The sequence below is a fragment of the Crocodylus siamensis genome, chromosome 1 (genome assembly GCF_052110815.1).
Source record: "Crocodylus siamensis isolate JL-2025a chromosome 1, ASM5211081v1, whole genome shotgun sequence".
NCBI classification, from domain to species: domain Eukaryota; kingdom Metazoa; phylum Chordata; order Crocodylia; family Crocodylidae; genus Crocodylus; species Crocodylus siamensis.
Genome location: NC_143395.1, coordinates 285,702,127 through 285,774,215, shown reverse-complemented (window position 1 = coordinate 285,774,215; position 72,089 = coordinate 285,702,127). Strand labels below are relative to the sequence as shown.

At 44.0% G+C, this 72,089-nt stretch overlaps 1 long non-coding RNA gene across 1 annotated transcript; it reads left to right on the top strand.

The window, feature by feature from the left end:
• Nucleotides 1–36,388: 36,388 nt before the first annotated feature.
• LOC149874573 (uncharacterized) lies at nt 36,389–66,932 on the top strand. The gene is made up of 3 exons (XR_016439955.1): nt 36,389–36,535; nt 64,251–64,347; nt 66,856–66,932. It is a non-coding gene; the product is annotated as an uncharacterized LOC149874573 (long non-coding RNA).
• The last annotated feature ends 5,157 nt before the right edge of the window (nt 66,933–72,089 follow it).

Here is a 72,089-nt window from a genome sequence, read left to right as displayed (position 1 = left end):
CTTAGAGGCATGCTCAGAACTTGGAAGTTCACCAGTGGGGCTACTCCAGGATCATTCACAGTGGTCAATATTCAGACCTACTGGAGAGTGACAGCTAAAGAAGAGGTGTAGTGTGATAAGCCTTACTTATGTATCTCTGGGTTTCAAGCATTCATGAGTATGACGGGATCTTGCTCAAGCTGCCTGTAGTTAGGATCTGCCACCACAAGGCTGTTAACAAGCCTGAAGTGTCTTGGCCAAGATTGCATAGCACTTTTAGGCAAAATATTAGATTAACTAAACTAGCTATACCAAATACTATTTATATCACAGAGTTAAGGAACTGACTAGAGTAGGTCCCACAGAACACATCCACACAAGACTTTTGAGGTGCCACAAAATGCACCCCATGCATGTGCATGTTCTTCACACTGCATATTTGCAGCACAAATTTAGATATGGGGATATCCCAGTATCAAAGAAAAGTGCATCAAAAAAAGTGGGGCTGTGCATGTGGTGGCAGCATACACTATCGAAACCAGAGCCTGGCCAGCCAGAGCCACACTCCAGCTGCCAGCCAGGTTCCACGCACCTGGATCACCACCACTTCAGTCCAGGGAGGCCCCCAGGATCCTAGCCAGGTGCTAGCTTCAGCCTTCCCTACCCCACCCAGAGCAATTTACCCTGCCTGCACCAGAGTGTGCATGCAGAGGCATTCTCCAGGGACAACTAGTCATAGGATAAATACGTACCTCTGCTATTTGTCCCCAGAGAAAAGCACATATGTGCTCATCTGGACATGTAAGGCAAATTTTGTGATCTGCTATACTGGAGATTGAGGGAGGTGCAAGGAGCTTGATCAATACTCCCACCTCTTTGGACTGACATACAACATCAGAGAACACCTATGACCCTAGCTGACTTCCTGCCCTTTGGGCAGGGGGCTGGACTCGATGATCTCCCGAGGTCCCTTCCAGCCCTAATGTCTATAAAAGAACTGTCTAGCAGCATGTGTGAGTGATGGAGGCTAAGGGCAGGGAGGGGGGGCAAAGGGAGTCTGAAAGACATAGTGGCTAATGCTTAGTTGCCTCAAGGGGTTCTAGTGGGGAGAGATAGTCATGTCTCTTAACTTAGTGTTTATCTGAAGTGTTCACTAGAGGTAACATGTCTTTTTTTTATTTTTTTTACAGATTTATTTTTTTTTACAGAGAAACAGAAACATACGTTCCACAGTATTTTCCTTTCCAGTTACTCCCATTTTCATGACATTCTCCTCTATTATAAAAAATAGGATCCAAGACTTAGTACAACCTCTACTGTCCTTTCTTTTGACAGCTTATGAGTGTTCAGAATTAGGGAGGTATATAAAGGAAGCTGTTTGCAGTGCAGAAAGATATTGATTCAACAAAACACATTAACTATGCCTCATTATTCAATATTATGTAGGGCCTCCCTATCTATGAATTACCTGTGTCCACACATACAAGCTTATCCTGACCTACTTATCCATAATGCACCTTAGTGTATACATAGCCACATAACTGGAGGTTTTCTTTTGAGTTTGTGTGTTTGGGTTTTTTGGCATTTAAGCACAATTTGGGATCCTGTTTCCTTTGTAGAGGGGCAGAGCCTTAGAGCTAAATGATTCAGGTGCCTGACCAGTGAACAAAAAAACAGGTTCTAGGTCCCCTGCCCTCAGAAGTTTGAATCTCTATTTTCTCCATCCTACAAAAATATTCTAACTTCTGAGGGATGGGCTAGGGATTATTCAGAATGCTCCCCAGCCTGCTCTTGAAACTAGCCCATTGGAAAGCCAGGCAGGAAAGATATGTGAGGGCACAGGAAAGGAAACAAATGAAAAAGTATGTGGCTCAGTGAGATGAATGTTTCTGTGGAAGAGAATCAGTTCTGATTTGTTGTCTGGGTCCTTCATCAATGTAGAGCATAAACTATTCCAATGATGCTTATACATTTGTATTTAATATTTATTAGATAAAGCTATAGTAAATAAAAGACGGGTAGAGAGATCTCTGGACAATATCTAGTCAATGGCCTGGTGGTTAGAGAATATTTCTTAGAAGCTTCTAATGCAGATTGAACCTGTTGAAAGGGGATGTTTGAGCCTTAGCCACCACACTACTGGGGTAAAATGTGGGAGAGCACTCCCCTGCCCCCTCAGCCATGGTTCATCTCCAACTAAGACTGAAGACTTACCTTTCCTTATGTGTGCAGTTTCAGCTGGGTAGCTATCTGACCGTAGTGCTTAGTAGCTAGAGTGACCAATACTAAAGGGTTCATGAATGCTGAAAACTTGATAAATAGCCATCAGCTAGGTACTTTAAGAGTAACTAATTAAATTAAAGTAGGACCTTAAGATAGGTACAGTCAGTAAAAAAGCCTGAGCCTGAATTGATTCAGTCTTTGCAAATTAGTCTCAACTGCACAGATTAAATTGGAATAGAAGTGAAGAGACATTTACCTTTGAGTCAGAAATACAGCCACATGCCTGCAGTGGCTCAGGCCAGAATCCAGGGAGCAATATAACACAGCTCTCTGACTCTGTGTTCACTTCCTCTTCCTGCTGCCCCTGAGGTCATTGGGATTTGCAGTCCAGAATTACAGCAGCAGGATTCTGCAGGGTTGTTCATCACTTCCTCTTTCTGTTTCCAGATGCCTCTGGGATTTGTAGTCCCTAGTAGCACTCATCAGTAAGTTTGAGTATGGGAAGGGTGTTTAAAACCTCTCCCTTGTCCCAGACTCCAGCTGGGGTTTGCCTGTGGGCAGGGATGACTCCCCCAGTAGACTGGGTTGTATTCCCAGCTGGTCTTGCCTCCAACCCACTTGTCAGTCAGCCCTCACTGCTCCAGATAAAGACTGAAGGGGTGGGGCCAGCCCTGCACTCTGCAGTACAATACAGAAAGCTTTGGAGCCATCTCAGAGTGACTGTAATGGGGGATCAATGAAATATCTATAACTTTGTTGTTCCAATTTGGGTGAAACTTGCAGAGATGATAGCCAATGCTGAGAGCATTGAGTCTGCTATGTTTTAAGAAGATAGGTGTAGGGGTTTGGGGGGAACTCCACCTCAAGCTGCTGACAGGCAAAACATGACACAAATGACCCTGTGTGTGTTAAGGAGCAGTGGGCTGAAAACTGCAGGGGTAGTGGCCCCTGATCAGGCCACAAAGCATGGCAAGTTTCAAGAACATCAGTGAAGGGGCTAGGGGGAACTGCATCTTAAGCTGCTGACAGTGAAGTCCCCCAGGGCTCGGTCCTTGGGCCGGCACTGTTCAATATCTTCATTAGCAACCTGGATGAGGGTGTGGAGTGCACCCTGTTCAAGTTTGCTGATAACACCAAACTGTGGGGTAAAGTGAATACACCAGCAGGCAGGGACTGCATCCAGGCAGACCTGCATAGATTAGAGAAGTGGGCAGATCTGATCAGGCCTTAGTGCTGGGCCCTACCAGGCCACAAAGCTTGCCAGCTGTGTGTGTCTCACTGGAGGAGTCTGTCATCTGGGGCCCTGCACCTCAAGCTGCTGACAGGTAAAACTCGTGATATGGGTGGGAGACACAGTGTGTGTGTTAAGGTGTGCCCTTCCTGGCACTGGGGCCTCTGCACAACACAGCACTGTGCCCCAGTGAGACTTCCTCCTCCCCTACAATATCATGCCTGGTCCTCCACTTTAAGTGACAACAGGTACAATAACTTAGCTGGCTCAACATCGGTAGCATCAGCAGCAACATCAAAGGTACTCAAACAGAACTGTTACAGAGCCTGTCATTTTATAAAGGAATTAATAGCAAGAAGTAAAGATGCTATATTGTGTTGTGTTGGACATATAATGTTACTCATGGTGTGTGATGGCTTGTCTTGTGTTTTTATGTCTATAGGTGTATTATGAAGAAAAAAGGTGTATTTTAAAATGTATCTTTGGAAGTTTTAGCATTGAAAACTCCTTTGTCAGGCTGAGGAAGTACCTGCAGTTGGTCCTGGATGGAATAGTAAAGAATCCAGAGGCTGGCATGGCCCACAATGCAGGCAAGAAAGCCAGCCAGTGAAACTGGAAATGGAGGCGTCAGGGAGGGGAGGAAAAGGCTGGGGTTGGGGTAGGTGGGAAAGGGGGATGTAACAGCACAGGTAAGAGTGCAGAGGTGCGTGGGGTGTCAGATGTCTGGCAGGTTGCAGTGTGCCAGAATTCCACTGTGTATATTGAGTCTATGAGTTTCTGTACCTACTACCTAGGAGGCTGATGAAGTGCAGTTCATAGGCCCAGCTCTGAAAAGTGGTTTGTACATTCAAACAAGCACCTAACCTCCAGAACTTAAGCCAACTTCCTACATCTCAAAATACAAAACCTGCCATCTATCTCCAGTACCCCCATAAACTACACACAAGAATCTATCAAAGACTACAAAACCCAACTACCTGTGGGGGCACCTTCCTCATGGAAAAAAAACACTCTGCCTCCAGTCTCTCAGGCCTGATCCTAAGAGGGAACAAATTACAATGCAAACCACTTTTCAGCCTGAAAAAGGGGTTTTCAACCCTAAAGCTGGCATCCCAGGCAGCTAAGCTGAGATCACTGGGAGCCTCACAACTGCACTACAGCCAGCAAGCACCAGGCCTATCAAAGATGTGACAGGTCTGGGTGTTCCCCAGCCAGGACTTTGTGCATGTGTGCATTTGCTGAAGGTTATGGTGCCTCCTACCTGCCTTTCACCAGGGGATCGTTGGTTCTGGCATTCAGGGCTGTCACACCTTCAGCAGTCCCACAAGGCCTCCCTATCCTGGCAGGGTGCAGTTTTAGTGATCATACCCAGGACCTGGGGCCTCCTCCTTCCCCATAGCCCCAATCCCATACCTCCAAGTTCGTCCTGGCAGGGGAATGAGCTCAGCAGGGACGTGTTCTTCTGCTGCTGGCTGGTGATGCAGTTAGTGCCCCCTCCGGCTGAAAGCAGGACATTACTCATCTTTTTAAAAACTCAAAAAAGGAAACAGGTGCAGATAGAGTGAGGAGGGTGGCACTCAGCCCATCTGCAGGTGGAGCTTGGGGAACCCCAGCAGTTGGAGGTTCACCTTTAGGAACACCAGCTGCTCCACCAACATAGGATCCAAGCAGGTGCGGTGGGGTGTCACAACATCCCCAGCAATGCTGAACACCCTCTTGCTTGGAACACTAGCCGGTGGACAGGCCAGATGTTACCAGGCAACCTTGACCAGATCCTGCCATATCTGCCCGCGGCTTGCCCAGTAGCCAAGTGGTCACAATTCAGTGGATCAACATCCTCAGTGGAATAGGTAGCTACTGAAGCCTTAGTGCTACCTGCCCAAGCATTGAAGCCATGCCCATGTCCCACATTGGCAATGACTGGTGTGGAGATGACTGGCTGGTGCTTGCTCCTGTGCTGGTGCTGGAACCGGGGCTGGTGCTGGGAGTTCTGGCAGGGGAAAGTGGACCCCCGTCTTCCACATCCCCTCACCTCTGCACTTCAGCTTCCCTGACTTTGTTCACCAGCACCTGCACCATCATGTGGACCATACTGGACTGCAAGGGACCCAGCCATTTCCTGATGCCCTCCTTCAGACATCTCACCAGTGTCTGCACATCTGGTGACAGTGGCCTGCCCCAGCTAGGAACATTGATCCCCTGGAACTTCTCCATTTGGTTCTCCAGTTCCCTCACTAGGGGGATCACCTGGCTGAGGAGGGCATTGCCAGTGCTAAGGGTCTCAGTGGCCTCCAGGAAGGGTTTGAGGACCAGCAACATCTGGGAGATGGTACTCCACTCAGCTCTGTTCAGGGGCCCACTGGTCCCAATCTCCCCAAGCAAGGCCATCTTATGGATAGCCTTTTCTTGCTCCACCAACCTTTTGAGCATCAGGTATGTGGAGTTCCATCGAGTCTCCACATCTGCATGATTCTGTGCTGGTCCAGGGTGGCCTGTCTCTGCTTTGCGGGGGAAGGGGGCTTTGGATCAAGCAGGGAACTTCCCTTTCAACACACTCACACTGGTGCTAGGCTGAGCAAGATGAAGGGCAAGGGGGTGCTGCCTCCTCAGATCCAACAGCATCACCGTAGTGGACAAGCATCTCACATCTCATGTGCCTTTGGCAGTGCTGGCAGATGGCAAACCTGGGATCATCTGCCAGCTCAAAATGCTCACATCCTACACTACTCCCCCAATTTTGGGTTGAGTGTGAGTGTAACCTTCCATGCCTCATGCCTCTCCCCCAAGTGTTGCGCATCTGGGTTTCTTTTGAACCTCGCCATCCCCTCCTGCACTGCATGGCCAGGCTACTGGGAGTGGCCTTGGGTCAGCTCCCCAGGGATCCTGCCTGCCACATCTTTGATAGTAAATGGTTTTCTAGTGGGAGGATGGTGTCTGGTCCTGTCTCCCCTGGTACTCTCCCTTGGTCATCCTCGTGGCTATTGCTTCTCGGGGCTCCACCTCCCCTACTTCCCACCTAATACCAACTGTGATGTTGTCCATCAGGGCCAGTGCGTCCGCTGCCATCCTTCTGTGCTTCCTGGAGTTCCATCTCTGTCATCTCTGCTGGTGTCCCAGTAGCTGCTGTTGCTGGCTTCTGCCCATGCTGGTCTTGTAAGTGACTTCTTGGGCCCTTGCTGGCCTGGTTTACCCTCTGTTCTCCTTTCTCTGGAGTGCTACCACATTCCGTCCTCTTCAGAGTCCTCTGGGCTCTCTGGCCTCTCTGGACCTGTTAGGGGCACTACTTCTGGTCCCCTTGGCTTCCTTCCTGCTGAGCCTTTTATCCTGGCAGTGAGTGGCCGCTCAGCCAATCGCCCCCAGCACACATTTACAAAGCGTGACCAAAAAGACACGGAAGCCATTCCCAGATCCTCTTGGCTTTGCTGCAGGTTTTTCCTTCAATCTTCATCCATAGAAACTCCAGCCACCGTGGTTTCACTTTTGCTGCTATCAGCTGCCACCGCAGCATCCTGCCGCCTCTCTCCCACCTCCAGTAAGTTTCCTCCACATACCCCCCGTTTAAGTTTCCTTGGGGCATCTCATTGTCTGTTCCTTTCCTCTTGACACACCTTGATGGGAAATCAGCAATGTAATTAGCCGACCCTGGTCGGTACCTGACTCTGAACTTAAATGGCTGTAGTGACAATGTCCATCATGTTATCCAGGCATTGTTGTGCTTAAATTTATTCAGCCATTGTAGGAGTGCATGATTGGTAACCAGGTCGAACTCTTGCCCTATTAAATAATATCTAAAATAGTTTACTGGCCACTTTATGGCCAGGCACTCCCTTTTTATGGTGGAATACCTGGTTTCCACATCATTTAACTTTCGACTGGCATAGGCCATGAGGCGATCTGCACCCCCTTGTTCCAGGCAAAGCACTACCCCTATGGCCAACTTGGAGGCGTCGGTCTGTAGAATGAAAGTTTTCGAGAAGTCGGTTATTATGATGACTACCTCACTACAGAAATCTCTTTTGACACCTTCAAACACTTTCTCCATTTCAGGCATCCACTTAATAGGGCTCTGTACCTTCCCTTTTATAGCCTCCATTAGCGCTACAGTTTTCTCAGCGAAGCAGGGAATGAATCACCTATAATAGTTTGCTAGTCCCAGGAAAGCCCACATCTGTCTGGAGCTGCCCTGGTTTCACTTTCTCTCCTATCGGCTGCCAGTGTGGCATCCCGTCACCTCTCTCCCACTTCCAGTAAGTTTCCTCCACATTGAGGATCCTGCCTTTTTCAGGCTGATGCTCAACAGCAGGAGGAGCTGCCTCAGCTGACCCACTTGCCTTCACAACCTCAGCCTCCTCTGAGGTGCTGCTTTCTAGAGGAGACCTGGGTCTAGGGGCAACTTGAGGTGTGTGGGGCATGAACTCTGATTCCCCCTCAGTTCCCAGAAATGCTTGAGCCAGCACACTCAGCATCCCTGATTCCAGCTCCAGCTCCTCCTCTGGCAGTGAGAGGCTTATGCTGAGAGTTGAAATTGGGGTGGAGGAGACAGTGATTCCACTGCTGGTGCCCAATTCTGGACTGAGTAGAGGTGGTACAGGTGCAGGGACATCAGGTTCAGACACACCTCCCACCTCCTGACTTCCACCGGTACCACTGATGTCATGGCTGCTTGGGAAGAGAATGCATCTGTTTGGGGGGAAGGGGTTTGCAGCTCTAGCTCTCCCCCTACTCCCACTCCCTCCCCTGCCAGAAGACATGGCATCAGCACACTTCATATTGATCTTTGCTCTGCTGCAAAAGGTCTGTGTGTGTGTGTGTGTGAATCCTTTTGTATTGTGCATTATATTCCCTCTGTTGCGTGTATGCACTGGCCTCTTCTTTGACTGTTTAGACTTATGTAAAAATTGTGTGCTGCCTGTCTGTCTGTCTCCTTCTCCTATTGATATCTGATTTTTCTTGATAGTGTGTCTGTCTGTGTCTGTGTGTCTGTGTGTGTTTGTGCATATAAGCAGTCTGTATGCCTCACTGCACAGTGATGGATCACACTAGCAGGGAAAACACAGCTGTCTTTTCTCAAAGTTTCCAACAAGAAAAAAAGCAAATATAAATTCAAAGAAATTAATTTTAATAGTAATACTAATAGTAATTGAATAGAATAGCTAAGCTAAGCTTAGCTAAATCCTACCCAATCCTTTGTAAGGAGAAAAAGGAGCAGGAGAGTAACTACTGAGTATAGCTAGCAACCTGCAATGCCTCAATCTGAGCGTTCCTGTCTCACACAGTACCTGATGGGGTACTAGCTGTAAAAGGCACAGCACACCTCCAAACAGAGGCTTTTATGCTGCTTCTAGTCCCACCCCACAGGTGCTGTCATTGGAAAGGCAGCCAGGGAGAAATCATTCTCACTGGCCACTTACACATGTCAGTCTTCCCCCCAGTCTTCCCATCTGCTCCCCCTCACCACCCCACTCTCCCTCCCTCTCCTAACTTTCAGTTAAGTTGTCCATTTCCAGATGCTATGAACTGCTTTGGACAGCTTAAATGAGCCCACGCTTCGATCTGGGCATGCTGTTTCAGACACCTAAGCATCCAAAGCAGCCCCAGAGCCGAAGTGCAATCCGAAGACTCGCACAACCCTACAAGATAGCCACCAGCCATAATGACTTAAACCTCAAAACTTTCAAAGAGTACTGTATTTTGCAAAATGTGTTTAAAATCTGATGTAGTGATTCAGACACACATAGCCACATTTTGCTTCATGAAACCTATTTTTCAGTGAGAAAAATTTGGTCGTGTACACATCAAAAAAATTCAACATGCATCTATAGATAATCTAGAGATGTCATTTTTTTTGTGCCATTGAGAACATAGGATGAGCATTCCCAGCCTTCCATAATTTATGGGTTTGGTACTTCTAGCTCAGTGAATGTTTTGGAACCAATCTTAAGCTAGTTACAGAAAACTTGGTCTGCAGTAGAAACACTGTTAAGCAACAATTCCACGTGAGCCTCTAAAGGTGTCTATAATTTTGTACCTTGGAGATTTCCAGTTCAACTCTGACTAGTGTAGAACAAACCATGGAAATTAAAACTCTCTTGATTCCCTATACTGTTTCTTCTTACATAGTGTCATTAGAATGAGCGTTGCAGAGAGACTATATGGAAACACTAGCCATATATATAATATACCTAACACACACAGCTCCAAAGCTGAAGTGAAGATTCCATATATGAATCTGTAGTGTCAAAAAACATTCTTACATGTTGCGCTCTTTATGAATTCTTTGGAACAAAAGAATTTCACTATTTTAGACTAAAAAAATGAGTGAAAGCTAAGAGAAGACATTTTCTGAGGGGAGTCTTGAGTCTAAAAAGGAGTGCATTGACTTCAGCAAGGTTGAGAACCACTGAATTAGACAAGTGCATGGAGAATAGGCTTAATAATAGCTATTAAATAGGAAGAGCTAGGAATGCATCCTCTGGCATTGTACACAAAAGATGGTTGATGCTTGGGAGGGTAGGACAGATGAGGGATTACACTAGACATGGCCTGTGCACTTTCCCTTAAAGTGTTCACTACTGCCACTGTTAGACACAGTCTACTGGGCTAGATGAACCATTGATTGGGTTGAACCAATTACCAAGGATCCTGGTTTTCTTTGATTTAAAAAAAAATCCCCAATTTTCAGTTTTAAAAAAAAGGATCCAAAAGTATCCCAAATCCACATTTTCCCATGATTAAAATGAAACACCACTAATATATATATATATATATATATATATTAGTGGTGTTTCATTTAAATCACAGAAAAATGTGAATTTGGGATTATTTTTTTTATTCTTTTTAAATAAGAGAAAACCAGGATCCCTGCCAATTACTATATTCTCACTCAGAGTATTATGAATGTCTATAACTATATTTTATATCCCTTATGTTCTTTCCTGTATTGTACTACTGTACTTCAAAAATTATATTAAAAACTTTCTGTAATGTGGTCCTATTGTCATTCATTCAACACTATATATTTTTCTTTGCAAATTATATATTTCTTTCAGCATATTTTCATGTGGGGGGGGCATTCTAAAGGGTGACAATTCACCTTGCCTTTTGGGTACAGTATGTATCATCTTATGAAATATTTATCACTCAAAGTCTTACCAAACACACAAACAGCCAAACCAGACACACAATCCTGAGCCTCCTGGCCAGTGCTCTTTTTCCTGACATCCTTTAACACCTTTTGTAATTCTGAAATTGGTCAGTTTTCCAAATGATTTTCTATAAAATGATACCTATTTAAATATTGAATAGTTATTAAACTTTTCTGTAAAAACTCGGACCATTATCTCTTAACAAGGCAAGGCCAGCCAGTTCCCAGCACCATTCTTCTTGTTTTGGTTCATTTTGGTTTTAGTTCTTTTATTCCTAGAAATATTTGCATAAAAACCTGGTATTTTCATTTTTATTACTGGTTATTCTCCATATGAATTCAAGAGCCTCTGTGACATCACATCTATATCCATTGAAAAATGTAAGTATCAAGATTTTCAAGAAGAGATACATCCTGAACTTAGGGTCTTATGTATACATTTAGACTTCTGAATGGCTGTTTTCCATACAGCAATGGGCACCAACCTGAGTCAAGAGCTAGTTGATATCTACGACTTTTAAAAATCTGGTCACTGAGGTCACTGAATGCCCCATAGATATTTCTGAATATGGATTGGAAAGCTCAGCTTTCTGTTTCTGAAAATCTTTGCCAAAGATGGAACAAAGAAAGCACCTTCAGGCATAGTAAGTGGAAAAAGATAAATATAAAGGAACCATCCACCCTGTTGTCTTGCTTCTCTCTCCAGTGGTAGGGAAGAAAAATAGAGAATATAATATTCAGAAATATTTCTAAATAAAATATTACCACATAGTCTCTAGGCAATGCTTTCTTTGATTTCTTTTAGAAAGGTTTCTATGAATAAAAGAGATGTATTAAGTATCTAGACAAACATTAACAAACACCAACTGTGAAGCTAGTACCATGTGTAACCTACAGCACTGTGTCTAGGAACTGTACTACCTGCTTCTACAATCCTTTGTTTTTAACCTTTACAGACACATTAATGACCATCATACCATTAATTGTCACATAATTAGAAAATAATATTCTTCTCATTTTAACTTTCTGTGTTAAGTGTTTATCACTGGGTGTCTACATTGTCGTTGATCTTAGTGTGAAATATTGAAATACCATGCAACGAGTCATGAAGCCTACCCAATTGCGTGCTATTTAAAATAAAAGAGAAAAGGTTACTAAAAATGCTAAGTTGTACATACATAAAAAGAAAGAGAAAAGATATGAAAGTACCCTACAGTGACCTCAAGTTTATATTATGCAAGCACTTTAGGAGGGGAAAAAAGGGAAATTGATTGTCAATTGATTTTTTTTCAGAGTTGCCTTTGTTTCTAGAGTGGCCTCTTGCTCTCCCGGGGCAGAAAATTCACTGTTCTTCATCCATTTTATGCAATAGTGATTAAATGCAAGGTTCAGTGACTTAGCTTCAAAAGGAGTGCTGTGGAAAGTCTTATTACAATCTAATCTTTGGTGTTTTGGAAACTGTCATAAGAAATCAGGGAGATTCAGGTTCATACTCCCTCTCAGTGAAGAGGACCTATAACCTGGGTCTCCCGCTTCCTAGGCAAGCAGCTGAAATGCTTAGCTACTTGGCTAAAATGTTGTAGGTCTTTTCTCTGTCTGACAACCTGACACCAAGGTTTTTTCTCTCTCAATACTTCATGACTTACACAGATTTATGCATCCACATGAATATGCCTACATAAACGCAAGTGTGCCTTGCCAACACATAGCTTATCATGCATACTTTGTATACACATATTTATGTGCTAAGTGAAGAATAGTAGAATCATAGTCTATGTGTAAGTGCAAGAAACACAACATATGAGTTGGAGAAATTGCCATGTAGACTCACCAAAGGGCATTAGCAACATGCAATGGAATCTTAAACACAGTCAGGCATACAGACTTTCCATAAAATTCACAGGAGGGAACCTCAGAAAATAATTTAGTGTGGATATGGAACCACCTAAGATAACCAGGAGTAAAATAAAGGCTTAGGAAGTGGGGCATGTATGCCTGTATCAGCTAAGTACTTTTCTTAGGCTAGGAAAGCTTCTTTTTCTCACGATCCTGATCCATGCAACCTGTCCTGAAAGTAAATACGTAACTAAGCTTGGTTAGTTGTCAAGGTTATTCTTGTTCATTTTATTTCCCATTTGCGAGCCTCTTTGAGGAACTCATCTTAGGAGTCTTTACATGAGCATCACAACAGATTAAATGTTGACTTTGACTGAAAACACTGAACAGTGAGGATAAATCCATTAAAGGTGATCAGGTGTTGAAATGATGATGATATATAAGTTTCAAAGAGAAGTATAACTTCTGTCTGCATACGTGCTACAGAATGAGGTTCATATGCATCATGTATCATATGTATATAAATACCACCCCCCTTATACAGTAAGGTCATTAAAGGAAATTATTCCACTGAAATGAGTTAGTTAAGAATTACAACCTTTAGTTTTAGTGAAGTGCTTTGGGCATGATGGACTTTTTATATTGCAATTGTAATGTATTTAGTTTCTGTGTATTAATGGGGGTATCCCAAGAGAATAAAAAGCCAGAGAGTTTTTAATGTTTTCAATGAACTTTTAAAAATGAGCTGCTTAAATTTAACATTTAGAAAGAATACATTTAGTAAATGCTTTATAGTGATTTGAAAGCTTCTGTTAAATGTAATATATGGGTCAGTAGTTTTAACAAGCCGCTTAATGTGTTAATTAAAAATCCTGCTCAATTAATCATTAAAATGAAAAATGGTAAAATTTCAGTTTCATGACTGTATAAAAAGCACAAGCAATTTGCGCATATTCTTTTATTGTTTCCAGAATGGCAGCTTTTGAAGGGGGAGAATTAAAAACATATATATTTTTATACAACTCGCTAACAACGCTGAATCACAAAGATTTGCTTCAGTTTAATTGTCAAGTTGTACACATTACACCTATTTAGGCAATTCTTAAATGTTTAACCTATTTATATGGTTACAGTGAATTACTCTGAGGTATAAATGTAGGACTGTTACAATTAATGGCAAAACTGTCATTAGATTTAGTAGAAATCCACCTTGCGGGGAACAACCAGCATCATACTTATAGGCTACGCTTGCTAGCACCATGACCAAAAGAGACTTGGGGTTCTTGATTGACCACAAGATGAACATGAGCCACTAATGTGATGCTGTGGCCAGCAAAGCTAACCAAACTCTGGCATGGATCCATCGATGCGTCTCTAACAAAACGAGGGACCTCATCCTCCCACTTTACTCAGCCTTGGTGAGAAGACAACTGGAGTACTGCATCCAGTTCTGGGCACCCCAGTTCAGAAGGTATGTGGATAAGCTCAAGAGAGTCCAGAGGAGAGCCACCCATATAATCAAAGACCAAGAGAGCAAACTGTATGAGGAGAGGCTGAGGGATATGGGACTCTTCAGCCTGGAGAAGAGAAGGATCGGGGAGACTTGGTGACTGCCTATAAGTACATAAGGCAGGAGTGCATCAGGATCTGAGAAAACAGTTGTTCACCAGAGCTCCCCAAGGAATAACAAGGTCCAATGGCCACAAACTCCTAGAAAGCCAATTTAGATTAAACATAAGGAAAAACTTCTTCACAGTCCAAGTGTCCAGAGTCTGGAACAGTCGCCCCCCCCGCCCCGGAGGTGGTGCTAGCACCTACTCTGAACTCATTGAAAAGACATTCGGCTCTTTATCTTGCTGGGATCATTTGATCTCCACAGACTTCCTGCCTATGGCAGGGGGGCTGCACTCAATGATCTCATGAGGTCCCTTCCAGCCCCTAATGTTTATGAAACCTATTAAATCTGTGAAAGAGATGAGGCAATGCATCCTGGAAAAAGACTGCTATATGCATCCCTTGCTGTAAGAGATATTTTCATGAGAAAGCAATTCCCACCCCTAAAAAAATTCAAAACCCTTTGAACGCCACTTTGAAGATTAGATTTTTTCTAAAATCATTTTTCTTGCAGACAGAAGGTGCTACATATTAGGGCTGTGTGAAGCTTCAGTTCATGATTTGATTCGTGGAAGATTTGGCCTGATTTGGAGACTGAATCTCTGAATCCGAATTGAAATGCTAGAAGCTTAAAACTTTATGAATCAATCTGAAGCCTCCAAATTGATTTGGAAAAGTTTCAGTGATTCGGAGGTCAGTCTTTATGGGTACCAGAAACTTAGAAGATGGAAAAGGAGTGGGGGGGCAGGGCAAGAACTGACATCTCCAGCTGGTCAGTGACTGTGACTTCTCTCTGACTGCCCTTCCAACTACAGTGTTGGGGGGGGGGGGAGAGACATAGAAACAGCATAAAAGCCTCTGTCTGCAGGCTTGCTATGCCTTTTGTGAGCTGGTTCTGAGTGACCAACAGCATCAGAAAGGTACTTGCTTCCTAGTCAGTCAGTCGCCTGCTCTTTTTTGTTCTTAGAAAGGAAAAGGCTCCACTTTACATTTTTCTCTTCAGAACACATTCCTTGAGACTATTGCAAGTCCCCTTATACACATGGGGTCAGGAGAGCTATGACAGCTGCAGCGGCAGCTGTCTCCTGGCCTGTGCACATCTGGAGGGATCCTGATATCCAGGTGGCTGCCACTGCAGAGCTCTCCTGGCTCCCTACACATGGAGACAAGCTCTGTGTCCAGCAGGGATTCCCCACACAGCTGGGGACTGAACCTGGAAATCCCTGCACAGCCCAGAGCTGGATGGGACCTGCCCCAAAAAGTGAACAGTTCCTAGCCAGTCCTGGGCTGGCCAGGGAAGCACAGAGCTCTTGAATCCAGGTGTTGTTCAGCTCCCAGCTCCTGTAGGAACCCAGGAGCTGAGCAGCACTACTTCATCCCAGCACTGCTTGACTGCCAGCTCCTGAAGGGAGGTGGGAACTGTAGTACCAGGATCAAGGAAGTTCTCTATACCCTGTGGCCCCCTACTGTTGGGGCTGACCTGGAGCAAATTTGCTCCCAGTCAGCATCTACAAATAAGCTACTGTGCAGTACCTACTGTGCAATTAGTTTACTACCTTTATTTAGAAGTAGTAGTTAATTGTGCAGTAGACTAATTTACTGCACAGTAAATGGTGTGCATGTGTAGATGGTAATACTTCACTGCAAAGCAGATTATTGTACTGCACAGTAAACATCTCATGTAGACACACCCTCAGTAAACATGGTCCACTTCAAAGATTAATTTATCCTGTGAAGTTGCATGTTTTCACCTACTATTAATTGTGATGTATCAACAGTCACAGATGATGACAAAAACTATTGCTGCCCATCTTCATACTTCCAAGACCATAAGTTCTAAGAGTTGGAGGTGAAAATAGGACCTAAGATTATACTAAGGCTGTCTGGTTCTAAGTAGTTCAGCAGATTATCTTTATCTGACTTGCTCTCTGTGAAATGAGTTGCAAGTTGCTAACTGTGAAGGTGCTGGAGTAGTGTGGCACATGAACACCCAAGTACCATGTGCCATTGGTGACAAGTTTGCAGCACGGGGAGAAAATTAGACCCCTGAATATCCAGGGGTCTAAAAAAAAAGATGTTAAAAAAAGCAGGACAGGCAAATGGAGGCTGAGTCCTCCATGGAGACACTGCCAGAGTGTCTCTATGATTGGCCCCTCACCCTGGTGCTGAAGCAGCTGCAGTGCCATAAGTAAGGGGTCAGGGGGCTGGAGAAGGAGGGAGGGGACTATGGGGAGGACTGCCACTGGCCCTGCCTACTCCCCCAGCTCCCCTAGCCCTGAGCCCCTGATCACTTTTCTGCCTGGTCCCCCCTCCTACCTGCCCTCCCCGACTGCCACAATCACTTTTCTGCCCAAGCCCATCCCCTGTTTGCCCCCCAGACTCCCTAAATCCCTGCTCTGCCTCCCCCCCAGACCTCCAGACCCCTGATCCTTGCCCTGCCCACCCCAGCATCCCAACAGCTTAAAAGAAAACACAACCAAACCCCCTCCTCCAGCACTTAACAGCAGTTGTAGCTGCTGTCTGGGTCACTGGGGCCCTGCCTGCACAGCACAGGACAAAGAATCAGCCTCAGGCCCTCCTGCCCCCTGCTGCCCTGTGCTGCCAAGGGGAGCTCTGCCAGGAGGCCCCAGAGCCCCCTTAGCCCCTACTTCTAAGGTAAGTAGAGGCTTTTTTCAGGTTTTTTAAAACTTTTTAAAGAAATGGTGGCAGGGTGGAGGGGGCAGCTATGGGAGTACAAGTGGGGAATAGGGCCAGACTGGACAGACATCGAGGGGTCTCAAGGAATGTGGGGTGGATCTAGGTAGGGCAGCCATCGGGGGCCTGCAGCAGCTGGTGGGGGATAGGGCAACATGAGGCAGCAATTGGAGGCTGGGGTGGGGCATGTGGGCCTTGCAGGAGCAGTAGCCCCTGTGGGAGCCCTTTGAACTCTGTTGGGGGGACATAAACCCTGTGTGGGGCCGTAGCCCCTGTGGGAAGGGGCAGCAAAATATATATTTGTTTCATGAATTTATGAATACATGTATTTAGAGTTCACTTTATTATTATGATAGAGACACTGGTAGGCTTCCATATTGCTTTAACACTGTAGATATATCAATCAAACATTGCCCAACTGATCACTGTCTCTCTGTCTCATTCTCTCTCTCTCTCTCTCTTTATAGTGGTCTTTTGTATTACTTGCAGAGGAACATGGATTTTGGGATATTTTACAGAGTTACTTTGGGATTTTTTTTTTATCAGGAATTTTTCAGTTTTCCAGTAGGGAATTCCTGCTATGGAGGGAATTCCTGCTAGGGAGGACAGTGGCAGGACCCTGCCTGCTCAGAGCTGCCACCTTAGACTCAGCTGGCTATGGCTGACCTCCTGGCAAAATGGGGCCAGGAAGACATGCTTGACAGTTCAAAGCAGGCCACCACACCTGAAACACCTTCTAGGCAATAGCTGCCCAAATGGCTGGGCAGAGGGCATACCTGGCAGTAGTGCTGCACAGAGGCCAACTCTGCAGCCACAGCCCACTGGCAGCTAGCCCTGAGGGGCAGATGCCTCTACTGGCTGTGCAGTCCCCATCTGGGTATGGCAGATGGGCAGCAGGTCACAGGCAGGCAGCAGCCCCCACTGCCAGACTGCTGCAGTGGGTAAAGGGTGCAAGGGACTCTCAGGGATGCTTCAGCAGTCCAGCTGGCACAAGAGGTAGTGTCCCCAGGTACCAATTAGCTGGGACCTAGAAGCTACTGAGAGTGAGTAGCCCTGAGTTACTTGCCAGGGCAGCTTTTTATACTGCGGGGGACAGCACAGGTGCTGGCCCTGGGCTCTAGCTCCCCCTTGCTGCAGATCCAGGAGGAGTCAGGCAGGGTTATTTTGCCCTAAGTGGTACAATTTGCTCCACAACAAAGTGCAAGTCCAAGCATGTGTTCTGAGGCAGAGAGTCCCGGTGCAAATTTGCACCATTTCTACTTGAGCTGCTGCAAGCGCATGTGCTTCCATGTGTAGACACACCCTAGATGTGCATAGCACTTAGAGTAGCAACCCTTGACTCTCTGTATTGTAAGTATTGCCCATCCTCTTCTCTCTTTTCTTGTTTCACTTGTTTCTCTCCCCTGCCTATATGTGGAAGGTAAGCCACCATCAAGCGGGTGTCTGTGGCATGGCTCATGCTCATGTTATGGGTTGTTAGTGCTTGGTGAAGTTATTATTTGAACCATGTGATACTTTTTCTACATCTACCTGTTATCAATTAATAAACCTTTTAATTCATTATACTTATATACACTTTTGTAAGTTTCCTTATTGAGTTATAGTGCAATTAATTGGCGGATTAGTTGGGTGGTGATGGATACTTTCTGATCAATTTGTTAGCCAGCCTGAGGCCAAAAATCACCTTAACTGGAAACTGGACTAGTGAGTCAGCCATTGATTGGGTGGTTTATTGGGGGCTAGTTAAGTCCAGGCCCAGCATAAGAGCATTACAAGGAATGTGCAGAAGAAATAATTCAGAAACTTCCAGCTTTGTCTCACTATTTTTCATATATATAACAGAGCAGATAATTTAAGCTTCGAAGGATACTAGAAATGAAAGGGACACTGATTTCTATCCTGAGCTCCTTGAGAATTAGGAGAGAAATGGAGTCAATGGCCTGCAGAGCTTTCTAGATACCAGACAAGAAAGATCTAAAACAATTAGTGAGGCAGGCTGTGGGCTATGCGGGGTTGAATGAATCTCCCATCCCTTCTATCAGCTGGGCCACTGGGAGGAAAGGAACACAAAAGTCAAAGGACCTTAAGCCAAATGTATCAGCTAGAGCCTTACCCTGTATGCTAGTAAAGAGGCCATTCCCTTTCCCCAGTGCTGTTCGTGTTGTTTATGCATTTTGTATGAAACAGTTATTGATAATAAATATTAAATAGCATTTAATATTTTGCTCTTTGCTGCTGTCTGTCATGTAGATGCCTTTGAGTGTGATAGATACCAACATCAAAGCACATAAGATGTCCATTATGTAAATGTCTAGAATAGGATGATATATCTGAACTGAGGTGGATGCTTCTGAGGTTAGTGATAGCCAGGGATCCTAGTTTTCTCTGATTAAAAAAAATTCTCAATTTTCAGGGTAAAAAAAAGGAACCCAAAATCCACATTTTTCCATGATTAAAATGAAACACTAGGGTACCTGCTGGCACTATGGGTACACTCCTGGTCCGTGGTCTGGCCCCTGACTCTCCTGCTGTGACTTGATGGAAATGCAAAAGGATGGGTTCAGTGTTGTTCCTTTCCCCCCAACCCAAAGACAGAACACTCATTGGCTCGCCATGGTTCTTCCTGGGGCTCCACCTCCCCTATACCCCACCCACTTGCCAACCATGTGGTTCTTTGTGTCACCACACCAACTCTGGGCTATGGCTTATCTGTTGCCCTGAGGGGTATCCGCATTCTCGGCTGTGGATGGGAGCACAGGCTTGGGCATTCAGCCTGCCCACCCGTATTCCTCCTGGGTCTGTCCTGATCCCTCTGCTGGCCCTGGGGCCCAAGATGGGTGCTTCAGGGCCAGGGTAGATAAGGCTGGCTGTGACTCCTGTGGAGAATCACCAACTACAAGCATCTCTTGCTCCGGGACTGAGGTTTGGGATGTCTTGGCCGACTTCCAACTTCTGCTGTTCACCCATTAGCTGTGGGGGAACAGTCACAGGGGTCATTCATGCTGGTGCACCAGGTCTCAGCAGGCCCAGCATCTTGCCAGCTGGCTTCCCCCCATACCTGGCTTCCAGTGGGGTTTTTAAATCTCCCACAGGGGTGGCTCCAGCTCATGTCATCAACTGGCTGCCACCCATCTTAATAGGCAGCCGCTCGAAGAGCCGGCGCAATGCCAGCTCACACGACTCTTTCTCCACCCCAGCCTACCTCCTAGGTAAGTTTTCTGTGGCATTGGGGTTCCCTTCTCTGGGAGTGTCTGCCTCCAGCACTTGCATCCCCCAAGGGTGCACCCTGCTACCACAACTAGTAATACATACATATATATATATATATACACACATATATATGTATATATGCATGTATTACCTTGTTTCATTTTATATGTGTGTGTGTGTGTGTGTGTGTGTGTAGATGTAGATATATAGAGATATACCTATTTCTCTATATACTCACACTAGCAAAAAGCCCATCATGAATGACATGCCGGTGGGTGATGCCCGCATGGGGGTGTGTGGATCATGGTTGTGTGTAGGAGGGTATAATGCAGGTGGGAGGCATGGTGCGTGGCCACAGGGTGCCACACCGGGAGTAGACATGGTGGTTGCGCCCTACCCCACAGCCATATGCTGCAATCAGTGGGCTCTGCCCATGCATCCTGTACCTACTCCCTGTGTGGCCCCGAGCCACATGCCATGCCCTGACATGGCCATGCACCACATCCCACAACAGAGCTGCAAGCCATGCCCCCTCCCTCTTCCTCTCCTCTCCCCTGTGCAGCAGAGCACACCTTGGTCCCCACTGCCTCTGCCTGTCTGTCTATCTGTCCATAAGGCTCTGGGCCAAGAATGTGCAGTTGGCATGGGGTGTTATAGACACAGAGACACACAGCCAGAAGTGGTGACTTTTATTCTTTGAATTTATGTGTGTGTGTGTGTGTGTGTGTGTGTGTGTGTGTGTGTGTGTGTAGTGGTTTAAAGTAGGATTTTCTTTAAGGAAACCGATGATGTAATTATGATAGTTTATAAAGGTAATATAGTGATTAGAAAGACAACCCATGTTTTGTATGGAAATAAGGGTCCATTTTAAGACTATATTTTATATTATGAACAGGCTATAGGAAATAGCAACATAAAAAGGAAAAATGATAGACCATAATGGTTGAAGTAAGGGGATAAAAGAAATGAGGCAATAAAGAGTTTGTATTATTTTTTGGATGTATGAAATAAGCTTGTGGCTGAAATTTCCTTGTGTAGTAAAGTTCCTTACAAATTAGTTTTCAACTGAAATTTAAAAAATAATTGATTCTATGAAAAAATATGTGTTTATACTGTTAACCATAGAACCACTTTTTTGGGCAGTGATAACAGCTTTTTATGGCACACTTTCTACAAGTAGAAACTGAAAATGACATTAAAGAAACAATGCCTTAGCTGTTCCACTTAGGTGACATTTAGCAACTTATTCTTTATAATATATGAATATGATTAGGATAAACAAACAACTGGGGAAGATAATTTATTAAAGGAAGTTTCTAAAAAGTGTTAATTCCAACATGCTGGCATATATCTGGCACTCTAAAAAGAGATAGAAGGTCCTGCTATATAATCTGTGCTGCTGTGAATGTGCAGCACTTTAATAATAGGACAAATAGCAAATGATATGTAATGCTAAAAGCTTAAAGGGAGTATTTCAGAAATCCACATTTCATTTTCATAGATTCCAAGACAAGTTTGAGTAGGAGAGCTTTCCTTACCCTCCCACAGCTATAGCACTCTAACATGTTAACAAGTAGGTATACTTAAATTTAAACCACAAGACAAGACAAAATTTGAGGGTAGGCTACTGGTACACTGTACTAAAAAAATGCTTTAGAGGACAGCCCTCTCTGTCTCCTCTAGCTGTTTAATATGACCAAAGAATTAGTTTTGCATATTGCCATGTTATTCTTTTTTTCAGATTTTTTTGACAATCTGGAGTTCTAATAAAACAGGAGTCAGTGATAGCTAAAGGCCAAAATGTTATTCTTTACTCAGTTTAAAAGTTTCAGGTATCAAGAATTCAGGAAAACAAATCCTAGTATATTAGACAGAAGATTTATTCAAATAACTTGGTATCTCTGAAGCATAGTGACTATTTTTGTGCAGGATGCTATTATTGTAATTGCAGAAAGGCAAATCTCTACTTTTCATTTGGGAAGCTAGCTAGGAAGCACAACAGATTATCTTTTTTTTTTAATTGAATGCGCGCTGAGATATGCAACTAAATGCATCCAAACGGTATTTTAATTTTCCTTTCTAGAAGCGTGCAAAACCTCTATACACACTTAGAATATTGATAACCTCCTGAATTAATACAAGAGCCACTTTATATAATCTCTCTCACCAGGCAGATTGCAATGCTGATGACTGGCAATCAAAAGAGTGAATTCTTCTTAGTCACTTCTCTGCTGCTTCTCTCTCCAATGGCAGAGATCAAGTGATAAGTGTCTCCATTTTTTTAATTTCTTTTCCTCAATTATACTCATGAGAAAATGAGTAATAATTTCCCTCTTGATTTCTCCTTCAGTGGAGGATGGTCAGGAGGGGTAAAATTAATCCCCATTTTTGCTTGAGAGAATCAGAGTTCTAGTAGTACCATGACTTCCCTGCATCAGTAAGCTACATGCATCTAGGCATGAAAAAGGAAGCACTATTAGATGACCAGAAATCTAGTTATAATAGTGAACATAAAATTCATTGGATAATCCTGAATGAATGCAATAAGTCAAAATCTACTCTGAAAAATAAACTAACAAAAACCTAATATCTAGTGAATAAATTATTCATTATAAATAAAATAGTAAAGTTGGAAAGGTCATGTTATCATGCCACCTACACAGCTGCAGCTATTTCTAAACCACTCAGCGCCTTTTTGAAGAATTCCAGTAAACAATTCTAGTCTCTTCTTGGAGAACTCCATAGTTGCCTTTGGACCATGAAATTTGAACTAACTATTCTTCACTGAAGTCCAAAACCACTGCCATACGTCCTGCCCTGTGTGATAGGAAGTATATTTTTCCCACCATTCAAATATTTTAACATTGCTCTTTCCAGACTCAATATATGTATTTCCTTTAATGTTTGCTCAAATTATTTGCTTTCCATTCCATTTATCATCATTGGGTGTGCATTTGCAAATAAGCATGACTAAATTAAATGTGCATTAAGCTAATGCACTTTAAGCGATTTTTTGCAGGTGTGTACAAATGAAAAGACTTGGAGCTAAAGTTAGTCCAAAGTCCCCCCCCCCCCATTCTGCCAAGTGCCCCTGTGGCCACTGGAGAGAGCTCCAGCCTCCAAACACGTGGCTGCCAGCACTTGGCGGGTATGTTGGAGCCAGACCCAGCTGCCATCTTGGAAACTCTGATCTTTTGATAGCCCCTTCCCTGCCCAGGAGCTAGGCACCCAGCACAGGAGCTGCATGAAGCAGCTATTGCCTTGTCCACCCTGGCTCTCCACATCAGGGTTGCTCCAGAGCCTGCCCCTGCTAGTCACGACCAGAATCCTGTGCTCTGCTGGCCATTGTGCTGACTCTTCTGGCCCCAACAGGCACCCCTCACCCAGGCCCCAAGAGAGCCTTGCACACACCACTGGGAGCCAGGGCACCATCAACAGCTGCAGGAGGTCCTGGCCAACTCCCTTGTCCTTCACTCCCTGCTCCAGCCCCCCTGCCCCATCTCCTACATAACCCCTACCCCCTGCCGACCCCCAGCACCAGTCTCAAGAAATGCACATGGGTGAGGCTAAAAAAAATACATTAAAAAATTACACTCACAACACCCATCCCTGTGCCTCCTTTCTTCACAGCTCAACTAACGGTGCCCACTATTGCACACTATCCTCCCCACCCAACAACAAAAAACCCACTTACAAATGGAAAACTATATACAGGTGGGAAACTATATACACATGGAAAACTATTTACAATAATTTGGGTCTTCAAGCCCAGAGTGGGGGGCTGTAGGGGGAGCCTAGGGGGAAGAGCCCTAGGGCAGGTGCCCAGCACCCCAATCCTTAGATGTTCCTCTACAGATCTGGGAGCTGGGGAGATCCCAATGGGTGGCAGCCTCATGAGCAGATAGTTCTTCAACCTTGTGGTGCAGGTGAGAGTGGCAGGTCTTGGCCCAGTTGAGTGGTGGCAGTTCTAGGGCAGGAGATGGGCAAGGGGGTCTGGTGGGCAGGACATGACTGAGGACATCCTCCAAGGACCAGGCGGGGACCTGATGCAGGGTGGTGGTGTTGGTGGGGGGACCCAGATGTCCTGTGGGGCCTTGGGCATGGTCTGGGTAATGGGTGACATGTACACAGCCACCAGGGCCTGATGGTCTATGTTCCCCTGCTTGCTGGAGCTACTCCAGATGCTCTCACTCCAGGGCCCACATGTGGTGCCAGTGGTTCTGCTGTGCCCAATCCCATGCCTCTGTCTGGCCATCATCTGCCCACCAAGCCTGCTCCTCCACCTCCCATGCCTGTTCCTGAACCTCTTGTTTCTCCACCACCATCACCTCCACCAGCTTCTAGGGCAGGAGGGTCTAGTCCCTGGTATGCCACTGTTGCAGCTGGCACATCTAGGTGGTTCCAGCGGTGGGTGGCAGTGATGCAGAACCCACCTCCCATACTTAGAGGTACAAAAAGCAGGCCATATGATGACAGGCTGAGAGACTTGGGTCTGTTGAGCTTGGATTAGACAAGACTCAGAGTGGACTTGGTGGTAGCCTAAATGTATACAAGAGGCACAAATCAGGGACTGATATCACCTCTGTTCATCAGGGCTCCCCAGAAGAAGACTAGGACTAAAGGTCATAAATTGCCAGAAGACCATTTTAGATTAAACATAAGGAAAAGCTTCTTTACAACTCAAGTGTCCAGGGTCTGGACTAGACTCCTCCCCGAGATGATACAATCACCAACTCTGGATATCTGCAAAAAACATCTGGATGTTCACCTTACTGGGGTGATCTCATGTAACCCCAGAAATCTTTCCTGCCCAATGCAGGGGAGCTGGACCTGATGTTCTCAAGAGGTCCCATTCCAGCCCCTGTCATCTATGAATCTATGAATCTATGAATCCCTGTTAGGGCTGGTTGCCCTGCAGAGCCAAAAAACAAAAGTCTTTTGTGAACATTTACAACATTTCAGAGATAAGATGCTCTGCACGAGGGGCCATGTGCTGCCTGGCCTCAGGTCAGGGGTTAACCATGCACAGGTGCCCAGGGATCATGGAAAACTGGCCAGCCAGGCCTGGGCCCAGGCAGCTAGTGCCTGAGTTCCCTCTTGCTTCCCTGAGGTCAGCAGCCTAAGGGTGCTGGCTGCAAGCACCCTGCCTCCCCTGTCCTTTTCTCAGGGCAGAAGAGGCCAGGCTACAGGTAGCATGTGCTCCAAACCCCATTTCCCCTTCTCTCCACTCCGCACACTGCCACCCATCCCATTATGCCAAGGCTTGGGGTGCATGGGGCTCCAGGACAGCTGCATCTCTACCCTCCCTGCAGCTCTGGGGAGACACTCTGTGGCCAACCCCCCCATGCCACCATTCCACCCCAAATGTTCCCCTGCTATGTTTGCCCCAGAAAATGTGTGATGATCTGTTTGTGCAGGTGGAGAGTTGCCTGTCCCACTACACCCTGCTGATGATGATTATCCCCAGGCACATTTGCACTCCTGGTTTGAGACCGTGAGCCACAATGGTGTGGGGGCAAGCCTGGGCTGCCCCACAATTTCTGCTGCTACCTGGAGGTCTACCTGTGGCAGTGCTATGTGTCCTTGCCCCCCTCTGCCAAGAAGGTCATCACCACTGGCATTGAAGCCTTCCTCAGCATATGCAAGGCCCATGCCCTCCCAGCTGCATAGACACAGGCTTCTCAATAAAGTTTTGAACTGTATTCCACCTGTCTGCATGCTGTGAGAGGGTGTGTAGGGGAACCCAGGCCAGTGGAGTGTTGGCAAGCCAGGCAAGGAGCAGGGGCAGAGGCCAGGGCCACGGGTGAGGACTGGGAACATCTTCCTCCAGTGCAGGACTTAGCAAGTCTCTGAGGCTGGTGAAGCTGGCAGCTCAGTATGGGCCTTCTCATCAGAGAGGGTGACCAGCTGTTCCTAGTGTCCATGGCCTGTGGTACACAGTGGGCCAGTGCCCAACCAGGGACCCCCTCCAGGTAGGAGCTGGCACTGTTGGCATGGCCAGCCACTCCTCACACCAGGGTCTGGGGCTACACCAAGGATGAGGCAGCTGCTAGACAGGGCTCCTCAAACTGCCAATGGATGCAGCAGCTGGGGAGGAGGGCTGGGCAGGACACTGAAGGTTCAAATTCCCCACCTCTGGTGACATATAACTGGAGGCATGAGGGCAGAGCAAAGGCAGTGGTTGGTGCCACTCACAGGGGTGTAGCCTGGGTCCTGGGGTGCCAAAACACAGGTTAGCTCCAACATAAAAGCCATGGAATTTTGGGCATGTCTGGACCAATGATTGAAGTCAGTTACAGCCATTCACTGTGCCTACAAGGCCTTGACATTTATGCGGCACTGCCATGCCAACTGAGAGTGCCCTTGCTCCTGAATTTCATCTGACAGGACTTCATAAATGTGGCTGTTCGAGTGCCCTCCCCACATGAACTGCCTCTGCACATTGATATGGCCCCAGAGCACCATGAGGTCACACACCTACTCCCAGGTCCATTTGGGGGCCCTGGCAGTTGGCATGGGTGTACACAAGCAGCCAGGGTTAGAGCTCAATGGGGAGGAGGACAACATTCTCATCTTGCGCTGGCTTTCTGTGCCCCCATGTAGCTATCCCTGTGTGGCTGGCCCTGGATGGTTGTCAGCAGCACCCAGCACAGAGGCATGGCTAGGGACCGGGAGCCAGGAGACAGAGGCACTTCACCACAAGACCTACAAGCAAAGGATACAACTGGGGGTGAGCAGCAGCAGGGAGCAGGTGTTGGCCCTACTGCCAGAATCAGCCAGTCAGCAGCCCTGGGAGAATTGCAGAGTTGGGCAAGGGGTGCATCAAGCTGGATGAAACATTCAGGTGCAACATTCACCTCTGGCCAAAAAGCAGAGGGCGACAGGCCAGTAGAGACCACCTGTAGCCTGTCCAAAGGGGCACATGGGACCTTGGGGATCCAGCACAGGACAATAGTCTGCTCCAGGCTCCTGGTGTGTGTGCTTCAGGGCACAAAATGACCACAGGCTTTTGTAGCCTGCAGATAGGGGCTGCCAGACAGCAGCCCAGCAGTGGGGGAGGAGAGGCAGCCAACCAGGAGCCCTGGGGCTGGAATCAGGTTGGCCCCTTAGTGGCTGGGTAGACCCAGCACTAAAGTTAGTGCCAATAAAGTAATGTGTCTACACATGCATTACTGCACATTACCTAATTGTGACTAACTTTGATATCTGTATTTGTAGGTATCAAATGTAGGTGTGATTAGTTTAAGTTAATGTGCACTAATGCATCTCATGTAGACACGCCCTTTGTTGATCAACTCTGGACCCTCTACACTTTCTCAACATTCTTGTGGTGTGTATGATGTCCATTTTGTCGAGTACTACTCAGGGTTATGGCATGTTTATAACTAAGGACTTACTCATTTGCAGTTTTGCAGATTTAGTATGAATCTGGCAAGCCCAGGCTTGCCCCCACACCATTGTGGCTCAGGGTCTCAAACCAGGAGTGCAGATGTGCCTGGGGAGAATCAACAGCAGCAGGGTGTAGTGGGTCAGGCATTTTGCATGAAATTGGGCACTGTCTGTGAAATGTGGGGAAAAAGAGCTTACTAAAAATAAAATGCTGGCTGCCCAGTGGGAGCCAACAGTCTTCATGGCCACTGTGGCCCAGAAACACAGCCCGCTAAAGGATTATATAAGGCAGCAGGACAGCAGCAACACAATCTTTTGGGCTTTTGTGTGTGTGTGTATGACTGCAGCCTGGTTCTAAAATCTAGTCTTTATTTATTATTCAGTATTCTTAAGTGCCCTTTCCTTTATTTTCTACTTTTTAAGCACCATCCAGGTATATATGTCAAAAAAGCCCCAAGGTTTATTCAATGTATGACATTTGAATTACAGTTTTAGATAAATCCTATTACTAAAGGAACAATAAGCCATTCTGCTGTTATTCTGTTCTGCTTCACCACCTCTGAACCATGGTGCACCCCCTGCTGGCTCTTCCTTGTGACACATCATTTTCATGCTTAAAGACTCCCTAATAAGCTACCCACTGGGTGCTTTAATTGGCTAGGCTTGAGGGTGTGAGACAGAAGTAAGAAGTGTTACTAAGCTGTCATTCATCCCTTCTCTGCAGAAGAATATTGTGATGGTTAAACAAAAGAAGGCCTCATTTGGGTTAGCACAGAGATTGCACATCCCAAAATGATCAGTCAGTAAAATATAAATGGCACTTTTTACATATTAGGTTTCAGAGGGAACATGGGAATCCCATATGCCCTTCTGTCCCCGCACATTCTTGATGTTAAGCACAAGTAAACTATGTGGATTTCAATGAGTCTGAGTCAGTCAGTTTGATTGCATGTGCGTCTAATCCAGCATTCAACTTATTTATCCATCTATTTTCTTTGCCTGAATTAATCTTTTGCTAGTCAGTAGATTTACTATATACTTTCTTTTTTTCCCACCTTGCTCCATGGCACTTCAGACTTTTCTTCCAATGAAACTGAACAAATAATGTGTAGTTTTTCCTTACCTCTTACCACATTCTTATATTTTACCACATCACTAAAAAGCACCAAAGGCAAAAGGTGTTCTACACTGTTTAAGAGCCAGATGACATTTGTAATTGAAGTGGTCTAAAAGTTTCTGTCCATTCCTTAAAATGAAAACAGGAAAAGGCAAAACAAAAGAAAACAATTGCAATGATTATACACCTTGCTTACTGTAAACATTGCTCCCATCCCTTTTTTATTAATAACTACAAGTGTTTTTGTTTGGTTGCTATATTATTATATTATTGTGTTTAGGGTGCCCTAATCATTAAACTATTGAATAAAATATAATAAGAGTAATACCTCATCATCACTAGTTTTGTGAATAGTGCTTAAATCTAGCTATTTATTCCGTTGTCTATTAGACTAAACAACCCTCTATTATCAAATTCCAATTTCCCACATGGCTTCTTATTGACTATGATCAAGCAAACTCTTAGCATTTCCTTGGGATTGGGTGCAAGTCAAAGGAAGATGATAAAAGATCCTTATAACTAGTTTTCATTGAAAGTACACTCATACCTCCTTCTGGCACATAAGCAGAAAGCTATATAGTCTAGTGATTAATACACTCCTTCGGAGTTTAGATGGCTGAATTTCAGTCCCTTCTCCTGTAGATGTTTACAAAAGTGGAACAGTGTTAATAGATGAGATGGAAAATCCCATGTTCCATAATATCATATAGTGTCATGTTCTTTTAGGCAATTAATACTATAGTTTCAAACCACCCAGAAAAAATAATATGTGAACCTGAATACCATGCAGCCTCCCTAAGTGTTCTCCTTCTTGAGCTATGAGATAAAAAGATGACACTTCTTATGATTTTGCCTTTTTGTTTATGACTTTAGCCCATAATTTCCTTTGTTTTTTTTTCTTCCAATTTGTAACTTCATGTGTAATGTAGATATGCAAGTATCCGTACAGCTACTGAGCACGTGCAGTTGATTATGCTTTGGACAGGCATGTATGCAGCTCCATATACATGTACCTGAGCAAGAATTAATCATGAAATTGTACCCTGAAAAATATCCATGACTGCCAGGGGCTAGACACCAGAGGTGAAAGAGACGGGTCCTTTCATAGTTTATCTGCAGAGGCACTCAGACAGGAAGTGGCTCTTCCTCAGGCAAAGAGGATTTGAGTCTGTCTCCTGTTTCCCACTTCTCTAGCCACCAGACCACTGTTAAGCACTACTCAGTCCCTTTTCTAATCTTCCTTATGAAGCTGACCCCCTGGCTCTGCCACAAAATGGAGATATGGGACCAGGAGCAAGAGAACAAGCTGGAGGGTGCTTCTCTGGAAAGGGCCAGGATTGGGCTGCTAGATTACCCTTGCCCTCTCAATAGGTAAAGAGTTTCCTACTATTCTTCAGTCATTTTACTCAATGAATATTAAATGCAAGACAAAGTTTCCTGGCTAAAGGGGGATATTAGAAACTGGACGGGATAAGCACTAACTTGTGCCCTGGCAGGTAGGACACAGGTCATAAATCAGAAAGATGTCGTAATAGAAGGAGCTTAGCTGATATTTTCTGATTTGAGGCTTTAACTCTGGGTTTCTTTAACCATTGTATAATTGTCCTTGCCTTCAGAATGTAGTCAGACTGAAATAAATGTGCAGATTAGGTGGGATGGAGGGAAAAGAGGTAAACAAAGGAAAGTACTTAAGAAAATAAAATTTCCCCCTCATCTCAACCTCATTTAACAGTTTGAATAAGCAGGCAATCAAAGTAAAGGGCAATTTAATTGTTGCTTGAAGTACACAATTGATGGAAACACTCAAGTGTTAAAATGACCATTCTACTCATGCTTAATTTTATTCATACCTCTAGCAAAAGGCTCTTTAAAAACGTATTGGTCTTTCAATCTGTATGTACTTCATGATATTTATATCTGAATTTCAGCATTCAGTAATAATATTCTATTGATTAACCAGCAGAATGTGCCTCTTCACCAGGCAAGTGATTGGAAAGGTGGAAAATGAGGTTAAAACTAAAATGTGAAAGGGAGAATTCCTAGTAAATAACATACAGCTTGAGGTCTAGTCAGTGATTTATAGCATGATATTGTCATAGGTTTTTGCTGGTCAATATTTTTGGCTGCTTTGGTTTTTGTTTTTCAATTTGTGATATAAAAAGTGTAAATGTTTTTCAGCAGGTTTAAAAATAGCATGGGCTCACATAAAAGAACAAAGCAGCCTCGTTTTCACAGATACAGTTTAGGATGTAATCAAACAGTGAGCTCTAAAGGAACACCTGCACTGAAACCTTGCCCACCTCCTCCTACTTATTCTTCTCTGGCAACAGGCCCGTTTGGGCCTGCCAGCTCCCCTCCCCAAGCAAGGACAGCTGCAAAAGGGAAAGAAAGCTCATCTTCATCAAAACAGTCTTTGAAGCTCTTCTGCGGATAAACATTCTTCGTTTATTAACAGCTTAATGCTTTGATAAAAGATCACTTTGTTAAGTAGCTTGGCATCTGAGAACAGCCCACGTAGATATTTGCATGAAATCTAAAGACCATCATACAACATGGGATTGCTGAAAATATTGCTACAGTCATCGAAATAAACCCAGAAAACATATTTCTATTAGGGAAAAAAAAGGGCGCGGGGGTCTGATGTATAACAGGCATTACTGTTTCTTGAGTAAGAGCTCCAGTCATTTAAGCAAGAGAAACACCTCACTGAAGACATATGATTATACATCAAGGTCATAAGGAGGATGTAGGTTTCTAAACCTGAAGCTTATTTAGAGCATGTTGTTTATAATCAGGTATCCTGGTTTTCTCTGACCCCCTCGCCCCCCAATTTTCAGGTTAAAAAAGTAACCCAAAATTCACATTTTTCCATGATTAAAATAAAGCACCACTACTACATTGATGTATATATATAGTGGTGTTTCATTTTAATCATGGAAAAAATGAATTTAGGGTTACTTTTTTAATGCAAAAATTGGAGATTTTTTTTTTATCAGAGAAAACCAGGATCTCTTCTTATACTATTCAGAAAACATTATTATTTGACACATCAGATGTAGTTAGCTAATTTAGTACATTATGGGCATGTCTACATGTGGATTTATGCCAGCTTAAATTTCCTGCCTAGTAAATTACTGCACCGTAATTGGAGATAGCCCAGTGTCTACTCATGCAGGTGTTAAGGCATATTAATGCTGTGTGTCAACTGCTTTGGGACTAAAGTTAATCCCAAATCAATCCACACACACAGTGTTACTGTGCAGTAAGGCGTCTACCTGTGCATTACTGCACAGTAACTAATCAGGCATAAATTAGACACCTGCATAATGCAGGTGTCAAATTTATGCTCAAATCAGTGTTAATCACTATATTTACTGTGCACTAAAGGTGTGCAGGTGTAGATGTGTACCCGTACTGCGCATTAATTTTGGTTACTGTACAGTAAATGCACACCTGTAGATGTGCCCTAGGTTTTATAACCACTAGAACTAGAGACCAAGAAATAGATTCTTCTTGGACTCTTAGACATCTAAGTAGACATAGATATGTAAGGGTCACACAATTTTTATTCTTCTTTCTAGATGTATAAGTGGAACTTATGTAACACAGTGTCCTAATCACCAGGCCTCGTCTCGGCAAAGTAAAGAACATATCGACCTGGGAGGGTGTAGGCAGCAGAGTCCCCCAGGGCTCGGTCCTTGGGCTGGTGCTGTTCAACATTTTCATTAGCGACCTGGACGAGGGTATGGAGAGCACCCTGTTCAAGTTTGCTGATGACACCAAGCTGTGGGGTAAAGTGAATACACTGGCAGGCAGGGACCGCATCCAGGCAGACCTGTATAGGTTAGAGAAGTGGGCGGATCTGAACAGGATGTGGTTCAACAAGGACAAGTGCAGGGTGCTTCACCTGGGGAGAAGGAACTAGCATTATGGATACAGGTTAGGGGCTGCCCCTCTCAGCAGCACAGAGGGGTCTTGGAGTCAGGATTGACTTCAGGATGAATATGAGTTGCCAATGCAACGAAGCAATAGGCAGAGCCAACCGCACCCTGTCATACATCAACAGGGGCATCACTAACAGGTCCAGACAGGTATTGCTCCCCCTCTATGAGGTGCTGATCAGGCCACAGCTGAAGTACTGTGTCCAGTTCTGGGTGCCGCACTACACTTCAAGAAGGACATGGAGAACCTGGAGAGGGTCCAGAGGAGGGCCATTCGTATGGTTCAGGGCCTCCGTGGCCAGCCCTATGAGGAGAGGCTGAAGGACCTGAACCTCTTCAGTCTCCGCAAGAGAAGAATGAGAGGGGATCTTGTGGCTGCCTACAACCTTATCAGGGGCCACCAGCAGGGACTCGGGGAAAGTCTGTTCACCAGGGCCCCCCTTGGAGTCACCAGGAACAGTGGCCACAAGCTGAGGGAGGACAGGTTTAGGTTAGATATTAGGAAGAACTACTTCACAGTAAGGGTGGTCAGAACCTGGAATAGGCTTCCCGGAGAGGTGGTGCTCTCACCTTCCCTGGAAATCTTCAAGAGGAGACTGGATAGGCACCTGGCTGGGGTCTTACGACCCCTGACACCCCCAGTGCTCCTTCCTGCCCATGGCAGGGGGTCGGACTCAATGATCTGTCTAGGCCCCTTCTGACTCATTGATTCTATGATTCTAGGAACATCCTCTACTCCTCCATTTGTAGCTGGCAACCAAGATGGAAATAATCATGAAGCCAGATGGGGAGTTTACAAAAGACAGCTAGGTCCGGTGCCCGATGAAGAGGGCGCTACCTTGGAAAGAAGGAACCACTGGGTAGTGACTACTGCTCCCAAAGGTATTTGGGCATTTCATTCAATGATTTTGATGTAACTAGGGTGGAGTGACTAGGAAACCTTTCCTAGTCATAAACTTGGGAGTGGAGGGAAGGGCAGAAAGAATATCAACCCCTAATGCATCTGCACAGTCACACAGAAGGCACATCACCACCTGGAATTCACCACTGCCCCCATTTTTCCCACTGCCCTAGATTCCCTCCTGCTTTGTTATGCATGTTAAATAATGTTAAATGAGTTTTCAGTACAAAACATTTTGTCTTTATTTAAAGTTTTGGGGACTTTGGGGATTTCCTCATTTCCAGAGCCACTCACAATACAACCCTTGTCTCTTGTATGTTTCCTGATTTAACTCGTTTTTGTTTCCTACCTTTCCTTGTATGTTTTAATCTACAGGCCTCCCAACTCTTTCTTAAAAGGGTTCTGTTTCTGGATGTGTGAAATTGCCTATAAATATGGAGCTATTAATTAATTACCATTCCTTTATTTGTGTTATAGTGAAATATCACTATATGGCAATGGTTTCAGCAAGAAGCTGAAACCTAAGGGCTTAGCTTCCTTCCCAACTATGGGTATATCACGGACAAAATAAACCATATCCATTCATTTTTTCTGAAGCACAATAGGGATTGACAGTTATGCCAAGCAGAAGACATGGGGATGTCTGTGGATGGATGTGCCTACACATATCCACAAATATTGAGGAAGTCTCATGGAAGCTTATCCTGACAAAAGAAACATGGGGCCAAAACTCCAGTCTTTTTACATTTGGTTTGTATTTAAGGGTCATAAATCAGCCACAGGGATCAGGATGACACATATGTATAAGAATAAAGAATGTGAACCAAATATATTTTATCCCTTAAGCCAATGAGGGTTTTTTTTTTCAGGCATGCCAACAATTAGCCCCACACCTTACCTCAGTACTCTCTGATTCCTTTTCTTTACCCAATCTGGTACTCTGCTTTCTGCTTCCTGCCCTATCTGTGCTTCCTGCCCTATCTCTGCTGTCTGCTGTGTGTCATATACTGAGGCTTCCTGTGCCACTGGTAGCATCTGTGCCACAAGTTGGCCATCCCTTCTTTAAGAATTTAGGAACCATATCTTCTGAAACTATCAGTATGCTAGAATAATTGACACAAGAGGTGTGTTCACATATGCAGGCACATATGCTTGCAGCAGCTGAAATAGCAGCAGCACAAATTTGTGCTGGAGATTTGTACCACAGCACATATACCTGACCGTACACTTTGGTGTGGGACAAGTTGCACCACTTGGGGAAAATGGACTCTGTCCAGTTCCTCCTGGACCTGCAGCCAGAGGGAGATGAAAGATGGTGTTGGCCCCAGCTCCCTTGGTGAGCAGCTCAGGGCTACTTGGTCTCAGGAGCTTCTGAGACTCAGGAAATTGACATATGGTGACACTATTCCCCTGTGTCAGTTGGACTGCTGCAGCAGCCCTGACCTAGAGTAAAACCTGCACCCCCTACTACAACAACAACAGTCTGGCAGTGGAGATTGCTGCCTGTCTGTGACCTGCTGCCACCTGTGACAGCATCTGCCCCCTGGGACATGCAGCCCCATGTCTGCATGCCTGCCATACCTGGATGGGGCCCTCACAGCTGCCTGAGCTGTGGCACGGGTATTGCAGCAGAACCATCTGCACTTTTAGGACAGCTACCAGTGGTCTGTGGCTGCACAGTTGACCTTCATGAGGCACTGCTGCCATGTGTGCCCCCACCCTGCCATTTGGGCAGCTATTGCCTGGAAGATGTGTTCATTGTGGTGGCCCACTTTGAACTGTCAAACCAAATGGCCAGGAGGTCAGCCACCTCATCTGCCCTCCAGCTGGAATCTTAATGCCATCCCTGGGCAGGCTTCTCTGCTTGGGTCCTAGCACTTGTTCTGCCTAGGACATGCCACTTGCCTCACCAGCAGGGATCCTGGTGTTCCCTGTTTAAAAATTGCAAATTCTCTGAGAAAAAAATCCCAAATTTCCTCTTTAAAGTACCCCAAAATGTGTGTTCTTCTACAGTTAAAATGAAACACCACTATCTGTCTATCTATCTATCTATCTAGACAGAGAGACAGACAGATGGATAGACAGACGGGGAGAAAGAGACAGAGAGAGAAAGAGAGAGAGAGACAGACAGACAGACAGGAAAACCAGCTGGACAATTTTTTATTGATATTTTAAAATTTTTAAAGCAATTTGAAAGCCTACTAGTGCCTCAATCATCATAATAAAATAAATTCTAAATATCTATAAGTATTTGCTTCTCTTTATCACAGAAAAATCAGAGCTCCCCTTGACCAGGATGTGGGGACAGCTTCCCCTTCAACCATAGCAGGTTTCATCTTCTCTGGCAGCTGGGCACACAGGGTGTGAGAGATGGGGTTTGCAGGAGGGGGGTGGGAAGCAGTGTGGCAGGGTGGGTGAGGTTTCTTGGGTGTATGTGGGCAGGTGTGGAGGGATCATGAGTGGGTGTGTGGGGATATAGAAGAAAAGGTGTGTGTGGGCGGGTGAGGAGGGGCAGGGTTTGTAGATGGGTGTATTTATGGGGGAGAGGGGTTCTGGGTATGTGGGGTTCTGGGAATGTGGTTTCTGATCGGCTAGGCCCATTCACCATGTACAGATCCTGGGTCAGGCAGTGGTGCACCCTGCAAAGCTGTGCCTACAGCTGGGCACAGCCTGGCTGGATGCTTCTGCCAGCACCCAGGCCTGGGCACTGCAGGGGTGTAGATATAGATTTATCAAGGCCTCTAACTTGACTTCAGAGTGAAGAAAAAAAAAATGCTCTTGCTTTGTATTTTAAAATGTTTTAAGATAAGAAAAACCCTTCTGCTTATTCTGTCTCTCTGCACAGGTCCTTGGGAACTAATGTTTCCTTCCTTCCTAAAATTGACAAAGTGATAACAGTTCTCAAAACAAAATGTATTGCTGAACAAGCAGCTGTTATGTGTGACAACCGAATGATCTATCTCTTTCTTCCTGTCTCTCAAGGTTGCTTTGTTTAAATCATGTGTTTATTTTCACAGTTTTAGGTATAAAAAGGTATGTTAACTTGTAGAGAGGAGGAGTTCTGTTTAGATCTCCTCCTTATGATCATTTGTATGAGCACCAATAAACTCAGACTGGGTCTGTGAATTCTAATACCAAACACAATGCAAAGTTTGATTTTTTCCACAATTATGGTGCTGTGACTTGGATAGAGACGCCTAGAGTGATCAGTTGGGACACAGACATCTCTTCACTGAAGCCCTGGTGCCAAACCAAGGTAAGAGACCTTTTGAAATCTCTTTTGGGTCTTTTCAGTGAGAGGCTGTCTCTGTGTCTTCCTGTTCAGTGGTTGAGGCTTACTCTATCTGACCTTTTGCTGCCAGAATTTTCAGATCGACTTTGTAAGTAGTAACTGTAAGTAAGAACTGTGAGTAGAAAAAGGTTAAAGACTGTGTTGCTATTGTCAGTAAATGTGTTTCCCCATGTGAACTGAGTTAATTTACTTTTTGGAACTCGGAGTGAAAAACTTGTGCAGCCTCCCCGAGGACACCGGACTCGTTCTGCGTGTTCTTCGAAAGCAAGGGTGCAAGGTGGAAACTGTTAGAGTGTGAGTGTTTTCCACAATAAGCATTGACCAAGGCTGGGACTAGAGAAATGTTCTTGAACCTCGTGCCTCAATGCAGAAATTCCCTTGTGTGAATTGAAAATATGAATTGAGAAATATGATTCACTGACCAGGTCTGAGACTAAGGTTGGGTTCAGCCACCCCAAGGCTGTCCAGAAGGTCAGTTTTGAATCCAAGGGGGCCCAACTGGAACCACGTGACCCAGTGGATAGGTTTGCCCTTTCTCTACCCTCATAAATGAGCCATATCTAACCATGAGTAACTGCATTTTGTGATGTTATTGCAGTGGAGCCTTGTCTTTGGACATTAGCTACAGCATTTCTGTGCCACTAGCAAATCTCACAACCTGACCGAACACCCTCAATAAGCCATTCCTGTGTGAAAGACCTGTGTGAATTGAGTTAAAGAAATGGGGAGCAGAGGATCTAAAGATGTACCGGCTCCGCCAAAAGGGACTCCAGCATTGTACATGTACACACACTATGGCCATAAGAGTTGTAAGTTTTTAGACAAATGGAATAGGTATACCAAAGATGACTCTAGTTTTCAGTTTTCCCTGGAGGGAAAATTTGATTTAAGTAAAATCATTCATCTCCATGGAGCCCTTTAGTCAAAAGGCAGTAAAGCACCACAGACTCAGTGGTGTTGGTGTCACTGGGCATAACCCTGGGTAACTCAGAGGGATGGAAGACCATGAGTGTTGAGGAAGTCCTTCTGCTCCAGGCTCAGAGGAGCCAAAGGCCCCCCTTGCCCAACCTTTGTAACCCTTTCTTTGGCGCCTGCAATCTCCTGTCCTTCTGGAAAGCAGGCGAGCTAAAACTGTTATCTGTGGAATGCAAGGGCACCGCTCAGAGAGAGAAAGGAGAAGGGAAAGTGGAGAAAGAGGGGGGCCAGCTGGTGGGAAATCACTGACAGTGAAACTGACCGGGTTATAAAGATCCCGCTGTTGCAGGGTTAGGTGCGCAGGATTTGAGACCATACAGTCTCCCTGAGTTTACTTGAGCTCAAATAAACTCTGTCTGCTTCTCCCCCAGTGTGTTTATTTGGCGCGACGCACACCAGGCAACGAACCCAATTGTTGCCTCCCTCGGGCACCTTGTGCCGGCAACAGTGGGATTCAATTTTTGATTGGTACAAGGAAGCTTCCAAATGACATTGAGAATCTCAAGTTTGGAGCCTTAAGGACTCCCAAGACAAATTGAAATCTCAGATAAAGGAATTGAAAACCAAGGTACCAACGGGGGATCCCCCATCAGTAACAACAGCACCAGCAGCACCAGCAGCACTTTATCCACAATTGACTGAGAATGAATCTGTGGAAGACATAATTGATTTCATTAGTATACCAACTCCATACCAGCCCAGGCACAATCTAAATCCAAAGAAATCCAGAGTGACCAAATAGATTCTTTTGGTGGGAAAAGCTCACCCCAGGAACCTATCACCCAACAATCATCTCCTCCCCCTGGGCATGCCCACTGGAACCCTGGTGTCTGCCTCCTGAAGCCTTGACCTCCTCTTAGTTAAGGTCTGGTACCCAATATGGTCCACTCCCACCTTCTAAACTCAAAAAGGCTCTCCAAATGCCCTTACATCAACTCCTAGGACATGGTCCAAATGGGGAATCTACAGTCACATTTCATGCCCCCTGGACTCTGGGAGATCTCCTAAACCTTGTTAAGCCATTCCCCAACATCTGGGAAGAACCCCAGAAGTTTAAAGATGAATTAGAAACTGTACTAAATTGTTATGAGCCAACCTGGGCAGATTTAAACCAATTAATGAAAAATATTCTGCCCTCTGAGGTTTGTGATCACCTCATCAAGCAGGCTAAATGGCCTGCTCAAAATCCCAGAAGACATAGTCGCTTAGTGAGTGCCCAAGAACGTCTTCTTGAGGCAATACCTAAGATTTGCCCTAGAAAAAATGACTGGGCAAAAATAAATAATTGCAAGCAAAATAAAGGAGAATCTCCAGTGGATTACATGGACCACTTAAAACTAGTATTAGAAAGACATTCAGGTATTGAGAAGGCAGCTGAAATGGCCCCAGAAGCAGTTGCTGCTGCTTTTGTTCAAGGACTCCTTCCTAAAGTCCAAGAACAACTGTGCACAATTGCTGTAGGCTGGCACACTAAGACACTGGCAGAACTAATCACCATTGCTAATCATTGTACAACCTTTTGAGAAAAGAAAAAGGAAATCACAGAAACTAAGTTAATGTCATTACAATTGCAGACTTTTAGAGTCAGAGGGTTCCTTAGGGGACAATTTAGAAGCAGGGGATGTGGTCATGTGATGGGACAAGGAGGGTTTCAGTCTCAAATTAGTGACAGTTGTCACTAATGTGGTCAACCAGGACACTGGAAGGCCCACTGTCCTCATCGGCCTGACCAGTTGGAGATGACAATTGACCTGCCACCACCTCCCCCCACTCAATTCTCTGCCCCGAATCAAAGAGCCTGCTGTTAGGACAGCCTGAGGAATAGTAATGTCATCACAGCCCCACTTCTCTTGCTTAATCAAGAAGATCCCTTCATTTTCTGCGTAATAAATGGCATCTCTACAAAATGTTTAGTAGACAGAGGTGCAAGCCATTCTACTCTCTGAGCTGAAGAATTTTCTACGACTCCCCTATCCTCTGATGTTATAAATGCTGTAGGAATTTCAGATCAAATAGTTCTTCACCCTGTGTCCCAACCCCTACAGGTTTCTCTAGGTCCTGTTCTCCTGTTAATTTATTAGGAAGAGATTTACTTTGTAAAATTGGCTGTATTATTTATTGTTCTCCTAATGGGGTTTATCTAAATGTTCCCAGTGATAATGAACTGGTTGTGCTCACTGTTTTAGATAACTCTCCCCCTGCGCCTGAGTTTTCTGATCTTTCTGTGTTACGAGAAGAAATCATACAGACTGTCCCTCTGTCTCTCTGGTCTCAACACACTAATGAAATAGGGCAAATCCATAATGCCCAGGCCATAAAAATTAAATTAAACCTTTAAAACCTTTAGCTAAATCTTTACCTAAAGATGCTCAATACCCGTTATGCCCAGAAGTCAAAGATGGGATACTCCCTGGTATAACTGCACTTTTAAAGCAAGGTATCATTGTTCCAACTAAAAGCCCTTGTAATATGCCTATTCATCCTGTAAGAAAACCTGGAAAGAATAGTTATCACTTTGTACAAGATCTCCATGCAGTAAATTCTGTAGTTTTACCTACTTTTCCTGTTGTACCAAACCCAGGTATTACCTTGTCCTGTATCCCTCCTGACGCATGTTATTTCAGTCATTGATTTGTGCGCTGCATTTTTCTCCATCCTTATACACCCTGATAGCCAGTTTCTCTTTGCATTTATCTATCAAGGACTCCAGTATACCTGGACTCAATTGCCCCAAGGTTATACTAAATCCCTTTCTCTATTTTCTCAGATACTAAAGAAAGACTTAGATGACATAGTATTTAACTGGGGTTCTGTGCTTGTGCAGTATGTAGATGATTTTCTTTTAGTGTCTACCTCTCTTGAAGCCGATAAAGCTGATTCCTTAACTCTCCTCACATCTCTTGCCCTAAAAGGCCATAAGGCATCTAAAGAAAAGCTACAACTTTGTCTTCCCATGTCCAGTATTTGGGTCATGATATTTCTACTGGAGAGCAACTGCTTTCTTCCTCCAGAATAGAAGCCATTCTTAAAATCCCTAAGCCAACCACTGTGTCCCAAATGCGTACCTTTTTAGGTATGGCTGGCTACTACCACCAGTGGATACTGGGCTACACTTCTATAGTCAAGTCACTACAAAACCTGACTCTTGTTAATACCCCTGAACCTTTGCCTTGGATTTCAGAGGCTGAAGCTGCTTTTGCTTCTATTAAACAAGCTCTATCACAAGCTCCTGCCTTAGGCCTTCCTGATTACATTAAGCCCTTCTTCCTTTTTTGTCATGAAACAGATGGATTTGCACTTGCTGTGCTCACTCAAAAGCATATAGACAACCATCATCCCATCGCTTATTATAGTTCCACTCTTGACCCAGTTGCCACTAGTTTTCTTCCCTAACTTCATGCTGTAGCTACAGTGGCTGTCACTGTTGAACTTTCCTGTACCCTTGTATTAGGCTTTCCGCTCACTGTTGCTGTCCCACATGCTGTGGCAGCCCTTTTGCTAAAAACTAAAACCCAACACCTTTCAAATGCTAGATTGACTAAATACGAGATCTTGCTCCTCTCTGCTGAAAATGTCACACTAACTATATGCCCTGTTTTAAACCCTGCTTCTTTGTTACCTACCCCATGATTGCATTACTGCCACTGCTCACTTAACAATCCCCCGCGCTGATCTAAAAGATATTCCCTTGCAAAACCCAGAGCTAGTATTCTATGTTGATAGATCATGTCACAGAAGCTCAAAAGGTTCCCTTGCAGCAGGATATGTAGTATGTTCCGAATATGATGTCATAGAAAGCCATCCCCTGCCTGATGTGCATTCAGCTCAAGTTGCCAAGCTTGTGGTCTTCATGAGGGCTTGTACCTTAGCTTCTGGTGCCTCTGTTAATATTTTTACTGATTCTCACTATGCTTTTGGTATTGTACATGATTATGGTCAATTTTAGAAGCAAAGAGTCTTCCTCACGTCAGGAGGTACCAAAATCAGTAATAGGTCATATGTAAAAGCCTTGCTAAATGCATCACAATTGCCTTCTGCTATTTCTATTATTAAATGCCAAGCCCACCAGAAACATTATAATAATGTTACATGTGGAAACGCTCTGGCAGACTCCGCTGCCAAAGCTACGGCTATTTCCACTCCTCAGGCCATGCCTGTGTTTCTGTCCATTCCAACTTCCCAGTCTCCATTGGCAAGTCTTCACAACATTGCCCTCCTCCAAGATCAGGCTCCAGAACCAGAAAAATGTTCATGAAGACTGGCTGGGTGTTTGTTACACCCTGACCATTTGTGGCACTCCCTGGATGGCTGCCTGCTTGCCCCAATGGTCCTCCTTCCCTACCTCACTCGCCTGCACCATGGCATGACACATATAAGCAAAGGGGGGATGATAGAAGCTGTTAAGCTTGATTGGTTTGATTCAACCTTTCCATCTGTAGCTCAGCAGTACTGTTATGCCTGCTGTATTTGTCAAGCCCATAATGTGGGAAAATCTGTAAAGACAAAACAGGCAGCGCATCACCCACCTTGGGGACCATTTGTGAATTTACAAATAGATTCTATTCAAATGCAGAAATGTTGCTCTTATGAATATGTTCTTGTTATTGTATGTATGTTCTCTGCATGGGTAGAAGCCTACCCATGTGCCAAGGCTGACACCACCACTGTAAGCAAAAGGTTGCTCATAGATTTTATTCCAAGGTTTAGTATTCCTTTATCCATAAACTCTGATAGAAGAACTCATTTTACTGGGCGAACAATGAAAGAAGTCTGCAAAGTCCTGCAGATTCAACAAAACTTTCATTGCCCATACCATCCAAAGGCCTCAGGCCAAGTGGAATGCCAAAATGGCATTCTGAAAAATAAACTGGACAAAATTTGTGCTGAGACTCACCTGAAATGGCCAGACGCACTTCCCATAGCCCTAATAAGTATGAGATCTACTGCCAACCGAAAGATTGGGCTCAGCCCACATAAAATCCTGATGGGAAGGCCCATGAGGCTCCCCGCCTCACCACCTGTTACCTCCTACCTTTGTGATATACATTTACTTGATACTATTCTGGACTATTGTAAGTCACTAATGAAGTGTGTTAAGAATTTTCATTCACAGGTACACACAGCTCTCCCCAAAGAACCTGATGAGCCATACCATTCTATCCTGCCTGGAGATTAGGTCCATAGAAAAGTCCATCAATGAAAATCATCACTGGAACCTCACTGAAAAGGCCCATTCTAGGTGCTCTTGACCACCAACACTGCAATAAAGTGTCAAGGACTCCCCATGTAGATTCACACTTCATGCAGTAAGAAAACATCAGCCCCATTAGAACCAGAGTCTCCTCCATTTCAATTTTTTAATCAGCTTCTACAGACTGGTAGTGAGCCTAGCACCTGCCAGCAAGACAGCACAAGATCAGTAGTGAGCCAAGCGCCTACTCGCAAAGAGTATTTGCCACTACAGAACGAAGAGGATGTGCCCCAGTGACATCACAATGCCCTTTGGGACAGGAAAAAGGGCTCTACCTAGTTCCTACTTCCCGAAGTGGGGTTAGATAGTCATGACTTGGGTGATTCTCAGTTTTTCCAGTTGGATAATCTTATATGAACTTAAATAACAACCAGCTAAAAAGAACTTTATAAATCAGAGTATGCTTCAAAACAAGTTAAAAAGATCACTCCTTCCCTGGCAAGTTCATCAAAATGTTTTTCTTCAACTATCATACCAATATACAATAGATTTAAATGTTTCTCATTGCTGAATATGTAGTCATGTCCCTCTCCATTCCACTGGAGGGATACCTATGATACCAGTACCTTTCAATGCAACCCAAATGTTAACCCCTTACTTTGCATATTTATATGGAAACAAAACTTGGCAAGAGATAAATTGTAATCTATCTGACTATATACAATTACCATACGCCACCCCGGGAAAATTTTTTTGGACCTGTAATGGATCCTGTGTTACAGTAGGAATCAGTAAATGCAAAATAGAATTTAAGGTAAATGGTGCATGGCTCTCTAATAATTCCTGGATACCTCCTAAGGCTAAAAAGAAAAGCCTACAAAGGATGGAGGACGGGATTCACCTCCAAGGAGGATTATTCTGCACTGGTCCGGTCCTGCAGGGAGCAAACCAGGAAAGCCAAGGCTGCAACTGAACTCCAACTAGCTTTGAGCATCAAGAACAACAAAAAATCCTTTTTCAGGTATGAGGGGAGCCGGAGGAAAAGCAAGGGCCACGTTGGACCCCTGCTAAACCAGATGGGGCAACTGACAGCTGATGCCCGGGAAAAAGCCAACCTATTAAATGGGTACTTTGCGTTGGTCTTTCATCAGTCACACGGGACACCCATACCAATTACGGGACAGGAAGGTCTGGGTGAGGGAGATCCCCTACCCTCCATAAATACTCACCTCGTGAAAGAACATCTTGAGAAGCTGGATACCTTCAAGTCAGCCAGCCCTGACAATCTACACTCCAGGGTACTCAAGGAGCTGGTGAGCACCATAGCCCAGACTCTGGCACGCATCTTTGAAAACTCCTGGTGCTCTGGTGAACTGCCTGAAGGCTGGAAGAAGGCCAACGTGGTGCCTATCTTCAAAAAAGGGAGGAAAATGGATCTGGCTAACTACAGGCCCATTAGCCTGACTTCTATCCCGTGGAAGATCCTAGAAAAGTTTATTAAAGAGGTTATCCTTAAGGACTGTCCGACACCAACATCCTATGGGATAGCCAGCACAGGTTTGTTGTGGGTAGGTCTTGCTATAACCAATCTCATTTCCTTCTACGACCAGGTGACCTATCACCTGGACGAGGGAGAAGAGATTCATGTCATATATCTTGACTTCAAAAAAGCCTTTGATCTGGTATCCCATGGATTTTCATAGATTTCATAGACATTAGGGCTGGAAGGGACCTCAGGAGATCATCGAGTCCAGCCCCCTGCCCAAAGGGCAGGAAGTCAGCTGGGGTCATAGGATCCCAGCAAGATAAGCATCCAATTTGCTCTTGAAGGTGTTCAACGTAGGTGCTTCAACCACCGCCGCTGGCAGACTGTTCCAGACCTTGGGGGCTCGGACAATAAAGAAATTCTTCCTTATGTCCAGCCTGAAACGGTCTTGCAGGAGTTTGTGACCGTTCGACCTCGTCATCCCTTGGGGCGCTTTGGTGAACAGACGTTCCCCCAGATCCTGGTGGTCACCCCTGATAAATTTATAGGTGGCCATCAGATCACCCCTCAGCCTGCGCTTTTCCAGGCTAAAGAGTCCCATTGCTCTCAGCCTATCATCATAAGATCTGTTTTCCTTACCTCTGATCATGCACGTGGCTCTCCTCTGGACTCTCTCAAGCTTCTCCACATCCTTTTTGAATTGTGGAGCCCAAAACTGCGGCCTCACCAAGGCCGAGTACAAGGGGAGAATGACGTCCCAGGATTTGCTCGAGAAGCATCTATGGATGCATGCCAGCATTTTGGTCACTTTACTAGCTGCAGCATCGCATTGCAGGCTCATGTTCATCTTGTGGTCAATGATGACCCCCAAGTCTTTTTCTTCTGTAGTGCTAACCAACGTAGCACTGCCGAGCCTATAAGGATGCTGCAGGTTTTTCCTCCCAAGGTGGAGAACCTTGCATTTTTCAGTGTTAAACACCATGAGGTTCTCGTCTGCCCATTTGCTGAGCTTGTCCAGGTCAGCCTGGATCACCCGCCTATCTTCTGGCATGGATGCTTTGCCCCAAAGTTTGGTGTCATCGGCGAACTTGGCCAGTCCACTCCTGACTCCAATGTCCACATCGTTAATGAAGATGTTGAACAGGATGGGTCCCAGGACAGAGCCTTGAGGGACCCCACTGGTCACAGGGCACCATGATGAGTGACTGCCATCAATCACAACCCTCTGGGTCCGACCACGAAGCCAATTTCCCAGCCAGCGGATCGTGGTGGAGCCAAGGCCACAACTGGACAGTTTGGCCAAGAGGCGATCATGGGATACCAGATGAAAAGCTTTTTTGAAGTCAAGATATATGACATCAATCTCTTCTCCCTTGTCCAGGTGATAGGTCACCTGGTCATAGAAGGAAATGAGATTGGTCAAACAAGACGTACCCGCAACAAACCCGTGCTGGCTATCCCTTAGGATGTTAGCCTGGGCCAGTCCATCAAGGATGGCCTCCTTAATAAACTTTTCTAAGATCTTCCCCAGTGTAGAAGTCAGGCTAATGGGCCTGTAGTTAGCCGGATCCACTCTCCTCCCTTTCTTGAAGATCGGCACCACATTGGCCTTCTTCCAGTCTTTGGGCACTACACCAGAGCGCCAGGAGTTTTCAAAGATCCTTGCCAGGGGCTGGGCTATGATGCTCGCCAGCTCCTTGAGTACCCTGGGGTGCAGATTATCAGGGCCGGCTGACTTGAAGGTATCCAGCTTCTCAAGATGTTCCTTCACGAGGTCAGCATTGATGGAGGGTAGGGGATCCCCCTCACCCAGATTTCACTGTCCCATAGCAGGCATGGGCATCCCGTGTGACTGGTGAAAGACTGACGCAAAGTACCTATTTAATAGGTTGGCTTTTTCCTGAGCATCAGTTGTCAGTTGCCCCGTCTGGTTTAGCAGGGGTCCAACATTGCCCTTGCTTTTCCTCCGGCTCCCCACATATCTGAAAAAGGACTTTGTGTTGTCCTTGATGCCTGATGCTAGTTGGAGTTCAGCTGCAGCCTTGGCTTTCCTGGTTTGCTCCCTGCAGGACCGGACCAGCGCGGAGTAATCCTCCTTGGAGGTGAATCCCGTCCTCCATCCTTTGTAGGCTTTTCTTTTTAGCCACAGTAGGTCCGCTAGGTCTCTGGAGAGCCAGGGGGGCTGCTGTGCCCTCTTGCTGCCTTTCCTCCATGTTGGAATAGATTTAGTTGTGCACTGAGGATCGCTTCGTTGTGAGCAACCACTCTTCTTGAACTCCCATCTCCCTGGGGTCATGGTCCCTGAGGGCCTGACTGACTAGCCTCTTGAGCTTATCAAAGTCGGCTTTTCTGAAGTCAAGGACTTCTGTGTTGCTGATTGACTTGCCAGCTTTACGGTGGATGGTGAAGATGATCAGCTTGTGATCGCTGTCACCCAACTTCCCATCAATCACTAGGTCGCCGATTAGGTCATCCCCCGTAGCCAGTACCAGGTCAAGTAGCGCTTTGCCTCTTGTTGGCCCATAGACTTCTTGAGTCAGGTAGAGGTCATCCACGCACGAGAGAAAGCTTTGCGCCCGCTCAGATTTAGCTGAGTGATCTTCCCACGAGATGTCCGGGTAATTGAAGTCACCCATGACAACCAAGTTCCTGGAGCAAGCGGCCTCAGTCAGTTCCCGGGCGAACTCCTGGTCAAGCTCGGGACTTTGAGTGGGAGGTCTGTAGTAGACTCCCACCGTTGTGTCCCCTGTGCTGAATTCCCCACGAATTTTTACCCAGAGGGTCTGTAGCTGTCCATGCCAGTCGCCAACATCAGCTTGCAGGGACATATAGCTTTCCTTCACATAGAGAGCTACACCCCCGCCCCTTTTTTCAACACGATCCCTCCCGTATAGGGTATAGCCCACTATACCTGTGGTCCAGTCATGGGTGGAGTCCCACCAGGTCTCTGTTATCCCAATGACATCATATTTCTTTGCACTGAGCAGGAGGATGAGCTCATCCTGCTTGTTGCCCAGGCTCCTGGCATTAGTGTACAGGCAGGCAAGTGTGCCCTTGGGGGCTCTTGCCTTGCCCACAGATTGTGAAAGGGCTGGGGCAGGGGTGGGCTCCCTTAAGTGCCCCCTTAACTGCCTTGGTCCATTGGCTTTGCAAGGGCTGTTCAGCGGGCCAGCAGGGGCAGTAGTCCCCCCATCCCCCAGCAGGGTTAGTTTAAATCCCGGTGGAGCAGGTCAGCCAGCCTGGCTGAGAAGAGCCTCCTCCCCAGGGGAGAGAGGTGGAGGCCATCTCTTCGCAGCAGCTCGCTGCCTCTCTCTCCAAAGAGTAGGCTGTGGTCATGGAAGCCAAAGCCTTCCCGATAACACGAGCGCCGCAGTCTTTGGTTCACCGCGTGGATCCTCCTCTCCCTCCTCAGCCCATAGCCCGAGACTGGGAGGATCGACGAAAACACCACCTGAGCTCCCAGACCCCTAAGCCCCACTCCCAACTCCCTGTAGTGCCTCATGACCTGGCTGGGGGTGCTCTGAGCCATGTCAATGGTGCCCACATGAATAAGGAGCATGGGGTAGTGGTCTGTGGGCCGGAGGAGCTGCGGGATCCTCTCTGCAATGTCTTGGATGTTGGCCCCCGGAAGCAGCAGACTTCCCGGGCTAAGGGGTCGGGGCGGCAGATTGCCCCCTCAGTGCCCTGCAGGATGGAGTCTCCCACAACAAACATCTTACGCTTTGTCTTGGGGAGAGTGGGGCCAGTAGCTGCGGTCGAGCCTGGGTTGCCTGCAGGAGCTGGCAACTGTGTGCGCTCTGCTGGGGCTGCAAGAGGTGCGAACCTGTTGCTAAGCTCCGGCGGGGCAGGGGCCTTGGTGCGGTGGGCCTTGGGGCCCTTGACCACCTTGGTCCATGGCCCTGACTGGGCAGAGCGGGAGGTCCCAGAGTCCTCCTTAGTCACGGAGGGAGACGGAGCTCTCCCCTGCAGCTCCCGGGGGAGAAGGGCCTGGCAGTAGGAGTCTATCTCCTGCTCACAGTCCCTCATGGCACGCAGTCTCAGGACTGTGGCCTGCAGCTCCTCCAGCTGGTGTGCCAGAGACCCCAGTAGGGAGCAGACCCCACAAGGGGAGGTGGCCATGCTCCCGGGCCCCAGAGCCTGAAAAAGGGACAGGCAGCCCCCGCAGCCAAGAGCCAGGGGCTCCGTCTGCGTGGAGCCCGGAACCATGGGCGCCGTCTGGGTGGCCATCTCTGCGGTGCCCAGTGGAGGGGCCGTAGAGCCCGAGGGGACCCTCAGGGTGCGGCGCGTGCCCATCCGTGTCATGCCTCTGATAGGCTGGCTATGGCTGGGGCTGGCTATGGCTGGGGGGGGGGTCGCAGGGCCATGATCACCTCTTGGGAAAACTGGCTAATTGTGGCCTTGGGTCCACCATGATCTGCTGGCTGGGAAATTGGCTCCGTGGTCGGACCCAGAGTGTAGTAATTGATTGCAGTCACTGATCATGGTGCCCTGTGACCAGTGGGGTCCCCCAAGGCTCTGTCCTTGGACCCATACTGTTCAACATCTTCATTAATGATGTGAATATTGGAGTCAGGAGCGGACTGGCCAAGTTCGCTGATGACACCAAACTTTGGGGCAAAGCATCCATGCCAGACGACAGGCACGTGATCCAGGCTGACCTGGGCAGGCTCAGCAAATGGGCAGATTAGAACCTGATGGTGTTTAACACACAAAAAAGCAAGGTTCTCCAGTTTGGGAAGAAAAACCTGCAGCATCCTTATAGGCTTGGCAGTGCTACGCTGGCTAGCACTATGGAAGAAAGAGACTTGGGGTCATCACTGACCACAGGATGAACATAACCCTTGAATGCGATGCTGCGGCTACTAAAGCGACCAAAATGCTGGCTTGCATCCATAGATGCTTCTCAAGCAAATACTGGGACATCATTCTCCCCTTGCACTTGACCTTGGTGAGGCCACAACTGGATTACTGCATCCAGTTTTGTGCTCCACAATGCAAAAAGGATGTGGAGAAGCTTGAGAGAGTGCAGAGAAGAGCCACGTGCATGATTAGAGGTCAGGAAAACAGATCTTATGATGACAGGCTGACAGCCATGGGACTCTTTAGCCTGGAAAAGCGCAGGCTCAGGAGTGATCTGATGGCAACCTATAAGTTTATCAGGGGTGACCACCAGTATCTGGGGGACCGTTTGTTTACTAGAGCGCCCCAAGGGATGACGAGGTTGAACGGTCATAAACTACTGCGAGACTGTTTCAGGCTGGACATAAGGAAGAATTTCTTTACTGTCCGAGCCCCCAAGGTCTGGAACAGTCTGCCAGCGGAGGTGGTTGAAGCACCTACGTTGAACACCTTCAAGAGCAAATTGGATGCTTATCTTGCTGGGATCCTATGACCCCAGCTGACTCCCTGCCCTTTGGGCGGAGGGCTGGACTCAATGATCTTCCGAGGTCCCTTCCATGACAAATGTCTATGAAATTACTCTTCCCAAAGTAAATTGTCAGGTTATTATTCACAATAGATGATGGCCCGATACTGTAATACAGAGAGATTTGCTGTACTAGCTAGTCAGTGTTTTTTATGTGGAGATAAGGCCTATAAAAATCTTCCTTCCAGTTACTAAGGAACATGCTATGTCTCTGCAGCACATTCTGCCTTTACTATAAAATCTCACTTGCCTAAAGGAAAGATTTGCAATGTGCGAAACAGTATAGAAACTCAAAGATTCTGGGGTATAATGTTTCCCAACTATGGCGCAGGCTTAGCTATGTCCGAAATCAAGAAAGCTGCAGCATCCCTAGAGAAAATAGGTAATGCCACTGCCATTGGTTTTCGTGACATAAATAATGAAATTAGGAAATAAAAAGTGTGACACTACAAAACAGGCATGCCTTAGATTGTATACTAGCTAGCAAGGGAGGAGTCTGTGCTTTAGTAGATACAGAATATTGCACTTATATTCCTGATAACTCAGAAGAAATCCAGGATTTAGCCCAACATATTCAAAAAGAAGCAGCCAAACTACATGAGTCAGACAGTTGGAATTTCAGTACATGGTTCAACTCCATTTTTAAGTCCGTAAACTCTACTATCATTCATAGATTGTTAATATTGTTTGTTATTTTTATTGAAATATGCCTAGTGCTTATACTCATATATTGCTGCTTAAATTGTGCTGCTAAGCAAATTGTCAACCTCTATGCAAAGAAACAAAGTGTATAACATGTATGTTGAAATAGCTAACGGTAAAGAAGAAGAGTTAGAAGTCAAAAGATTAATGGCTATAAATATTTAGTATGTTGGGCCTACAAGGATCAAAAGGGGGGATGTAGATATAGATTTATCAAGGCCTCTAACTTGACTTCAGAGTGAAGAAGGAAAAAAAAGCTCTTGCTTTGTATTTTAAAATGTTTTAAGATAAGGAAAACTCTTCTGCTTATTATGTCTCCATGCACAGGTCATTGGGAATGGATGTTTCTTTCGTTCCTAAAATCAACAAAGTGATAACAGTTCTCAAAACAAAATTTATTGCTGAGCAAGTGGCTGTTACATGTGACAACCGTATGATCTATCTCTCTCTTCCTGTCTCTCAAGGTTGCTTTGTTTAAACCATGTGTTTATTTTCACAGTTTTAGGTATAAAGTTAACTTCTAGAGAAGAGGAGTTCTGTTTAGATCTCCTCCCTACGATAGTTTGTATAAGCGCCAGTAAACTCAAACGGGGTCATGAATTCTAATACCAAACACAATGCAAAGTTTGATTTCTTCCACAAGCACATTGAGCCAGCTTGCGGGGCTTCAGGGGAACAATCTCTCTGGAGGACTGCAGGAGCGTGCCCTGTGGGGGTTTTTTTAATACCTGGATATCCAGGTATCAAATATAGAGTCTACAATGCAAATATGTAGTGCAGGGAACATTTTTTCATTGCCAGTGTGCCTCTTGCACACTTGTCTGGACACACCCATGGTGTTTGTACTTATTATCATCAAGTACATATGTTTTACCATGCATGTATTGGCAGTCTGATGAACACGTTATTTCTTAAATTTTGATTATTGTTATTTTACTTTATACAAATTATCTGGAATTTTAGATAGGTGTTCCACAATCCCAGTAACAGCCTTGATAGACATGAATATACAAGTCAGACTAAAAGCTATACATTGTGAGAGGTAAGGTTTGCACGGTCAGGTCCTAAAAAGGTAATAATTACCTATTTGTAACAAGGTGCCTCCATTAAGGGGCAGCCATCCCTATTAATGACATTTATCTGTGGTGCCTTCTGAAAATATGGGGCTATCCCACCAGAAGCTTACAAACCCAGGGAAGAGAGCTGAGGGAAGGCAAACTGCGAGGGAACCATTGTGAGAAGAAAGGATGCAAGCTGTGAGCTGCACAGCTTGATGTATGGATGGGCCAAACTGTTGTGCTGAATCCACAGCGAAAGGGCTCCCCTCTTAGTGCCTGGGACAGGGCAGAAGGGTTTCATTTTTTTGTTTATTTGTTTACTTGTTTGGTTCTTAAAGACTGTGTTTTATTTGGGGGAACTGGCTGAGAAGCTTCTCAAGAAGCAAAACCTTCCTGCAGAAGACATCAGGCTAGGCAACCCACTTACAATATGAAAAACCATATTTTTTTCCAACTCCATACAGATACTCATTACAAGTTTTGTTTAAACAACTTATTTAACTTATTTGTCACGCTGATATTATACAATTCCTGATTTGCATTTATACTACAACCCTACAATTTCACACCAGTTGAAAACAAATTCTACTTAAACACTTCATTCTGTCTTTTACAGCCAACTGGTGCAAACGTACTTCAGTGCAAAGGAAACATTGACTTAGAAATAGTACATTAAATATCGTAATAAATAAATAAATAAATAAATAAACACAAAACAGAAAATGTCTGTATTCAAGGAAATGCATAAGCCTCATAATGTAATATAGATTTGAACAGAAAAGGAAGGAAGATCTCCCTGAAACACACGGGTAATGGTAAACATTTTGGGAGATTAGTAGATAAGATACATTTCTATAACATAGTTTATTTATTGGTATGGTTAATGCTTAGCCAGATGGAACAAGAAAACCTCAGTAAATTTGTGGTAACTTTTCAATAGCAGTGCTCCAAATATGTATGGGGAAAAGATGAAGCATGGGGAAAAGACACAGTAGATATATTATTTCCACAAAATTTCTTGCAAAGATATGTACATAGATGGATCTTTATTGAGCCTCATGTGAGATCCTGTATGAGTTTTAGGTTTCCTCCTTTTGAAATTTGTGAAAGTATTGTTATCATAAAAAAGTAAAATGAAATAGGAATCAGTAGGAAGCTGCTAAGCAGGAGGGAAAAAAAATATATTTTTGACCAGTTGAAGGCAAAATCTTCTCCTTGGTAATATTAGAAATTTCTGTAAATGCATTTTCTGAGCATACAAGATCAGGACACCTTGCTGGAAATAACTGCAATGCTGTATATGAATAATCCATTATCAGTATTGTAGTGTTTCTTTTCTAGTCTTCTGACAAACTGCAAAACTATGTTTGTTCAATATAATGATAAAAGCCTCATTTTATTCATTCAGATGTATATAACCATGAGCATTTTTCTCAGTTCTCACACAGCAGAAGTCCTGGTAATTTTATCATTGTGAAAAATATTACAAAGAACATGGCAAAATTATGCCAATTATTTTTCACTACTTACGCAGTGAGAGACTTTGCTCATAGAATCCCTGGCTGTTTCTCTAACCACTAGATTATCTCTCTTGCATTGGTATTTTGCTATTTTAATTTAGTTAATTAAGTAAAGCATGAAAGAGGGGGAAGAAAAACAGATAAAACTGCTTATTAACCTGGGTAGGGAAAAGAGATTCCCTAAGTCAGAAGTTGGCAATTTCCTGTTTACTTAGTGATGGAAACATCCAAGCATTGTGTATCATCCCAAAGACAGAAAATTTCTATCCACACCAGGTATTTCATAGACATCAGGGCTGGAAGGGACCTCGAGAGATCACCGAGTCCAGCCCCCTGCCCAAAGGGCAGGAAGTCAGCTGGGGTCATAGGATCCCAGCAAGATAAGCATCCAATCTACTCTTGAAGGTGTTCAATGTAGGTGCTTGAACCACCTCCGATGGTAGGCTGTTCCAGACCTTGGGGGCTCAGACAGTAAAGAAATTCTTCCTTATGTCCAGCCTGAAACGGTCTTGCAGGAGTTTGTGACCGTTCGACCTCGTCATCCCTTGGGGTGCTCTGGTGAACAAACGTTCCCCCAGATCCTGGTGGTCACCCCTGATAAACTTCTAGGTGGCCATCAGATCACCCCTGAGCCTGCGCTTCTCCAGGCTAAAGAGTCCCATGGCTGTCAGCCTATCATCATAAGATCTGTTTTCCTTACCTCTGATCATGCACGTGGCTCTCCTCTGGACTCTCTCAAGCTTCTCCACATCCTTTTTGAATTGTGGAGCCCAAAACTGGATGCGGTACTCCAGCTGCGGCCTCACCAAGGCCGAGTACAAGGGGAGAATGACGTCCCGGGATTTGCTCGAGAAGCATCTATGGATGCAAGCCAGCATTTCGGTCACTTTATTAGCCGCAGCATCGCATTGCAGGCTCATGTTCATGATGACCCCCAAGTCTTTTTCTTCTGTAGTGCTCCAACGTAGCACTGCTGAGCCTATAAGGATGCTGCAGGTTTTTCCTCCCAAGGTGGAGAACCTTGCATTTTTCAGTGTTAAACACCATGAGGTTCTCGTCTGCCCATTTGCTGAGCTTGTCCAGGTCAGCCTGGATCACCCGCCTATCTTCTAGTGTGGATGCTTTGCCCCAAAGTTTGGTGTCATCCGCGAACTTGGCCAGTCCACTCCTGACTCCAATGTCCACATCATTAATGAAGATGTTGAACAGTATGGGTCCAAGAACAGAGCCTTGAGGGACCCCACTGGTCACAGGGCACCACGACGAGTGACTGCCATCAATCACAACCCTCTGGGTCTGACCACGGAGCCAATTTTCCAGCCAGTGGATCATGGTGGAGCCAAGGCCACAACTGGGCAGTTTGGCCAAGAGGTGATCATGGGATACCAGATCAAAAGCTTTTTTGAAGTCAAGATATATGACATCAATCTCTTCTCCCTTGTCCAGGTGATAGGTCACCTGGTCGCAGAAGGAAATGAGATTGGTCAAACAAGACCTACCCGCAACAAACCCGTGCTGGCTATCCCTTAGGATGTTAGTCTGGGCCAGTCCCTCAAGGATGGCCTCCTTAATAAACTTTTCTAAGATCTTCCCCAGGATAGAAGTCAGGCTAATGGGCCTGTAGTTAGCTGGATCCACTCTCCTCCCTTTCTTGAAGATCAGCACCACATTGGCCTTCTTCCAGTCTTCGGGCACTACACCAGAGCGCCAGGAGTTTTCAAAGATCCATGCCAGGGGCTGGGCTATGATGCTCGCCAGCTCCTTGAGTACCCTGGGGTGCAGATTGTCAGGGCCGGCTGGCTTGAAGGTATCTAGCTTCTCAAGATGTTCCTTCATGAGGTCAGCATTTATGGAGGGTAGGGGATCCCCATCACCCGGATCTCCCTGTCCCACAGCAGGCATGGGCGTCCCATGGGACTGATGAAAGACTAAACCAAAGTACCTATTAAATCATCATGAACAGTGCTTGCTTTTTTATACTTCATCAGATGGTGCCACAACTATGATTTATCATAGAATCATAGAATCATAAAAGTGGGGTCGGAAGGGACCTTGTACATGTTCAAGTTGGTCCCCCTGCCTGAGCAGGAGAAAAAACTGGTTCCATATGATTCCAGCCAGGTAAGCATCAAGCTCCTCTTAAAGACCCCCAGGGTAGGAGCCAGCACTACTTCCCTTGGAAGCTGGTTCCAGATCATCACCGCCCTGACTGTGAAGTAGTTCTTATGGATGTCTAATCTAAACCTACTCTCCAACAACTTGTGGCTGTTATTCCTTGTTTTGCCGGGGGGCGCTAGGAGAAACAAGATCTCTCCCATGCCCTTCTGGCCCCACCTAGTGAGTTTACAGATGGTCACCAGGTCCCCCCTCAGCCTTCTTTTGTGAAGGATGAACAGGTTCAGGTCCTGCAGTCTCTCATTATAGGGTCTGCCCTGCTGTTCCTAGATCATGCGGGTGGCCCTCCTCTGGATCCTTTCAATGTTGTCCACATCCCTCCTGAAGTGGGGCGCACAGAACTGGATGCAGTACTCCAGCTGTGGCCTGACCAGTGTTGCATAGAAGGGGAGGATCACCTCCTTGGCCCTGCTTGAGATGTACCTGTGGATGCACGACAAGGTTCAGTTAGCCCTGACAGCCGTGACCTCGCAATGTCGGCCCATGTTCATCTTGGAGTCAATAATGACTCCAAGATCCCTTTATGCCTCTGTGCTCTCAAGAAGGGAGTTTCCATCTTACAAGTGTGCTGCTGGTTACTACTGCCCAAGTGCAGCACCCTGCACTTGTCAGTATTGAAGCGCATTCTGTTTTTGTTAGCCCACCCCTATAACCTATCCAGGTCTTGCTGCAGTCTTTCCCTCCATACTAGCATGCTCACCTCACCCCAAATTTTGGTATCATCAGCGAATTTAAACAGGTTGCTTTTCACCCCATCGTCCAAATCGCTGATAAAGAAATTGAATAGCGCAGGCCAAAGGACCGAGCCCTGGGGCACTCCGCTGCCCACTTCTCCCCAGGTCGAATATGACCCGTCCACCACCACCCTCTGAGTACGACCCTTCAGCCAATTTGCAGTCCATCTGACTGTGTAGGCATCAATGCCACAGTCGCCCAATTTTTCAATGAGGATGGGGTGCGAGACGGTGTCAAAGGCCTTGCTGAAGTCCAGAAAGACTACATCCATGGCGACACCTGCATCCAATGCTTTTGTGACCTGATCATAAATGGCAATCAGGTTGGTCTGACATGACCTGCCCCTAATGAAACTGTGCTAGTTGCCCTTGAGCATCATCCCTGAAGCTGGACCATCATAGTTGTGCTTCGTGATGATCTTCTCAAAGAATTTCCCTAGGATTGAGGTAAGACTGACAGGCCTATAGTTGCCCGGGTCCTCTCTCTTCCCTTTTTTAAAGATGGGGAACATGTTGGCTATCTTCCAATCATCTGGCACCTGACCTGAGCACCACGAGCGCTCATAAAGCCATGCCAAGGGCCGTGCAATAACCCCTGCTACCTCCCTCCACACCCCGGTGTGGAGAGCATCTGAACCTGCTGATTTGAACATGTCCAGCCCCTCCAGAAGCTCTCTAACCCGGTCCTCCCCAACCTGAGGTCTGGAGGCGTTCCCCTTTAGGCTGCCTTGCATCACGGTGGGGAAGTCCCAGTGTCTGCACAAGAAAATGGAGGTGAAGAATTGGTTAAAGAGGTCTGCTTTCTCCTCTGGCGCTACCACCAGATTGCCCAGAGGACCTTGCTGGGACCTCACATTTTCCAGTGGTTTCTCCATCCTCCCTATATATTTGAAAAATGTCTTTTTATTATCTTTGATTTTGGACACAAGTCCTAGCTCTATGTCCACCTTAGCTTTCCTGACAACCCCCCTGCAGGCCCGAGCAGAGGAGGCATACTCCTCTTTGGAGATAGCACCTCCCTTCCACCAGTTGTATGCTGCCTTTTTGGCAATCAGGCATTCCCGGATGCTGCTTGTGAGCCGGGGTGCTTTTGGGCACTCCTGCCCCACTTGCTTTTTGTTGGGATGGTCACCCCTTTGGGCCTTGAGTATTGTCTCCTTAGGGAACGACCACTCAACTTGGGCACTGAGCTCCCCTGCTCTTGAGAACCCCTGCACCTTCCCACTACTCTCCTCAACTCGTTTAAGTTGTCCCTCTTGAAGTCTAGAGCTACCATCTTGCTGCAGGCCCTTGACACCCTGTGCTGGATGGTGAATTCCAGCAAGCGATGATCACTATCACCCAGGTGGTCAAGAACCTGGAGGCCCCTAACCAGGTCGTTGCCTGTGGCCAGGGCCAGGTCCAACAGGGCATTTCCTCTGGTGGCACTGTGCACCTCCTGAATTAAGTGGAGGTCCTGTATCTCGGCCAGGAACCTCCTGGAACGGTCTGACCTGGCTGACTGTTCCTCCCAGCAGATGTCTGGGTAATTTAAATCACCCATGACAACTACATCCTTTGCCTTACATGCCTCTGCAAGCTGGCCCAAAAATTCCCGATCCAGCTCCTCCCCTTGGTTGGGGGATCTGTAGTAGACCCCCACCGTTAGATCCCTCTCCCCACTGCCCCCTTGTATCTTGACCCAGAGCACATCAGTTTGCCGCTCTGACCCCATTTTGCTGGCAGAGGATGTGTATTGCTACTTGACATAGAGCACCACACCCCCACCTTTCCTTTCTTCTCTATCCCACCTGTAAAGCCTATAGCCCCTAATGCTAACTGCCCAATCGTGGGATGAATCCCACCAAGTTTCTGTAAGCCCTATTATGTCTGGGTCTGAACTGGCTATTCTGAGTGTGAGTTCCTCCTGTATATTCCCCATACTACAAGCATTGGTATATAGGCATTTAAGGCCTTGCCTAGCTGCATGTGCCACCCCCCAATTTATTCAGTCATCCTTTTATAATAAGAAGACACTTCAGTTTTCAGTCCTTTTCAATGTTTTTCATGTATTTTTTTCAAAGTGGTAATGACAGTGCCAACTGCAGAGACCTTTTTTGTAGTCTGGTTTCCAACTTTCCTGGCTTGAGCTGGATTCAGCCTTGCCTCACAATGAGCCTTGGGTTCTTATAAAAGAAAATCTGCCCTGATGATTTTTTAGTGGGGGGTTTTTCAGAGGATTAAGAACCATGGAATGACCCCAGACTATTCTTCACTATCAACAGTCACTCAAAACCAGAAACAAAGGTGGTTTTACCCAGAGAACTTGCATATCTAGGCACCTAATGTTAGACAGCCAGGCTATGACTAATTGCCCAGGTGGCTAAACTTGCCAAAGGCCCTAAATGGCAATCCCACCCAAGCTGATGAACCAGCTGACCACTGTTATGGCCTCCTGATTGCCTATTAGGGATAGCAATCTCCCCATGTAAGACCACCCATGGCAGCAGACTACAGGTCAATGAACAGTTCTTCTGCAGGTTTGCTCAGGTAAGCTCCCTGGATCTCTTGTCTCTTGATTTTCTGACTTCTGACCCTGCTTGGCTCTGTTTTTGGACTCTGGTAGTTTGGAAATTTCCCTTAGCTTTGGTAACTTGATCTCTGATTCCCAAGTCCTGATTCAGCCTGTAATTAGACTCTGTCCCTGGATTTTATAATTGTATTCCATGATTTGGTCTCTGACATGACTTGGACTCTCTCTAATACTCTGACTTGGCCTGTGACTGGACTCTGCTCCTGTCATTCCCCCTTGGTTTGGATAACTTTGACCTCTGCTTCTGGCTCCTGCCCTCTCCTAGTGGTCTAACCACTAAGCAAGGCTACCTATGACCCAATCCTTACATCTATGGGAAGTGCTAATTCATGATATGTACTGATCAGAGCTCCTATTCCTAGCCACAAGTTAAATGTAGCTCTCCTCCAATAATAACCTCATAGAAGGGCAAAAGTAGCAACTTCCTTTTCTTCTATTAAACCTCCTTTCTCCTGGGGTCAACAACCATATTTACAGAAAGTAAATATTTTCTCATAATCATGCCCTGTTAAACAGAAGCATAGAAGGGCACCTGGGGCAGCCATGATGCATGGGTCAGTTCAGGCTGTTTCTGTGACAATTGCAGTAGCATGTCAGCCACTGCTATGGCAGGGACTATTTTTGCAAACCCCAACATCTGTGGCACCTGAACATGCTGCCCTGGCCACCCCCTACTCCATTCTCCCTCTTTCCCCTCAACCACCTTAATTATGCTAATAATGTTAGACCCAATATCTAGTTTGCAGTTTCTGGACCTAAGTCCCCAAAAGCTTTTGCCATGTATCTCATTTAGGTGCCCAAAACATATGTTTTAAGACAGCACAGATTGATTTTTTGGGGAATGTGAGATACTTTGTTAGAAGGCAGCTTCTTCTGAGAGAATCAGATTCTGGTGAGCATTCTTCTAAAATAAATATTATCTTATAGAAATAAGTATTTACAAAGGTAAAGAATGGAGTCCTATGAGCCATCAATAGAAAATTTCCTCCCACACAAGCTTAAATAGAGAGCCGAATGTCAAGGATGAGTTATTAAATTTACAGAAGCAGTATCAACCCTCAGAATAAAGAAAACTTGCTGTGATTCAGGGGTTGGGGCATATAAGAATTATACTTCTTTGACACTTGAGTCTGCTCTAAGATCATTTCAAACTACATGTTTATCACAGTGTAGATTTCCAAACAGACAAGAGAACTAATAATGTTCACCAATAAGAACCCTGCATGCAAGTAAATCATGATATCCAATAAAAATCTTAAAAGCTTCATTAGTCAAATAATATCTAAACAGCATACTCCCCATAGACAAGACTCATTATGAGACTCCCTTACAGCTTGGAATAATTAAAATTTTCAGTTCAAAAGTTCAGTTTTCTGAACATGTCAATTCAGCTCCTGTGTGCAGAAGCATGAGCTGTACCACAAGCATTGTAAATAAGAAAACGCTACAAATTGTAATAGTTTTTGCTATGTTCTTGAACATGAGCAATAAAATGATTGCATTTTTCATGGCGCACGTGGCACTTTTTGTAATGAATTCAGATAGATGGCTAAATTAACAGAATTGAGTTGTAGACACAGTTCTCATGAAGCAGGAAAGTTAGCAAGGATTCTGAGAATGTTAATGTCCATGAGGCAGAAATTCACAATTAGTAGGCCTACAAGATATATATAAAAATATGCCTACAAGATGCATATGAAATGTCAACTGTCATTATGATTGTCAGGTTTTAAGATTGATATGTCTAAGACCTATACAGAATGAGATAGCAGTGGAAACATTCATGAATAAGTCTTCAGCAGTAAAAATGAATGTTAATTTACCTATATCCAGATCATCTTTTTGTGTGTTTTTGTGAACAGTTGAACATTGATGATATTTTAAAAACTATTTCAAAAAGTAAATTTTAGCTGAAAGGTACCTCTAAGTGTTTTTTTTCAAATGATATTTACAAATACATAACCAATTAAAAACAATGCAAATTTGAAAACCTTGAATTCTTGTCCCAGAAATGTAACTTGAAGCACATGACTTAACTAATCAGTCATCACAAATTTAAAATTTCAGGTAGGAAAAAATTATTGAATGAATTAATGAATTATAGATCAAAGAATAGTCTCTGAAAAAAATTATGATTGATTACAAATAAAAACATTTTGCATTTTTTCCACAAAAAAGCTCAAGATGGAAAAGGGTAAAACTGATCATAGCTCCCTCCCCATCCCCCATGTATCTAATAATAAATAGTAAAAAATATAAAATCCCTAAATTCTAAAACAGTGTAACGGAATTAATTTAGATATATGAAACAGAAAATATACCTAAAGGTAGGGTTAGAATTATTTAGAAACAAAATATAACAGTACTGATTGTCATTCCTTATTTATATGCTCCTTTTACAAATTTCCAGGAAGGAAAATATCCCATATCTTATATCCATCTAAAATTTTGCCATCACTTACTAAGAATACTCCTTCAATTCAATCTGTCTAGCCACTATTTCATTAAACTGAAATTTAATGACATAATAATGATAGGCACACTGAAATATAATTTCTCTAAAGCATTCCAAAGACAGTTCAGTCATTTTCTTATTCACTTTGATGTTTGACTTGATGGCTGCAACTTGATTGTGCTTCATTAAGCAGCCTGATCTTGTTATTAGATGACAAAGAATCCTTTCTAAAATCTCCTTATCCATTTCTCTGCCTAGTCTTTAGTTCTATCTGCAAAAAAGTTGGGGCTGAGTAGGATGGAAGAGAAGTTATTTGACTTATGTAGCCAAAAGGATTTTTGTCCATCTCCATTGCATTTCTCTTAAATGAGAGGATGAATTACTGGCCTATTTCCAGGAGTTAATGGAGTATGCATGTGTTTCAGAAAGCTGTAAAAGAATTTTCTGTTCTATCCATGTGAGCACTGAAGAACTGTGGTCTTGATATGGGAGGAATCTTTTTTTGTTGTTTGCTCATCTTCTTCAAATTCAATAGAATTTCTTAGACAATATTCTGTCTGCATACACTAGTTCTGACACAGAACTCATGCTCTTGGTATTGTTTCTCCCCTTTTGGTTTCCTTTCTGAGTCATTTGCTATTGACACACTGAAAATGGCTTTTAATGCCTGCTCTTTCCTTTTTCCAGACATACACGATTTACTATCCTATATGCAACCACCTCTGAAAATCTTAAAAATAATAACAATGACTGTCATAAATATAAGATCCAAGCCCTTAGATTTAACTGAAAAATATCCCAGCACCAAGGGGAAATCGTAATCCTGAATAGAAAGTTTGCCATTGATTTTAATAGAGGTATGAGTTCACCCATATTGTTGAGTAAAACATTGCCAGTGATTTCAATGGTTACTGGATTGGAGCAATGGCTAGAAGTGAAGGATAAAGGTAGATTATTGGAAACTTATAGGCAATCTATTAAAACATCCTTTCTGTAGAAGCCTTGTAGAGTCTTCACATAAAGCTTGCAATGTCTTATTTAATAATATTTTATTGTAGCTGAGGGGGAAAAGGGTAGACATCATTCTTCATATAGGTCTGAGAAGTGATGAATATAAAAATAATAAAATATAGAACGTGATAATGTCACCACATTTGACTTCTCTTGCATGAAAAGGTCAGTCAGAGAATTTTGTAATATTCAAATGAAATCCCAAGACACACAGGGTGCATAATTCAACAGTACTTGGTTATAATAAAAGGTTACTGGTTCAAAGTTAGGAAACTGGTCTTTGCCTTTTGACATAATGTGTGCATTTAATCATAAGAAGTGTTCATATTATGAGGTCTTTTCTTAACCTCAATTCTCTGTCTACTGGAAATCTAAGACTAAATTCAGAGAAAGCAAAGATATATTTTTCAAACATTATAGAAAAAATCTTAATCCTGCTTTGTGAAATATAAAATGAGGCTGTTGTAAAAAAGGAAATTTAAGATTTTGTAAAAAGAATTATAGATTTTTTTCTAAAATATTGAATGATTCGGAAATGTAGTAAATGACCCTTATCAGAAACTGAAATTTTGAATCTATGAAACATACAAAAGTTGGCCCTAGTAATTCCTCATATACCTCTCAGTCCTCTTTGGAAAAACAGAACTGTCTCCTGATTCCACTAAATTTAATAGTAAACTCACAATGATTTCAATGTGACTTCACTCTTAATTAGTTCAGTTTCTAGAGTCTAGATTCTCAAATATTTTAGGTACCCAACTCCAAGTGAAATCTACTGAGTTAAGACACCTAACTAAATTTAATGAGCTGGACCTAAATTTACTGCAACCTTTTGGTACACAAAGACAATTGTAATTTCCAGTGTCTTTATGATAGAGTTTTATTTCTACATTTGCATAAAAATGGTATATTGGGTTCCCTGTTTTCAAAGGGACTGCTTGACATCATATGAACTGGTGATTACGAAATCAAATGCTTATTTTATGTGATGAAAGGCTGCAATTTCATCAGTTGTTTTAACTGTATTTGGAGGTCTAAATTAAAGTTTTAGACCTTTACTTTGAGACCCCATATTGGGAAACTTGATATTTCCATATGTAGATCATGCTGGAACTGAAAATGAATTGTTGAATTGGCTGTCTGGAAATATTAAATCTGTAGTCATCATTAAAAGAACTGGAAATATTTTAAAAATCTACACAGAAAGAAAGCCTCTTACTTTGTGTTTACTTCTCTTTAAACAAATTATATTTTCTTCTTTAAAAACATTGAATATTTTCAACAGCTATCATTGAGGATTGCGTGTTTTGTCTATAGATTCCTGTAACAAACTCAAATTTTGTTAGGTTTAAAAAAAAAACAACAAAACCAACACACCAAATTTGAAATGTGCCCACTTCCCTTATTTTAACAATTTAAAATACTTAAAATAAGCACATACTTTCTGTGTGAGGCAGGATGAGTAAAATTAACTGCAATCACTACAGACTATTTTAAAACTCTTATGAGACCCAAACACAGCAAGTCTTAAGGGTTACAAGGCACATCTACAGGTGCTATTAATGCTATAAAGGCTTACTGTGCAGGAAAATACTGCACAGTAAGCCTTCTCTGGAAGCACATCTACATGTGCCCTGATGGGCTGCTCCTACCCTTCTCTGGCCCCCTGCAACAACCAGGGGGAACTCGAGACTCCCTGCGGTGCTGATTCAGGGGCTGGCATGGAGCATGGGGGCCAGCCCTGATGCTCATGGGGCCACAAGAGCTGTACCCACTTCAGTGGCAGCTATGTCCTATCCCCATGAACACTGGGACTGGGACTGGGACTGGGACTGGGACTGGTCCTGATGTGCACAGGGCTGGGAAACAGGTGATGCTGCAGAGCTCTTCTGGCCCCGAGCACATGGGACAAGCCCCATGTCCAGCAGGGCTTCCCCCACAGCTGTGGGCTGGCCGAGAGCTGACCCACTTCTCTATTTACAGGTAGTAGCTAATTGTAGAGTAGACTATCTTATTGCACAGTAAACGGTGTGTACATGTAGATGGTGACATGTTACTGTGCAGTAGATTAGTCTACTGCACAATAAAGCATGCCTGCAGTGAATATATTTATAACTTTAATACCTCAAAGACCATATAAAGGGGAAGAGGTTGGAGTGAGCCAAAGGAACCCAACAATGTCTGTGAAATGATGATGGGCCTATAACCATAACCAGAGGGAAAGAAACATAAATTTTAATAGGTACAATCTGTTCCTTCATTCTAGAGACAGACTTAGCTACATTGAAAAGGATCTGCAAAGGTACTTATGATGCATAGAACTTTATACATGCTTTCTACCCTTTGTAAATGAATAATATGGTTTTGTTTTGAAGGAGTCTGATGTGGCCAGCAATTCCTAATGGACAACACTGGATGGTGGCAGGCTATTCCATTACAGAAAAATAGAAAGATCTGCAAGAGACAAATTTGGTAATACAATGAGCTTCTTAGTTACCTGAAAGTCAAAAGTATACATACAGAAAATGCTAAGAAGGAAATATCAGTAAGAAATTATAGGAAGGTAACCATGCACATCACCTAGGGACAAAATCACCAATCAAAAACTAACTTGAAAGCATCACACCTAGAATAATTATGAAACTTTTCTGATGGTAAGAATTAGAAAATAAGAGAGAAGTATTATCAGAAAAAAATGCCCAATCTAAGCTACCCACTGCTCAGCAAAATAATAACTTTGCAAATAATCAAAGGATATTCCATCCTTACATCCTCTCCATTGTTCAATTAAAATTATTATATATTTTCTTCTCTAATAGAAAGGTACCATATTAGAAGAGATTTTTTTTTAACTGAGCGCTAATTAATAATGACTAAAAACTAAATTTCACTAGCTTTCTGGCAGAAAAGGAATTCACTATTTGAATCAGAATGCTGTACCGTAATGTCATATATGCAAAAACGATCCTTGTCACTGGTCACAACAAAGTCTATATTAGTAATCATACTGGTACTCTTTGGCAAGTTCATGTCATCATTTGATTTCTTTGTGTCAATAGAATGACAAAACTAGAAGCCCCTTAGTGAGCATCCCAGGTTTAAGAGTTTGGACAAGTAAATTGGTATAATTCCTAACAGCTTTGAAAACATTTTATCATAGCAGTAACTGTGACATATCAAAAGAGAGAATTTATGAATATAAGAGTTGAATCTAGACTTATACCACCAATAATAATGCAAAGGTTAATGTGGTTGGAAAGGTTAAACCAGACATTAAAAAATGGAATGTAGAGGTATCTTACAGAATTCATTTTCTGTGGAAAAGACTATGTCAGAAGGGATTCTATCAGATTGAAAAAAGGGACATGGATTTCATTTCCCTTTCCCACATTATAAAAATCAGAATCAATTGCATCAATACAGTTACAGATGAAGGAAACAGGGTCAAGATATTTAAATATTCAAATGAAGTGGCACAGTAGAGGGAGAGGCCATTCAGTAATGAGGACAGTGAATAAGTTTGGTACTTTAGCCAAAGTATCAGCTCTAACTGATAGACACTGCAAAAAAAATAAGCAATATTTCTTTTCATATTTACTCTTTACAGAACACTTATTTTCTTATATTTTCTTTTGTAATAAATTTTACCTGCATATCAGGATAATTACCTTGTATACTAGAACCTGAAGACTGAAGTCAGTTTACCTCTGTAACACAATTTTCACCCTAGCATTCATTAAACTTTCAAGCCATGACTTATGTATCATGGAAGTTGTCCATCAGCCTTATGCTAGCCCTCATGACAGTGAATGCCTTTCTTCCTGAGTGATGTCCATCAGAAACGGTTGTTGTGCTGATTATTTGTCCTCATCAGCAACTTCTGATAAGCTTACAGGATGTAATTTGCAGGATATATACAGTTGATACTGAAGGCCATCCCATATAGTCATCCTTTAAAAATAATGTTAGGGCTGTCTAAAAACAGACACTAAAAGTACAGTGGGGGCTGATTCCTGACAGCATGGCTACAGATAAAGACATCCAAACTATAGTGGCATACACATGGATCTTTTTTGATGAAAGTAAAATATTAGGCACCTTAAAGTCAGGAGTCTGAATTCTGCTTCTATGCCAATTACAAACTATTGAAAAATTTAGAAACAACATGTATTGGTACCAATTTATTTAATTTGTGTTTGTATAAATGGTGAAAAAGCAATAATTTGAAAAATTAGAACCTTAACATTCAGTTTCCATACTCTCCACTTTTTTCCTTATTTAAAGTAAATTGTTTATACTATTCTACCTATATTAATTCACTCTTAAAAATAATCAAGTCATACTGTAGCCATACTCTAAAACACTTAGTCATCATTCAGTGTATCAAAGTATGTAAATAATTATATATACAGAGCAACCAGAATATTTTCTAATATTCTTTATGTATTTAAGATCATAAGTTACACTGACTTTCCTCAGCTTGTTCTGTATGCCATGATGATGATGTAATACAGACAGGGTTTGTAAATGATTATCCCGCTCATAAACACATTATGCTGTGATGTCCAAAGGTGTGGCATGGGCCTCTTCCATATTTTCTCTGCAAAACATTTCCTTTCTTTAGGGATGGGGAGATATATTTTTGCTTTTTATTCCAATATACCTATGATTTAAAAATCAGTAATTCTCAATTATTCTCCTTTTTCAGTTATGATCATGTATGAGACTTAAAACCATACAAAATACAGAAACAGGCTGTTAGACTTTGTTAATAGAGAGAATAGAAATTAGGATAAGTGTTCTTGGCACTCCAAGCAATTACAATTTTGAACATTAGGAAACTTAAATAAGAGTAAAAAATAAATATACTAAGTAAGTTTTATTTTACTTAACTGGAGCATGAAAATCCTTTACATTTTATTTACTATGTACAGATATCTGACACTTTTCATGTTCTATTATTATTTCTTTCCATTATAGGATCCTAGACATGTATGGATAAAGAGTAAACATATGCACCTTTTCATAAACTGCAAATGACTATGAAAAAATACAGTAAGTACACATTCATACACACATGCACACACAAATATCTAAAAATGGCACCGTCAGGAATTTAATTCTTGTTTCTTTGTTCTCTGTAAGTGAATACTGGGTTTTTGGTTGTAGCCATGTTGGTCTAAGGACAAGTTTCTTTGGGTAGATGTGATATCTTTTATTAGACCAACTGAGTAGCTGGAAAAAGGTTTTTTGGAAAATTTTATTTTTTTACCAATTATTCAGTTGGTCTAATAAAAGCTATCACGTCTATCCAAATAAACATGCCTACCTATCAGTGAATAACCATTTAAAATCCTGGATCAGATGTCCATAGGAAAGTGGATCAAAATGTACAGAAAAAACTAAGTCACTGCATGTAAGGACATCACACTAAAGTCACAGAAGCGAATGCACACAAACAGTATGGTCTTTGTAGTAACTTCTCAGTGCTGGGAATGATATGAGACGGAACTAACTGCAGAAGTAGAAATTATTTTTTGTCAACTAGCTGTCACATGACCTTTGTAAAGAAGTAAGCTTCCTAAAAGCTAAAACTGAAGGTCTTGAGAGCTGAAGGATGGAGGCCAATATATACACGATCAGAGTTGCAAAAAAGCTTACAAACACATCACTGTAATACGGATCCATGCCCATGATCACCTTACTGCAGATCATACTCATTGGTAAATAAGTCACATACCATTAGAAGGAGTTGGCTAAGTACAAATAAATTCTCCACTTTGACAAAGATGAATAATTTCCTCAGGAGCTAGCAGAAGTGAAGTAACAAGAAATTTGGGAAAGTGTAAGTTCCCTCAGCAGGCATGTCTGCACATGCAATTAACTCTAAAGCTTATTGCTCCAGAATTTTTTGCTTCTGGATCAACTTTTGAAGGTGTGCCCAGAAACAAGTAAGTCTGGACCACTCAGCACCAAAGTTTATTCAAACACAGTATGAGGAGCCTGGTCAGAGCAGCCCTAACTGGCAGGTGGCCCTGGGGGTCAGCCTGCCAGCCCAGGGCTGCTCTGACAAGACTCAATGTTCTGCAAAGGGACTGGCTGGCGTATGCGGGTGCTTCATTGTGGGGCTAGCCCCTTCACTGAAGCACCCTTGTGCCTCAGCCACCTGGGTCAGCACCTACATATGCAGTTATGCATGAAAATACTCCACAGTAGGGTAGTACTTCTATTTACAAGTTATTGCAGGTACTTGTATTTATAAGTACTACCCTGCGACAGAATGTATTAGTTTCTTGTGCTCTAGTCCACAGTAAACATCTTATGTAGATGTGCCCAGCGAGGCTACATAAAATAAAATTATGATTGACTTTATCATACCCAGACGTTCAGAATATCCAAAGCTAAATTCTACCATGATGAAATAAATGGAGAAACATTAACTAGAAAAAGAATCTGCATGGATAGCTATTTGATTGATTGATTGACTTATATACATGCTGCTCAGGAAAGTTTCCAATAAAAACAAGATGGATTACAAAACCAGATAAAACATTAAAATGAAATAGTAAATAATAAAATAACTCCCCAAACAATATACCAAAACATAAGTCCTCCAGCTAAAAAGCCTGCCCAAATAAAAAGGCCTTACAATGTTTCCAAAAGATCATAGAATCATGGAAACTTAGGGTTGGAGAGGACCTCAGGAGGTCATCTATTCCAGTCCCCCTGCTCAAAGTAGGAACTTCCCCAACTAGATCATTTCAGCCAGGGCTTTGTCGATCTGGCCTTAAATACTTCCAAGGACAGAGATTCTACCACCTCTCTAGGTAACCCATTTTACTGCTTCACCATCTTCCTAGTGAGGAGGTTTTTCCCAATATCCAATCTAAATCTCTCTTGCTGCAGCTTGAGACCTTCTTCTGTCATCTACCACCACTGAAAACAGTATAGCTCCATCCTCTTTCAAACCACCTATTAAGTCATAGAAGTAGCATTGCAGTTTATTATCCACTGTAACCCCCAGGTTCTTTTCTGCAAAGCTGCTGCTTAGGCAGCTGGTCCCAAGCCTTTACCGGTGCATGTGATTGTTCCGTCCTAAGTGCAGGACTTTGCACTTGTCTTTGAACATAATGAGATTTCTTTTGGCTCAATCCTCCAGTTTGTCTAGGTCCCTGTGAATGTTATCCATATTTGCCAGCCGATCTAATACACACCTCCACCCTCCACACCATCCCCAGCTTAGTGTCATCCATGAACTTGGTACAGGTGCAATCCATCCCATTTTCCAGACCTTGAGATATTGATCACTACCCATTGAACCGGACGATCCAGCCAGCTTTCTATCCACCTTGGAGTCCATTCATCTAACCCATACTTCCTCAGCTTGCTTGCAAAAATTCTGTGTGAGACCATATCAAAAGCCTTGCCAAAGTCAAGGTTCATACTCTGCTGCTTTCCTTTCTTTTGTCAGGATCCTGAACTTGATAATCTTATGATCAGTGCTGCCCAAGTTGCCATCCACTCCCCCTCTCAATTCTTCCCTGTTTGTGTGTAACAGACCAAGAAGGGCATGGCCTCTAGTTGGTCTTTCCCAACACTGGCACCAGGAAGTTGTCTCCAATGCTCTCCAGAAACTACCTGGATTTTCTGTGCACTGCTGTATTGGTGGAACATCCATGAAGGAAGTGAAGGTCCTGATGCTGGGCCCTTTTTCTTCTGACAGTATTTGAATCCACATCTCCTGTTTGCCAATGTGTGTTGTGACTGCTATACTACAGAATATTGGGTTATAGTCCCACGTGCCAGGATTTTATTTAACCATTAACTATCTAAAGTAAGGTGCATCAATAGTCTTGCAAGTAAGTAAAATGGAGTTTTGGAAGTACTGATTTATGACCACACTTAATATTTCAATCTGTGCCTGTTGCATCCTCGCTAATTGCTATCTCCAGTGCCAAAGATGATCTTAAAGTCAGCTTTTAATATTAGTCTAATACAAGTAATGAAACCTCTAGTTCTCATTGTAAATTGGTACTACTGTTGCTAAACCTTGCATCAGATTCTGATTTTGAATTCCAGTGAAGAATACTGTGAAATGTAATGGATTACACAGAGTACATTTGAAGGCCTCAAGGCATGCTTTATCTGGATAAGTCTTTAAACCATTGTTGAGAAACACTGATCTACCCAAACACTTTTTCATTACTATATTTAACCTGCATCTACCTAGCATCTAACAGCATCTATCTCTGTGGTAATTACATCTAGGCTCTTGGGTAAAAATCTAACAGGTTTTTCTGTCACATCAATGGATAACATTTACTGCAGACTACTTTGAAGATATTTAACTGCTGGATTTTTTTTGCCATAATCTAAAAAGGCCAAAATATCATCTGTAATGTTTAACTAGTTCACCAAATAAATAAAAATCAATTCCACACTAAAGGCAATGTAGCTAGGAAAAGTCTAATCCTAAATCATCGTTTTTACTATGTGTCATTTTAGATGTAGTACAATACAGCATCTAAACACAAAATTCAGGCTTCCTACAGACATTCAGTTTCTCGTGGGAGAGTTGCTATGCTCTGGCAGGGTATAAACACGCCCCCTTCATGATCCCTATGTTGTACAGAAGGGAAACACAGACTGACCATGGACCGTCTGGGTCAGCCAAACAGAGCTGCCTTATGCATGGCTGCCATCTGTTTCCAGGCAGATTATGGAAGCCTGCAAAGCATGCTGAAATGGTCCCCTGCATGAACAGTGTCAGCACTGCAAGTTCTGCACTCTTCATAACCTCAGTATTTAAATATATGTACACGTGGCTCAGGGTAAGTTTCTCTACTAGAGCAAAACTAAGAGAATTTGCCCAAATTATGTGAATGTGCATACACAGTCTAAGACTCAAAATGAGTAAATTCAAATCTTCTTTTCTAAATTTCAGTTTCTCCAGTTTTGTCAAAATGTATTTTCTGTCTCCTCACCTCCAGCTTCTCATTGTTACCTCTCCATAGGAGTTACAACTCACCCTACAGCTTTGCTAAAGCTTCTGCAAAAGAAAAGAGGACGTTTTGATATTGTTCTGAAATGTTTCTTGTAAGATATCCCCCAGTTGACCATGTCGCTGGTGGATGAGCTCCACCTCTTATTCCTTTGCATTTCATGTCTACTTTTGCAGCCACTGCATTCTTGCCATCAGGCAACATCACACCTCTATGCCAACAGAGATAAAGAGCTAACTCCACAATGGTCTTACTAGCCTAAAAAATATTGTAGGTGCCTAAATGCAATATTAGGATTATTCAACTCTCAGTTACACGCTGCCTAACACTTTAAGTAGTTAAAGTCCCTTGATAACAAATGGCAGGTCTGTAACACCTCAGCAGCACCCCCATGAAGGCCAATAAGCATGGCCTACTCATTACTCTGTGCTGGCCAATTCTAGAAATGAGTAAGTGAAGCTACAAGAACATCATTTTGTTTGCAGAAGAGAAGACTGAGATGGGATTTGATAACAGCCTTTAACTGCCTGAAGGGGGTTCCAAAGAGGATGGAGCTAGACTGTTCTCAGAGGTAACAGAGGACAGAACAAGGAGCAATGGTCTCAAGTTGCAGCAAGGGAGGTTGACATTGGATATTAGGAAAAACTTTCTCACTAGGAAAGTGGTGAAACACTGGAACATAGAGAGGTGGTGGACTCTCTGTCCATGGAGGTTTTTAGAGCATGGCTCGACAAAGCCCTGGCTGGAATGATCTAGGGGGGATGGTCCAACTTTGAGCAGGGAATTGGAGTGAATGACATTCTGAGGCACATTCCAACCCTAATTTTCTATGATCCTTCTACAGGCCTGTCTCATAAAACCAGAGACAAAGATACCAGTGGTGATAGTGGGCACTGGCAGGTAAGTATTCTCCTTTTGAGAAAAGGCTTGCAAATTCACTTTTAAATCTTCTAATCATTACTCAGGGAAGAAGGTTCCTTTTCATTTCTTTTCCTTGAAATAGAGAAGCTGACCTGACTGAGATCTGTAACTCCAGGAGAAAGTTCATGGTTAAGAATCACAGGGAGAGGTAGATCTCCTCCAGGTAGGAGTAGCCACATAAGTGCTTTGGTTGGGATTTAGGATTTACCTGTATGCTCAGCATTTCCAGCTGACTACATCAGAAAGCTCTCCACAGATCTTGTTCTACAAATCTTTTTCTTAGTTGCCTAC